The following is a 69414-nucleotide window of genomic DNA, read 5'->3' as shown; positions in this document are numbered from 1 at the left end:
GCAGAGGGGCCTTCACTCAGGTAGGACTAGGTGTCTATCTCCTGGGCCCCCAGCACAAAGGCCTAGAAAGGATGCAAAGATAGGCTCCTACTGTAGTCAGAGAGATTATGGTCAGATGGGTGATGAGTCAGGACACTACACTTGCAGCGTGGTTTGGAAAGTTACAAAGGAAGGGGAAGTAGCTCCTACCTGAAAGCAATAGAATTATTGCTTGTTGTTCCTGGGAACTTCATGACCCTATCTTAACTTCCAAAACTACAGTACACTCTACAAAAATGCACATAAACCTCAGCAGCACCATTTCCACCCACGACTCTACTGACATGCTAGCTCTTCAAAAACAGTGAAGTGATGCTGGGAAGCTGGGAAGCAACACTGGCTGGCATGCCACAGTTAGCATGACAACACCTCTTTTGGGCCTGGAGGGGAAGCAGCCCCATGAGAACTGTCCTGGTCTGGAGAAGCTCACTGAGCACTCTTGTCTTCCTGACTAGGCTGAGTAGGAATGCAAAGTCACTCATTTCTCTGTGCTCCCTTGGGACTAACTAAGGTTCTTATGCTCTTAATCCCTGCTCCAGGTAATCAGCCTCCTCTGCCTGGCACAGCAATATGAGGGGGAAAGGGCTTCCTGGAAAGCCTCAGAGGGCAGCTTGTATTTGAAAAGCCTCCCATTCTTGATGGACCCTTCGCTGATGGCAGCCGTGGCCCTTGCCTTGGGCTGCCTGCCCTGCCAGCCTGGGCCTCAATGAGGCAATGACTGGAAACTTCAGCAGGGGTTCCCACAAACAGGATGTGTGGTGCTCAGGTCCAAATAGGGGACAGTTTTCTTTCCACACCTCCCCTCACTTGACCATGTGGACAAACTCCTCAACCCTGAATATCTTCCCAGGCCCTAGAGTTCCACCTAACTCCTCACCCTCCAGTCTGGCCCATCCAAGAAACATTTAAACACTGTGTCCCAAAGGTCAAATTCAAAGTCCCCAGCCCAGGAAGGGATGGCCAGTCAAAGCTTCATTACCTTGTCAATGAAGGAGGCAAACTTGTTGTTGAGGGTCTTGATCTGTTCCCGCTCCTGGGCCTTTACTTGCCCAATCTGGGGGTCGATCTCCACATTGAGGGGCTGCAGGAGACTCTGGTTGATAGTCACTTCCTGAATTCCCCCAGGAAAGCCCCCAGGGCCAAAGCCACCAGGACTGCCAAAGCTGCCAGGCCCACCAAATACACCAGGACCACCAAAGCCACCAGGACCACCAAAGCCACCAGCCCCTCCAAAACCACCAGCCCCTCCAAAGCCACCAGCTCCACCAAAGCCACCTCCCATTCCTCTGCCACCACCAAAGCCACCACCAAAGCCACCTCCATAGCCGCCCCCAAAGCCACCTCCATAGCCACCTGCAAAGCCACAGCTGCTCCGCCCTCCCCCAAAGCCTCCAGCCCGGGAGCCGCCAGCTGCCACGCTGATGGAGATGCTCTTGTTGCCGCCCAGGTTGTAGAGGCTGCGACTGCCAAAGCCGCCTGCTCCGCTCCGGAAGCCATAGGCCCCTCCGCCAGCTCCCCCAGAGCGGGCAGCACAGCTCATCCTGCTGCTGCCGGAGACCACAGCAGAGCGGCCGGAGAAACCCTGGCTCCCACCACCAGATGTCTTGCTGGCTTGTCTGCTCATGGTGAGGAGCTTGGCGAGGAGAATAGTGTAAGTTAAGCAGGGACGCTGAGAGTCAGAGGAAGAGGGATGGGAAATGAAGAGCTGTGCAAAATAAATCCCTTTATATACATTTGAGGAGGTTGTTGGGCTCAAACGAAGGAGAGATAATTAATCCCAAATATTCATGGGCTGGGTTTGCCTCCAAGGCAATAAGTTTGTTCCAGGCTACCAAACACACCTTGAAAATAAGCTGAAATGGTAAAAGTGCTAAGGTGGCAGGCTTACCTGGTGAGGGGGTGGTGCCTGGTGTTGCCCCATGTTTGGGCATGGCCTCCTCCTGGCTTTGTCTGACAGGACCCAGGAGGCACACTCACCTGCATCAGGTGCTCAGCAGCCATCCCTCTGCCTGTTAGCTGCGCCTGGGCCCTGCAGAGCGGTGCCCAGCTCTGGAGAGGATAGAGTGGAGGAGGTGTGGGGAGGTTCTGCTTCTCTGAGTAGTGGAGACAGTGGAGCCCACTCACAGCTCTGGGAAAGTATCTTAATGGAAGGAGTGATGCAGGTCTCTCCACGATGACTGAGCACACAGTATGTGCCCAGCTCTATGCTGGTCTTTGGGATGAAGCGCTGACCTCTCCTTCGCCCTTCTTGGAAAAAAGCCCAGAACTATCACAAATCTGCCTCCTGGGTTCTCCCTGTACCCCAAGCTTTAGTTCAGGAGGTAGTGACCTTTTGGTTTATGACTATCTTTGGAGAAAAAGTCAAGTTAACACCTATGCATGTTGACCAGACACTGGCAAAATCCAACATGCCTAATGTTTGTTTCTCTTTAAAACTTCCCAGAGAAATTATACACTATTACACATCTTGGGGTTTATCTACGGCTTCCTTTCTTGCTCCCCACATTTTGGCCTTTCTCTGGTTTTAGCTTAAGGCCTAGGGAACAAGAAATTCAAATGTCAAGTCAACAACAAATTCAGCAAATATTTACAGACTGCCAAATGTGTGCCAGGCCCTTTGCAAAACTCTGGAGACCCAGTCATGGACAAGACACACAGGGCCCCTGTGGGACCATTTTCTGTTTGAGAGATGTGCTCCTGAGAGTCGCCCATGCCCCACCAAACCCCAGAAAGCCAGATCTGGCAGAGCCGGAAGCACTATGGAATATGTCTGACTCCGAAAGCCTGAAACTCTGCCTGTCTGGGGTTGTTCAGAGGCTTATGACTGGGCTCGGTTTGTCCAAAAGAAAGCCATCCTGCACACTCTGGAGCTGGCCAAGTTAGCTGCTTATCTCTCCAGGACAGGCCTTTTTTGTTCTGTCTGCTGCACATTGGGCCCTTCTAAGGGTGTGGTCTGTATGGCCCTGGCAGGAGCCTCCTTAGAATTGGGGGAAAGGATAGAGACTTCTTCAACACCCACTGGGTAGGGCTGGGAGTGGCCCAAGTGCAAAGGAAGTACAATTTTCTTCAGTGGCCTGGTTCTTCCATTTTATCCTTATCTCTCCCATGTGTTACCTGCCAGGCTGTGCAACATCCTAGCTCCTCCCCAGGATGAAACCATAAGCTCTCCAGGAGTTTCCAGTCTTGTTAATATACTGGGTGCTTTGGACCAAAGCACAGTGCTTTGCCAATAGTAAGTGCCATAAAGTTTGGTTTGTTGAAAAAATGAATTAGTCCATCAATTAATTATTAATGACTAACGGTTAAGCCTTTATACTGGATTACAACCAGATAAAACTGGTTGAAAGCTAGTTCAACTCCCATTGCATGAGGTAGCACAAGCTAATTGAGATTATTTCAATGTGAGGAATCCAGACTTCTCAAATTTGGTGTTCAGATTTAGAAAAATTTACATGCAAAATGAGTGTCACCTCCTCAGGGGAAAAAAAATGTAGAATCACAGAATCAAGAACTAATCAATCAAGAATCAATCAATTACAGAATCAAGTTGAAGTTGACTGGACATTTGAGGTCACACAATCTGCCCCGTTCATTGCTGGGATCCCCTCTCCAGCATCTCTGACTTATATCCCTAATTTTCTGCAAGTTCTGCCCATGGACTGTGAAGTTAGCCCAGGCCCAGAGGGTGGCCACACAGACTCCTCTCCTCTTTGCTCCCTCAAAGGCAATGAACCAAACCCAGGGCTAGACCAGATCCTCCCCATGACTAAGCATGACCAAAGCTGTTTAAATTCTCTGCATTTCAGCATCATTAACCATAAAAGATGATCAATCATCTCTGACCCTCTAGATCTCACAGGAACATAGCTAGATGAATGAAATATCTGCCAGTGTTTTAAGAAACATATCACAAGGCCAAATGTGGTGGCTCACGCCTGTAACCCCAATACTTTGCAAGGCTGAGGTGGGCAGATTACTTGAGCCCAGGAGTTTCAGACCAGCCTTGGAAACATAGCAAAACACCATCTCTACGAAAAAAATACAAAGATTAGCCAGGTATGGTGTCATGCGCCTGTAGACCCAGGTGCCTGGGAGGCTGAGGTTGGAGGATCGCTTGATCCTGGGAGGTCAAGGCTGCAGTGAGCTATGATTGTACCACGGCACTCCAGCCTGGATGACAGAACAAGACCCTTCTCAACAAAAGAAAAAGAAAAAAGGAAACATATCACAAAAATTAGGCCATATTTTTCCTTATAATATCTAAGAGAGCAGGATGGAGGACCTGCCTTTATGCCAGACAGAAATGAGGCTGCTGCTTGGTCTGGTGTGGGGTCTAGAGTCCAGGGCAATGAGTCTCTAGGAATTCCTAAACCCATAGTGATTCAGGGTACTTAGTGCCCCCGGTGGGGGGAGATCTTAGCCATTGCCAGAGCCCACTGATTCTGAGCCATGCTTGTCATTCCTTTAGAGGGAATTATCTTGGAGAAGAATCTTTGAGAAGCAACATCACAACCACTGCTGTCATCAGCTAGTCCTGGGTCGGGGACCTCCCCAACAGATGGTGGAAGGAAAAGGAAGAAGTGTATAATCTATACTTACTCTTGGTGTTGGGATAGCAGAGAAGACATGGCTTGGCCTTTGAGAGGACAGGAAGCAAAACAAAGATTGGGGAATACATTCGTGGGACTAGAATGTCAATTCTGATCAGAGCTGTGAGTGAAGGAAGTGGTGGAAGGGGAGGAGATAATCAGTGAGTTGAAATTCTTATTGGTTGGGCCCATCCGTCTAAACTTGTAGAGCCTAATAAACACTTTGAGAAAACAGAGTTGGTTTACAGTCATCCCCAACACTTGAATTATCTGAAGTTTATTAACTAAGCGCCCTAAGTGTTTTCTCCCTGGAGAGAAGAGTGAGTCACTGGATTGCAATGTGTGAAATCAGAGACTCATAGGGTGCTATGGCCAGGAGGCTCTCCAGTCCACTCCTCTACCTTGAGGCAGAATTCACCTGGCCACTCCTACTCTTCAGGATCCCCATGGAAGGCGATTCATCAAATCTCCTAACTTGCCCAGGCCAGCAAGACCCCACCCTGACCCAAGGAAGGTCTTCAAGGATCTAGCTTTCGTGCCTTCCACTCCATTTCATGGGAGCCTAACTCCTCTTAAAGGATCAGTGAAGTTGTGGTCAGCAGCAGGAGCCCCAGTCACCTGTCCGTCATGGCATGCCACCCATACCTCTCTGCGTGTGAAGGCCCCTTTTAACACACACAAAATTACATTGACCTTCACACATGTCAGAACTCATACTTCCAGTATCCTTTGAGAACATACATTTTTCATTATGAATTTAGCAACACTTTTAAATAAAAGTGCAGTTCATAGTCATATACATTTGAAAGTGGTGATACATATACATAAAAAGACACATTATTCACTCAGTCGAGAGACACTTGCATCCATGTGCATTCTCAGAATCCTTGCAGTCCTGACACAACAGCAACCCTAACTGGGGCCTCTCAGCCTCAGGTCTCAAGGTCCTGCCCCTTCCACGGCTGGACACCTGCCCCCAGCTGAGATTCCCCACTGAGCACTGTTACCACCTGTCTTCCCTGCCTTTGTGTCCATCAGCCTGTGGCCCTGGCAGGCCTTCAGCAGATGGGAACTGAGTTGCGATGAATTTGCTCTTGCCTGGCTTTCCAGAGTAAAACACACACACTCCCCTGGCTTCTGTATCACAACCCTTCCAATATTAGAAAATACTGTGGAATTCACAGACACCAACCTCCCAGTTAGATAGATCCAGTTGTTTCTCCCAGTCCTCAGTACAGATGGTTTCCAGGACTCTTCTCTGCACCCACTTTAATATGTTAATGGACCTCTTAAAACTACAGTGCCTTGCGAAGATAGGATACTTAAGGTGGCTTCATGTGCACCAGAACTAATAAGAAGCCCCTTCCTGTCTGTGATGGGGGCACTGTGCTTCTTTCAATGCAAGCTAAGATTCTGTTCCCTTCTTTAGCTCTTGACTTCCATCAATCCTGCCTGGGGAGGAGGAATGGTAAGGCATGGGTTTGTTGGTGGTGGTGGTGGGGGGTTGTTTTTGTTTTTTTGTTTTTGTTTTGAGACAGAGAGAGAGAGCATCTCACTCTGTTGCCCAGGCTGGAGTGCAGTGGTGCAATCTCAGCTCACTGCAACCTCAACCTCCCAGGCTCAAGCCATCCTCCCACCTCAGCCTCCCAAGTAGCTGGGACACTGGCACGCACCACCATGCCCAGCTAACACTTTTTTTTATTTTTTTGTAGAGAGAGAGTCTCTCTATGTAACCCAGGTTGGTCTTGAACTCCTAGGCTCAAGCAATCCTCCCACTTCAGCCTCCCAAAGTGCTGGGATTATAAACATGGGCCACCATGCCAGCCAGCTTCCTAGTTTTAAATAACTCACTTCCTTGTCCTGCTGTAAGAATAAACTGAAGGGACAGCATTCACAAAGCACATACAGAGAAAATAAACATAACAGTAAAAATGAAAAAAAAAAAAAGGTTTGCCCTGAATAAGCCTCTATTTACATAAGATTCCTCTGCATGGATAAGAGCTGTCCATTTATATTTGTGCTGAATCATGTCTGGCTGGCATGCCTGCTCAAACCAGAGGCTTGTACACAGCAGAAATCACAACCTTGTCCTCGCTGGAGAATTCCCAAGAGATCTTAGGAAGTTATTAAACAGTTGTCTTCAAACAAAAGATAGGCCGGGCCTGGTGGATCAGGCCTGTAATCCCAGCACTTTGGGATCACGAGGTCAGGAGACTGAGACCATTCTGGCTAACACAATGAAACCCCATCTCTACTCAAAATACAAAAAATTAGCCAGGAGTGGTGGCGGGCACCTGTAGTCCCTGCTACTCCAGAGGCTGAGGCAGGAGAATGGCTGAATCCAGGAGGCAGAGATGGCAGTGAGCCGAGATTGCACCACTGCACTCCAGTCTGGGTGACAGTGCGAGAGTCTGTCTCAAAAAAAAAAAAAAAAAAAAAAGATAGAAGGGGAGGTGAAAAAAGTCATTAAGTGGTCGTTTAACCTGGGAAAGGCATTTAAGAGGAAAAATACATTTATTTCTCAATGCAATGATTTGAAAAGCATGGATCTCTCTCCACTAAGGAATTTGAGGGGATCCAGTTAGACATAAAGCAAAGGGTACAATCATGGTGGAAATAAGGGGACCAGGGGACACTGTAAGTAACCCAAGGGGATTTTTAAAATAGCAATTTATAGCCCCTAGCATATGAAAGATGCTCAATAAATATCAAAGGAATGGATGCCAGCGTGTGGGGTGAGAGACAATTCTGCCAAGAGACAAAGGAATGATAGCAAACCTCTTCATTCCTGGAAATATACCCTCATAGGAAACAAGAGTGGGAAAGGAGGCATGACCATGGCAAGGCTTAGCATTACAGCTGCGTGGCAGAGGAGGGAGGTGCAGAGTGGTGGTTCCCAGACTGCAATTCAAAGCACATCATGGGCCTCCAGGCCACACCCTGACAGCAGGTGGCCCAGAGCTACCTCCTCATCCATTTCTGAGCTTAATCTCTCAGACACGCCTTGTTCTGAGCTTGTCTAGTCTTAGAACATAAAGCCCAAACCCCAAACAAATTGGACAATGGGCCAACCCATGTCCTCCACATCCTGGCCTCAACCTTGCTCTCTAGCGTCCTCTCCCACCACTCTCTGCCCTGTCTTGAGTGATGCTAAGCTGCTTTTGGTTTGGTACTGCACTGAGCCACACTTCCCTGTCTTTACTCTGCAATTCTTGCTGCCTAGAGCACCCTGTTCCCCTGCACCCCTCTCGCAAGCTCCAGGTCCACACCCCTTTTACGTGGCTGGCTTCACAGCTGTCACCTCCTCCAGGGAGACTTCCTTGAATCCCTGGCAAAAGCAAATGATTCTCCCTTAGGCTTCCAGAGTCTCAGTGCTTGCATACACCATTGCTTTTAACATTTTCCTGAAAGTATGGAAAATGTGTATTTAATGTGTCTACACTCCCCACACTCATGCACCATTTTCACATTAAACTCTGCCCTTCTCAAGGGTGAGGACCACGCTGCAAGAAGCTTTATATCCTCATGGCCCTACACAGAGTCTGACACAATGTAGGTGCTCAACAATGCTTCTCAAACTGAAGCAACTGCCCCTGCCATGCTCTTGGGTGGTGGATTCACAGGAGAAGGAGCTACCAGCCCGATGGGAGAAATGCTGCAGCTTCACAGGACACTACACAGAAAAAGGAGTGTGACCAAAATCCAGTATGAGGAGGCCTAAGGGAGACAGTACAGCAGGATATTCCAAAGGGGTGGAGCCACTCCTAGAAGACTTCTAGACGAAAGGACTCCTCTTAGGTATCAGAATCTTGCCCTCTGTAAGAAGAGCACCTGCCCCGTCTCTAGCATCTAGGGCCTGCTTCTTCCTCAAGACCCCACTTCAATACCGCCTCCTGCGTGAAGCATCCTGTGATTGCCAACCCCTCGCTCTAGACTAGAAGTAATTTTGCTACCCTCTGGACTGTCATGTCCTTCATTTGTAACTTCCAAAGGCATTCATCTGTCTGTCTGGTTACCAAGTTCTTTATGTGCATGCTTTTATCTAGACATTATCATCTGTATTAAAAGCTCCTTGAAAACAGAGTCTAATTCTTCTTTGTATAATGGGTCCCCATCGCCCAGCACAAACTAGGCACTCGGTAAACATTGTTCAATTAACATTTGTTAAACAGCTACTATATGGCAAGCACAGTGGCCCTGGAATGTCAAGATGAATAAAGTCATGGTTCCTGCCCATAAATAATTTATAGACTAGTGGTTTGTTGAGTAAATGAGTGAATGGCTGGGTGGATGGATGGATGAATAGATGGATGATGGATGGATCATAGATGGATGGATGGATGGATGGATGGATGAGTAGATGGGTGAATGGGTGGATGGCAAATGACAGTCCAAACACTTTCTCCAGAAAATGTCTTCCCAGCTTATCTAGGTTCTCACCCACTTTCTCGAATTTTTAAGGATCAAATCCACAACACTCAAAGTAAAAAAACTGCAGATGCAGAACAATCCTACCTTGACCCAAAGCCAAACCAGAAAACCATGGGCAGCAATGAGCCTGAGTCCTGGGGCTCCCACCACCAAGACTCTTCATGGCCACAACTCTACATTCCCAGCCCTTTTAGTGGAATAACGAGATGACTGTTCAGACCCTACCATCAACACGGGAAAAAAAATGGAACAGGTGCTAAAATGGCTTTTTTCCTTTCAGCCTGCTCCCTCCCTTTGTCCCTCGTTGGCCCACTGTTACCATGTCCTGAGGGCCCACAAAGGGGGCACAGCCCCCTCAACTATTTCCCCACATAGCTGTCTCACTAAACTCTGAACATCCACCCAAGACATGGGAGCAGCCATGCCTTATTCTGAGGTCCTCTGGTCTTAGAACACAAAGCCTGGGCCCCGTCAGCAAGTTAAACCAAAACCCCACAGTGGGACATGAAATAAGCCCCTCTTTGCTATAACCTTCTGGGTTTACTAGCAATGAGGTAGGGAGACTTCAGAAGTATTGGTGAGAACTTTCTGGAACTGAGAGGGCTGAACCCAGAGCGGAGGGTCTTGGTGAGGTGGGAGGGATCTATGCAAACATAGCAGTTGTTCAGGAGTTGACAGGTGCCTGAGCCAAAGTGATGGTGGGGCTGCAGCCAGGGCTGGGAGCCAAGAGCTTGGGGAATGGAGTCAGGGCAGATGAGCCAAATAAACCAAGTTAGAGATTTGCCAACCTGCAGTTGGGCTCTTCAGATGTGAAAAGTGATTTCCGTATACTTAGAGGTAAAGGATTTAAAAGAAAAGGGAGAGCATGGGGCCTCCAACGGGGCAAATAATGCAAGCCATGTCTCCCTGTTTCCTAAGCACTAGGAGCTGGCCAGAATCCAATTCGAAGGATCAGAGAGAAGGGTGGTGTCTATTATCTCAGCAGTATATTTACCCCAAATAATCCCCTCTGACTAGCCAGCCAGTTTCAAACATATGAATCAAGGCCAGGATCCACTCTCCTGGACTGTTCTAGAAACAGAGACCAACATGAGGGCTTTTCCTTTTTATGTAAAATAGAAGACTTTTTTTTGAGACAGAGTCTCACTCTGTCGCCAGGCTGGAGTGCAGTGGTGTGATCTCGGCTCACTGCAACCTCTGCTTCCTGGGTTCAAGGGATTCTCCTGCCTCAGCCTCCCGAGTAGCTGGGATTATAGGCGCCTGCCACCATGCCAGGCTAATTTTTGTATTTTTAATAGAGACGAGGTTTCACCATGTTGGCCAGGATGGTCTCGATCTGTTGACCTCGTGATCCGCCCCCCTTGGCCTCCCAAAATGCTGGGATTACAGGTGTGAGCCACCGTGCCCGACCTAAGAGACTTTTTATATAAATAAGAAACGCTGACACACTCACATAGCCATGTGCCTATGAATACAAACACATTTATTCTAAGATGCACATACAAGCGTATAATCTACGGCCTGACCTTGCAGTGTAAATCACTGAGTTCAACCAAAGAGATGCTGAGAGGCATGGAGGGCTGCTCAGGCTGGCTGCTCCCACACTCAGGGGGCATGGGAAATGCTTTAACCTGCCCCTTGCCTCTCTGTGAGGCCCAACACAACCTGCAGCCTCCTGGTGGGTGAACCTAAGAAGCTCCACCCCTAGTTCCAACCTTTAACTCCTCCTCACCACTCCCAGAAACTCAAAAAAAAAAAAAAAAAAAAGAGCCCATCTGCATTTTGCCAGGGGAGGAGTGCAGCCCTTGGAAGAAGCCAAAGCCACCAAATGCAGCTGCAGAGACTTCCTGTTCTGACACATGGGGCTCAATGAGCCCTAAGACAATGGGGATATTAGGGCCAGTCTGATGAAGGACAGAGCCCAGGTTGCTCCTGGCAAAGTCCCCTGCCCAGAGAGCACAAGCCCCTGAGATTAACCCTTTGCTACTCTGTCCCCGCTTTCCCAAAGGCAGAACAAGCCTGAGCCTACCTTGGATCTGCACGAGACTCCCATGGGCAAGGACTGGTCTTGGGCAAACGACGTGCCTTTCTGCCTGCACACCATGAGGCCCCATGGACACAGGGCTGGAGGAACTGGAGTCTGAATGAACTCTGCGGCAGTCAAGGGTGGGAGGCACAGTAGGGTGGCCAAGGCAGAGAGTGCATTCTGCATCTGCAGCAAACTGATTCGGGTCAGACTGCAGAGCAGGAGCTGGGAAATCTTTGGAAGAGGGGAGACTGTGCTGCTCCAGGTACTTGGAATTGGTCCAATATAGAAAAAGGTGTCCCCAAAGGCTCTACCCAGACCCCCACCTCTGACTGTCCTCTCCCCGCTTCTGTAATTAGACAGCTCCCTCCACTCCTGCTCCAGAAGACCTGCTCCACCTCCAACATTCTTCGCCACTCAGGGACAGCACCACAGACATAACCTCAGGCACCCCTGAGGAGCTGGGGAAGTGAGCAGCTCATGAAAACTCCAGGAGAATGACACACATGCACACCTCCCTCCAACAACCGTGACCTTGTTGATTCTTGGAACAGGTTCCTGAAAGCCTTGTTGGGCCAGTGAGATTTAGCCCCATGCATGGAATTTCATGAAAATAGGGAGGCCTTGCTAGACACAGAGTATAAGCACTCTCATAAGCTCCATAACTTCTTGCTCTATATTCAGCAGAGACCCCTGGCCTGCTTCTCTCACACCTATCAAATGCCCCTCACCTGCAGACTTAAACCCCTTCCCTCCAGGTTTATTCAAGGATCAGCATTGAAATGGTGCTACCCCAGGGTGCCCTACAATGGACAATGTGTGTATAATTGTTGGATGCCCCTTCAATCTGTACAACTGCCCTGTAGGCAACCTTCAGCCTCTGCACACTGTACTTCTCCCCCAATAATTTGAGCAACTTAGAAGTAGAGACCTGAGAAACTAGTCAATGACCCAGATCTGTATAAACAGATCCTTCACACCCGCAAGCATACACCTTCACCAAAATTATCTAGTTATACAGGATTCTAGAGACCTCTCCCCAGGGAAAAAAGACCATTGCTCAGAATGAATGACAAAAGCATTTTATTGAAGATTCACCTGCAGATGGATAAGAGGGAATGAGAGGAGTAGAATGGGACACTAAGTGGTTCTCATCCTAAGCTTGCAGGGCCAAGTGCTGCCGGGTGTTGGAGAAGTAGTTTGGTTCTGATGTAGATGGATAATACAGGATCTAGTGGGAGATGGCATTGGACTGGGAAGGGACATATGTGACCCCAATAATTCTGGAGATGACACTCCTGGTCATTTTCTTCTCTGTCCATGGGAGGTGAGAGGTCAGCTGACATCCTTCCCATTCCAGGTGGGTCACCAGGCCCAAATCAAGAAGTAGCTACCAAACTCCAAGAGGCAGAGTCCCTGTCCCAGCACAGAAGATCATCCTGGGGCAGAGAGAGCCCATGGGATAGTGGAGGGGATACTAGTAAGACGAGCCCCAGAGACAGAGGATGGAGGTGAAGTGAAGGAAGCACAGAGACACCAGTGCTGGGCCCAGCTGGACACAGTGAGCTTCAGGGACCTCGTCTCCTCTATCGTCTCTTGTTCAGGGTGGTGGTAGAGATGATCTTGCTGCTGGAACTGCCAGAGACACTGCCACCAAACCCAAAGCCACTTCCAGAGCCGGAGCCAAAGCCACTACTCAGGCCAAACCCGGAGCCACTTCCTAATCCTCTGCTGATGCCTCCAGTGCTGGTGCTACCGCTGACCACAGCTGCAGAAAAGACACAAAGGATACAGTTATTCCAATGCTGCCAGCACCCCAGGGGTCTGGCAAGACCCGGGTGAATGAACAACTACAGCAGGCGTGGAAGGTACTTACAGATGCTCACGGCACTCTGGCATTCTCCAGACATTCTGTAGGGGAAAGAAAAGGCGGTGAGCCTCAGGGAGCACAGAATTTTGTTCAATAAGCACGCCTCACTCACCTCTCTTATCCTTGAGCAGCCTCTGAGTTTGAGGGCCCAGTGTGAACCTATTAGCTGAGCTGTCCTGGTTCGTAATGCACCGGCACAACACTGACGCTTGCAGCCCGGCAGAGGCATAAATAAGCTCATGGCCCTGGACCTCTCTGGCCCTCATGTTCACATCCTGCCTAACCCCTCACCTGTACTCCTCGCCCTCCAGCAGTTTGCGGTAGGTGGCGATCTCGATGTCCAAGGCCAGCTTCACACTCATGAGCTCCTGGTACTCACGCAGCATTCGTGCCAGCTCCTCCTTGGCCTGCTGCAGGGCAGCCTCCAGCTCTACGCGCTTGCTGTGGGCATCTTTAAGGGCATTCTCACCTCGCTGCTCTGCATCAGCCACGGATGCCTGAAGAGTCTGGCACTATTGACAAAGGCATTAGATAGGTGGTCAGCAGTGCCCTGCCTTCAAGGCCTCTACACCTGTCCCCTCCCCTGGTCCAGGTTTCCTTGGGTTAGGATGTCAAGATTCTATCTGTTCTGCCCACTTTCCCTGAGACTTATGCATCTCATTCACTCCAGCCATAGCCCACCAATGCCTCCACCAGACTGATTAAATAAAAATGACCAAAAACCCATGAAGAAGAGCCAAGAAACCTATGCACAGGAGCGTCATGGTGTGCCAACTAGGATATTGCTGAAAAAATCTGGGTATGCCTTGCACAAAGAGCTATGAATTCCCAGCAACAAGCTCAGGGTCTTCTGGCCTGATGCTTTATCTGCTTGTCCACTCTGGAGATGTCTGCCTGAGGCCCCTGGCCTTGTGCTCCATCTGGAAGGGAGTGACACCCACCTGCTTCTTGATGTTCTCGATCTCTGCCCGCAGCCTCTGGATCATCCTGTTGAGCTCTGCAATTTCACTCTTGGTGTTCTTCAGGTTGTCACCATGTTGGTCAACCGAGATCTGGAGCTGCTGGACCTAAGACTCAAGAAGACACAGAGAATCAGGTGTTAGGGGCATTTGGGTAGGGTCCATTCTCAAGTGAACTCAGTGAGAATTGCCACAGGTGGCAAGAATAACACCAAAAGTCAAGTAATTTCAAATCAGACCAGGACCAACAATGCCTGGGAGAGTCTGTTCATATCAGGCGGCAAGAATAGCACCAAATGTCAAGTAGTTTCAAATCAGACCAGGACCAACGATGCCTGGGAGAGTCTGTTCATATCTGACTTCTGTTGGGCTTGAGCTAATGATCACCTGTTCACAGACATCAAAAGCAGAGCCCCAGAGCCAGCCCCATCTCCTGAGAGATCTATACCACCCACCTTGGTCTGGTACAGGGCTTCAGCCTCAGCCTTGCTCCTCTGGGCAATCTCCTCGTACTGGGCACGGACCTCAGCAATAATGCTGTCCAGGTCCAGGTTGCGGTTGTTGTCCATGGAAAGGACCACGGACGTGTCGCTGACATGGGTCTGCATCTGGGACAGCTCCTGCAGGGCAAATGTCTCACATCAGCCCCCCCAGGAAAGCCTTCACTGACCTGATACAGGCTCAAGTAGGAGCAGAGCTGGCATTCACAATGTGTAGGAAGGGGAGAGACAAGTAAAGTTCTAAGGAGAAATCAAGTGGTTGTGACAGTTCAGGATGGAAGAGCAATGCTTCTAGTCTTTACTGGTCCCCAGGAACCATAAGCCACTCTAATGCAGTGAGTGCCGGTGTGTTGGCATGGAAGGGAAGGGAATGGATCCATTTCACCAGAAAAAAATGCTAGACAGCAATGAATTCTATTCCAAGCACTCTTTAGATCTAATCACCCCGTCTAAGACCAAGACCACATCTGGTTCTAAGAATCTCCCAGTTGAATTTCCCACTTCAAACCTTTCTATGCATGACCTTGATGAGAACCCACTGCCCTAAAATAAGGGAGCTGGAGTCCTTTCAAAAAACTGTGAATCCCAACCAGCAGCGTCACAGATGGGGGATTCCCTTTCCCTGGATGGAGGGGAGGATGGAGCCCTCACCGCATCATAGAGGACCTTCAGGAAGTTGATCTCGTCATTAAGACTGTCCACCTTGGCCTCCAACTCCACCTTGTTCATGTAGGCAGCATCCACGTCCTGCAGAGGAGTAAGGAGGATAAGAGATGAGGAGCAGGAATGCCAGTAGGAGGACGGGTTACTAAGTGACACCGACAGGTGTTCTCAGCAGCATTTAGGAAAGACTACTCAGCAGCAGGGGAGCTGGTGGGAGACCAATTATTTTATATATTCTTCCCTAGAGCCACCTGAAGACATGGAAGTTGATTATCCAAATAGGCTATTCTAACAGTATGGAGATCTCTCAAAGAACTAAAAATAGAACTACCATTGGATCCAGCAATCCCAGTGCTGGAATTCCACTCAAAGGAAAAGAAATCATTGTAACAAAAGGATACCTGCACTCATGTTTATCGCAGCACAATTCACAATAGCAAAGATACGGAATCAACCTAAGTGTCCATCAACAGATGATTGGATAAAGAAAATATGATACATATACACAATAGAGTACTACTCAGCCATAAAAAGAGAATGAAATTATGTCTTTTTGCAGCAATGTGGATGGAACTGGAGGCCATTATCTTAAGTGAAACAACTCAGGCACAGAAAGACAAATAACACATGTCCTCACTTATAAGTGGGAGCTAAATCATGTGTACATGTGAACATAGAGCATGGAATGATAGACAATGGAGACTTGAAAAAGGGAGGGGTGGGAGGGGCTGGATAATGAGAAATTACTTATTGGATATAATGTATGTCATCCCAGCAATGGATACTCTAAAAGCCCTGACTTCACCACCACACAAACTATCCACGTAACAAAATTACACTTGTACCCCATGAATTTATAAAAATAAAAATCAGCTGGGTGCGGTGGCTCACAACTGTAACCCCAGCACTTTGGGAGGCTGAGGCAGGCGGATGACCTGAGGTCAGGAGTTTGAGACCAGCCTGACCAACATGGAAAAACCCTGTCTCTACTAAAAATACAAAATTAGCCAGGTGTGGTGGTGCATGCCTGTAATCCCAGCTACTCAGGAGGCTGAGGCAGGAGAATCGCTTGAACCCAGTAGGTGGAACTTGCAGTGACCCAAGATCGCGCCATTGCACTGCAGCCTGGGCAACAAGAGTGAAGCTCCGTCTCAAAAAAAAAAGCAAATAGGCTTTCCTCCCAACCTTAATTTCTTAGAACCTGGTTTGGTTACCCACTTTCCTTGACTATATAGATCTAGATAGTTCCAAGTGAAGCAGGGATGAGGCAGAGATGGACCAAACCCATGACTTCAGCCAAAGACCACTCCCCAAGGGAAGGGGCACCCTGAAGGCACTCCCTACCATCCTTCGTCTCTTACCTTCTTTAGGACCACAAAGTCATTCTCGGCTGCTGTGCGTTTGTTGATCTCCTCTTCATACCTGGGGGTGAGCACGGGGAGAAAAAGACAAAAACCCACAGTGAGCTGGTGTTTCTCAGATCTCTGCTGCTTGTTTTCAAGCATTTCCAAACAAATCTGGAAATATCCACGTAATTAGTTGCATTTCCCATATTCATACAGATATTCATTTAACCTACATTCATTGAATATAGGAAGTACCCGTTTAGGCCAGGGTTTATTCAGATACATGAAAACCAAACTTTAAAGAGACTGTTTTCGATAGAAAACCCAGCAATGATGTAGTTGATTTAATGTCCCTGAAAGGGCTGTCCTTTTGGCCATTTTGGCAGATTAAATTCTCAGCAATGTCATCAGCACACTCCATTTCCCTTTGTTTGGTGGGTGAGTGAATTGAGAGACAGGGTTGGTATTTATTTTGTCAGTCCTATCCCATAGTGAGTTTAATGAGAGGTGCTGTGTATTCAATGTTCACTCTGTGTCCTGAAATATGCCACATGCTTTCTCTATTTCATTTAATTCCATTTAATTCTCACAACCCATAAAGTAGGAATATTATCCCCATTTCAAAGATGAATAAAACTGAAGCTCAGAGAGGTTCAGCTATTTACCCAAGGTCACACAGCTAGTAAGTGAGGACTCAGTATGCAAACCACCTCCATCTGTCTCTACAGTCTGTATTCTCCTAATCATACTATACTGCTTTTCATCTATTTGGGTTCTGATCTTGTTCGTATATGGCAGACCCAAATCCCTGAATCTATCATTAAATTTCCTTTCGGAAAAATCTGTGGTTGCCAGACCTCACCCTGAGAAAACGTGACTATGTGGATGTAGCAAAACAGACTAGAGGGCCTTCCTAGCTGCCTTCAGAGCCTGAGATTCTAAGCCACTGGAGAGAGCCCCGGGAGCCTGGGTGTGGCTGGGCACATGTGTCAGATGGCGTCCCCTCCTTCCTCCCTACGTACTTAGTCTTGAAGTCCTCCACGCTGTCCTGCATGGTCTTCAGCTCAGACTGCAGGCGCCCTTTGTCATTGCCCAAGGTATCTAGCTGCTTCCTCAGGACACTGAGGTAGGTCTCAAAGAGGGGCTCAAGGTTTTTGCTGGAGGTGGTGGTCGTCTGCTGCTGGAGCAGGTTCCATTTGGTCTCCAGGACCTTATTCTGTTGCTCTAAGAACCGCACCTGTGTTGATAAAGGCACCAGCCAAGTGATGAGGGCCTGAAGTGTGGCAGGAGGGCCAGCCAAGGCAACACCAACCCAGTCAATCCCAGGGAACTACAGGGCCCAAGAACCACCCAAGTAGGGCCACTATGTTGCATCTCCAGGGCACCATTCACTCGGGTTGACATGATGGCCCCATTCTCGAGCCCATAGCACCAAGGGGTCACATAGGTTGTGGAGAATAGAGCACAGCCAGAGAAGCAGGGCCTAACAGTGCAACAAGAACAACTTCCTAGCCGCAGGCACCCAAAGCCCCAAAGAAGAACATTAAACTTCTATGAAATAACAAAATAAAATTAAGAGACATCACAATCTGGAGGCTCTTGCATTCAAAGTGATCCTGACCCAAGGCAAATGAAAGACAAAGTCACTATAGACTTTTTAAATAAGCTTACTTATCAATGGATCTGGCGTGTCCCTGTGAACCTGTGAACAACTGAGTATAGATATTTAAAACCAGGGCCCTGTATGCATTGTCTCACCTAAACTCCATTCTGCAAAGGACTTCCCTGAACTTTCCCTCTCTCTATGAAAAAATCTAGCCAGACAAACCAGGACAGCAGCTTAGCATGACATTTCCATGTTATGAGCCTCAGAATTGAAAGGAAAGCAGGTAAGGCAGACCGATCACATTTTGAACACAAAAGGTAAAATGAGATGAGATGAGACAAGGATGCATCAAAGAGCCCTGAGTTTTTGCTATCACATCTGCATGTCCTATAGTCACAGTAAAACCTCTTTAAGTTACTATGGGTTTATTCAAACTAGCAAGAAGAACAAATATGCACCTTATTCTATTCCAAAAGTGTTCATTCTTGCCCCATATGTCGAAGCTGCCCAAGACTTTGATGCCTGGTGAACCAGGGCAACCTGGACCAAAGGGAGGCACTCATCCACCCAGTCATCAATCTTTGGATGACTCGGCTCTCTGGGGCTGCACTGCTCACTATCATCCATCATGCATGACTGTAACTGAGCTTAAAGAACTTGAACTTCTAGACGTTGCATGAAAAAGGAAGTTGGGCTACAAAAAGAAAAGAGACCTGTCTCCTTTCTTCAAACAGACCCGGACATGAGCAGTGTTGTCCAGTCAAAGGAATGAAAAAAGTAAATTTCCAAGGCCTTGGTGAGACCTAGAATCTGCCACTGGAGCCAGTCCCTTTTTCATTTGCAAAATCAGCTTAGTTTTCTTCTGTTCTAAGAACAGAAGTGGCCACTGTTAAGTGATTAATGGAGTTAACTGCATTATATTCAAAACCAAAATCTGAGAAAAAGCAGAGAAATAATGAACCCCCTTTATAGCTGGGATGACTAGAGCCAGAAAAGCCAAATGATTTGTCCAGTATCCCACAGCCTGTCTAGGGAATTCCAAACACTTAACTGCCTTGAGCATCCCACCTTCCCACCAGCCACGGGACAAAAAGGAAGGCTCAAAGTCATGATGCCCCTTCAACAGCTGGAGAATTGGGGCCCAGGGAAGTTCAGTGGTCTCCCCAGCACCTGTGGCAGGCTCAGGTCTGAGACCCCAGGACTCAGGACCCCTCTCTTCTAACTGCCCCTCTCCGGCCGAGGACACAGCTCACCTTGTCGATGAAGGAGGCAAACTTGTTGTTGAGGAGCTTGATCTGTTCGCGCTCTTCCGTCCGGACTTTCTGGATCTCAGGGTCAATCTCCACGTGGAGGGGGGTGAGCAAGCTCTGGTTGATGGTGACCTCCTGAATTCCCCCAGCAGGGCAGACGGGGAAGCCAGGGCCACCCTTACCACTGAAGGAGCCCCCAAATCCACCACCAAAGCCACCAGTGCCGAAACCAGCTCCGAAGCCGCCGGCACCAAAGCCACCAGTGCCAAAGCCTCCAGCACCCCCAAAGCAGGCACCTTGTCGTGACCCAGCCACACTCATGGAGATGCTTTTGTTCCCCCTGAGGTTGTAGAGGCTTCTGCTGCCAAATCCCCCAGGAGAGCATCGGCCAGCACCTCCAGACATGGAGACTGAGCTGAAGGCACCTCTCTTGCCACCGCCTACAATGGCCGAGCCACAACTGAAGCCCCGGGGCCCGCCTCGGACACACTGCTGTCTGGCAATCATGGCTGCAGAGAGCGAGCTGGGAGCTATCAGAGAAGTGACAGGGCCCAGGCCGGTGAGTGCTGGAGCCCTCAGCCTTGGTCTCTTATATGTCCTGGAGCAGCAGGGCTTGGTTGCAGGGGCATAAAGGGAAAAATCTGAAACATCTCTGGGCTTGGCCCTTGGCACAAGCCCATCCTTCCCGCACCCGTTGAGCATGTCACTAAACACACCTACAGAAGTCATCTGGAGGGCACAGGTTACTGGATCCCATCACACTACTCTCTGGGAGAACCTGAACCGGGGCCCCAGGGCTTCCTAATCAGAAGCCCCTGCCTGGGCCCAGCCCTCCAGGCCCACACCCACTGTACCTGCATCTCGCTAGGCACACGGCACCTCCCTCCTCCAGAAAAGACACACCATCACCCATCCTCTCACCCCACAGAATGTGGAGTTAGACAGCCTGAGTTTGAGCGCAGAGCCTGCCACCTCCTAGCTCTGCAAACCAGAGCAAGTCACCCTCTGAGGCCCAGTTGCTTTCCCTGTAAATTGGAAGTAATACGAATATTTGCCTTGCCACTTCTCAGGATAGAGTGAGCTAGTGATTAATGGAGTGCTCTGTAAACTGTCAAAAGCCACATGTATATTTGTCATTCTTAGCATTCTTATTCCTCCACATGTTCTTGGCTCCATGTACCTATAAAAAGGGGAAATATTCTGTATTCCAGCCTTAGCCTTCCAACCTAGATCCAGATTCACTTCAACTTGGCCAACAGCTACTGAGAAACTGCCAGGCATGGAGCTAGGTACTAAGGAGATGGGGGAAGACAAAACACCTCCCCAAAGAAAACCGTGACTGTCTTTCTCAGCCCTGGGTACCCATGCTGCCCCGCAGGCCTCCCTTCAATCTGTGCTTGCACAATTCTAGATGGGCGTTCTCCAGCGGGGTCTGGTGGTGTGCACTCTGCTGCTCCATTTGCTGTCCAGTTGTTTGCTAGGTGCGTTCTGGTTTTCTGTAATGGTGCAGAATTCAGGGCAGGAGTTCATAACTTTTTTGCTGCTGGGGATCCCTTTGGCAGAATGATGAAACCTATGGATCCCTTCTCAGAGCAATGTTTTTAAATGCAAAATCCTAGTTTTAAGCCATAACTTAAATTCTTCCCAGCTGAACAGTAACAGATCTGTGTTCAAATCCCTCCCGTTGCCACTAACTAGCTGTGTAACCTTGGGTGGGCCATCTAAGCACTCTGAACCCATCCAATATGCTTTGGCTCTGTGTCCCCACCCAAATCTCATCTTGAATTGTACTCCCATAATTCCCACACATTGTGGGAGGGCCCCGGTGGGAGATGATTGAATTATGGGGGCGGTTTCCCCCATACTGTTCTTGTGGTAGTGAACAAGTCTTACGACATCTGATGTTTAATAAGGAAAAACCCATTTCACTTGGCTTTCATTCTCTCTCTTGCCACCACCATGCAACAAGTGCCTTTCGCTTTCTGCCATGATTGCGAGGCCTCCCCAGCCACATGGAACTGTAAGTCCAATAAATCTCTTTCTTTTGTAAATTGCCCAGACTCAGGTATGTCTTTATCAGCAGCGTAATAATGGACTAATACACCATCCAATCCATCTTCTCATCTACCAAATGGGACACCTGCCTCACAAGGAATTAAACAATGTCCCCATGGTGCCTGGCATATAGGAGGTCAGCAGGCATTCATTCTCTTCTTTCCCAGGCTTTGCCATTGCCATTTACAAGGAGAAATCTGGTGTCTTTGTTCTCCCTCCTTTCCTCAATTCCTCATAGATGAAATGACCCCAGGTCTGAGGAAGAGCGGTCACCAGCACCTGGATAATCCCACAGACCCAAGCTGCCCCTAGCTGAATGAAAGCTGGCCAGGGAGAGAGTGAACGGCTGCCTCCATGCACAGAGAGAGGGCAGGGGCCAGTGCTGAGGACAGAGTGGTCAGGAGATCCCACCCCAGAAGCAAGGCTGCAGGGAAGGCCAGGCTGGCTGGGAGTTCAGCCAGCACCTTCTCCAGCCACTTCCTCCCTTGTCCCCATTCCCCCAACCCCTCCCTCCCCTACCTCGGGTCTGTCTCTGCCAAGATGGCCTCTAAGTAAGTGGAGAGGGGGTGGAGGGGCTGTGGCCATGAGGACTGGAGGCCCCAGGCCCCATCACAGGAGAATGCCCGGGTCATGGGTCAGTCCACCTGCAGTAGGTGAGCATTCTAGAGCCAGAACCATCTCCTAGAAGGAAGGGGTTGGACTTTCACTGATCCTTTCTGCCCAGATTCACCAAGCGCCGACTTCGTGCCAAGCCCTGTGCTGGATGCTTTACCTACATTTGATCAACTAGTCTACTTAGAGGCTCTATGGAGTCAGCACCATTAGCCTTCCTTACAGAAACTCAGAGAAGTAAAGTAGCTCCCAGGGTCACACAGCAGCACGTGGTGGAGCCAGGATTTAAACTTACATCAGTCTGGTCCCAAAAGTTCCATATTCTTTTTTTTTTTTTTTGGTTTTGGTTTTGGTTTTTGTTTTTGTTTTTTTGAGACGGAGTCTCACTCTGTCGCCCAGGCTGGAGAGCAGTGGCACCATCTCGGCTCACTGCAAGCTCTGCCTCCTGGGTTCACGCCATTCTCCTGCCTCAGCCTCCCAAGTAGCTGGGACTACAGGCGCCCGCCACCGCACCCAGCTAATTTTTTTTTTTTTTTTTTGTATTTTTAGTAGAGACAGGGTTTCACCGTGGTCTCCATCTCCTGACCTCGTGATCTGCCCGCCTCGGCCTCCCAAAGTGCAGGGATTACAGGCGTAAGCCACTGCACCTGGCCCAAAGTCTCCATATTCTATAGCCTCTCACTCACACTGTTCTGCCTGGTATAAAGCCACTCTGTCTAAATTGTGTCACAACCAATCCAGAATGTGCACCCGAATAAACCTGATGGAACTGACTGTTCGGGTCAAAGGGGCTCTGGGGGCACTAGCATCCCAGGGTCTATCGATTTCCACTGTTGCTCCTAAGGTGGGCATGGCTTGGAAGGAGGGTGGGAACTACTGCAGGTCTTTGCGGGCTGCAGCTGCAGGAGCTGAGGAGACATGTGAGCCTCCCCCTTGGGAAGCTGAGGTCCAATTGACTGGTTACCTGCCCCAGAGGACATGGCAGGGCCATCGGGATCTCACCCTGAGTGATGGCCGGAGCTCACCCCCCGGCTGCCTCACCTCAGCCTCTGCACCTGCCGTTCACTGCTTTCTTCTCTGGTAGCCCCTGGGATTTGATGGGGACTATCACAGGCCGGGGTAGGCTTTGCCTGAGCACAGGTGAGTCCCTGAGATGGCTCATAGTGTGCTTATTGGGTCTTTTACTCTATGGCTGTAACACTCCAACACTAGGAGAAAATGGCGTGGGTTCACTGCCCCTAGAGTTGTGTCTACTGCTTAGAACAAAAAGCAAGCCAGCAGCCAAGGGGATTTTCAGGAAAACAATATAGAATATGTAATCAGTCTTATTTTGTGCCTGTGGGGCACCCAAACCATGGAGCTACGATTGAGGTACTTCTCATGAAGGTGACTTGAGGTGTGCCATCGCTGATACAAGAAGAAAGATGAAGGAAAGGCAGCGGTGCCTCTTGGGTAGAAGGGATTCTCTCTTGGAACTACTGTTATATGGTGAACACTAGGTGCTTCTTCCAACAACCCAGTCAAAGAGGTGCTTTGCTATGTCCAGTTTGGAGCTGCAGATATTGAGGCTCAGAGGGGTATGTAACTTGCCTGAGATCACACAGCCAGGAAGTGGTAGAGATAGGAAGTCAGTCCTATCTGTCTGACTTCAAAGCTTGTGACCTTACAATGTATAAAACGGTAGATATAATGTTTTATATGAGTGACTGGCCCACACAGAATATGCAGGGAAAAAAATACACAGCAACTTATACAGCCCTGTACCTCATGGTCCACCAAGACAGCCATGGGGTCTGGCCAGCAGGCTGCAAGCTCTGCAGATGCAGCTCCGCTCCTTTTTGTCCTTACCCTCAGCACATGGTTAGTTGCTTGGTTGATGTGGCCCTGTCCTTACAAGTACCCAATAAGGTATGACACTGTCCTGAGGGGCCAGTTTTGTATCCTCCAATTAACTAAATCCAAATTAATTTCATGACAAACCCTACAATAAACCCAATCCAAACAAGAAGAAAGTTCTAGTCTAGAGCCACATTCTGTGTCCTTATTATTAAATCAGAATTGCAAGAAGCTCACAAAATCTTCAAACTGAGCCTGAGAAACCGAAGGTAGACCTAAGGAAGAACTTCCTATGCAAGTGCGCCTTTACACCCTAGAGTGACAGAGAAAGAGAGATGAGTTTCTTTCCCTGAAAACGGGAAAGACATTGCCTTCATATGTGGGCCAGAGGCAGGTGGCTGAACAAGGTGCCACTACCCAGCAGCCACAGCTAAAAGCTGGTCCCCTGCCCCTCCCCAGACCTCCACACGCAGATTCTGCTACTGCCGTCGGTGACCCTTCCTTGTTTGGCAGCTGTTCCCAATCTTTTCACAGAGGGATGAGTAGCTGACAGGGGTGTGGAGCCAGGTGGAGGGAGTGTTTGCTCAGGGCTTTCTGGGTAAGGGAGGCAAGCCCTTACATTCAGCCCTGGGATTAAGGGATCCTGAGGGCTTCTGTCACTCTCATCTCCAAACCCACTGTGTGGTGTGGGAAAGTGCTCCTGCCCTCCCTGGCCAGGCAGGCACCCTCACTCCATTCGGTCACCCAACCTCAACTGCCCCACCGGGCCTGAGTCATTCTTGGGGAGCCAGAGACAATACGGGGATCAGAGATTCTGCAGAAAAGGGCCATCAGCGTTTTAGGGAGAGGCCAGTGAGGGCAATGAGAGGACGGGCACTCCTGAGAGCCAGGCATGGGGGTCTGTACCCAGGGGCTCCTCTTTCCCCGGGCCGGAGAGCTGCCCCTGCTGGCCTCCTACCCCAGGCGTATACAGGCAGGGGCTTCCCAGCCTGTTCTGGCAGCAAAAGCACCCTCATAAACAAAATCACGTGCACAGCCTCATGAGTGAAACAGATAAGGAGAGATGATCCAGTTGGTGCAGAGGAGGGACCATGATCCTTCTCACCTGCTGACCTCCCCCTGCAACCCTGAAAGCAGCCCTTAGGGTCCTCAGTTTGGAAACCCCTGGGTCTGGGCCATCCCCCTCCTTCGACAAGTATGTCTAAACAGCACATTATTGTTGGTGGGCCCCCCTGGGCTGCAGTATAATCTCTGAGGCTTTTTTCCATGACAATTAAGTTTCTATTGTTCAGTTTTTGAGCCCTAAATATAATTTTTTTGAGACAGGGTCTCCCTCTGTCACCCAGGCTGGAGTGCAATGGTGCAATCACAGCTCACCCCAGCCTCAACAGCCTCAAGTGATCCTCCCACCTCAGCCTCCCAAGTAGCTGGGACTACAGGTATGCATTATCAAACCCAGCTAATTTTTGTATTTTTTTGTAGAGGTGGAGTCTCACCATGTTGCCCAGGCTTGTCTTGAACTCCTGGGCTCAAGTGATCCACCTGCCTCAGCCTCCCAAAGTGCTGGAATTACGGGCAGGAGCCACCACACCTGGCCTATGATCTCAGTAAAACTGATTTTTTTTAACACTGCCACTAAATTACCGTGGCTTTGGATACATTCTTCCCCTTCCTCAACCTGTTTCCTTGTCTATGAAATAAAAAGTTTGGAGTCGATTACATCCAATGCCCCTTCTAGCTCCAGCATCCCCAGCTCTCTATTCCTTTTTCTATATAAGCAAAATAACCTGGTGGTTAAGAGCTTGGGCTATGGAACCAGATTGCTTGGATTCCACACCTAGCTCTGCTACTTCCTAGCTGTGTGACCTTAGGCAAGTTACTTAACCACTCTGTGCCTTATTTTCCTTATAGGCAAAATTAGAATGATAATAGTATTTATATTATAGGCTGTTGTGAAGAGAATCAGTTAAAGGCTTGACAGCAGTTCTGGCACACAGTTGGCACTCAGTGAGCATTAGCAAGTATTCCTCAAAGTGTTGTACATGGGGTGGACTATACTCCATCTGTCTGAGAAGGGAAGCTAGAGACCACCCAGGCTGGTGAGGCAGAGCTGACCCTAAACCGCTAGGCCTTTGTGTTCCTAAGCTGGAGGTTAGGGTTTGGCTGAAAATCCCTCTGCTGGCCTTCCACAGCCCTGGAGGAAGCTTTCTCGGGGCTCTTCAGGGCTCCTCTGAGGAGCACAGAGTGATCAGGCCGGAAGAGTGCGGGATGCATCCCAGCAACCGCCAGGAGCCCTAAGGTTGCCAAGGAAGGGAGCAGAGTGGTGACAGCCTCGGGTCGGGCCAACTGGTTTGGTAGCAGGGTGGGGAGGGCCTGAGAGGTGCAGGGTTGAGAGGCCAACCAATGGGGGAATCACTTGGGTACAGCTTGAGGAGTGGGGTCCAGACTCAGAGTAGAGAACTGTGGAGATGAAGAGGAAAGGAGGTGATACCAAGAGACGCACGGAGGGAGGAGCAGTAAGATTTGGAGAGTGATGGAGGCAGGAGTAGGACAGAGGTAGCTTCTGGGGTGACAGGACAGAGGGCTTGAAATTGAAGCCCTGGACACTACTGACCCGCCTCCAGCCAGCTGGATGACTACAGCACGAGAGGTCACTTCTGTGAGCGTGAATCGCCTCACCTGTAAACTGGAACACCACGTGCCCACTACTGAACCTAGGGCTGTGGTGATGGTCACAGGCAAAGTAATGTATGTGTAAACCACAAAACCCAAATAATGTGGATTTTTCTTGCCGACTGGATGTGGGGGCTGAGAGAGACATCACTGAGGCCAAGAGGATAAGCTGGGAATCCAGAAGTCAGGGAGTGGGAAAACAAAGAAACCTGATTCCTGAAAGGGCCTCTATAAGCCAGATGCTTTACACATGTTCTTATCACGACCCACTTTTACAAAGGAGGAAACTAAGGCTCAGAGAGGTTAGGTAACTTGACCGAGGTCATACAGCTAGTAAGTGGCAGAACTTGGATTTAAACCCAAGTTGCCTAGTTCTGAAGCCTAAGATCTCTCCACTGAACAAAGCATGCTGTCTGCCCCTACAGAGTTAGTGGGAGGCTGAACAGGCACCAGGGGTGGCTGGTTAATAGGCAGCCACTTAGCCAGGTCTGGCCTTGAGCAGCTTACATATTCCCTCTGAGCCTTGGTCTCCTCTTGTGAGCCATGTACAGCCCTGGAGTGGCGATGGTATCAAACTAATGTACCTAAGTAAGCATGACGATTGGGATGTGGTGAGTGTGTGATTATTGCTGTGTCAGGCATCAGGATGTTAATCAATGGACACAATTTCAGTTCCCCAGGCAGGACAGACTGCAGCCACAGACAGCTAGCTGCAGTTGCACCATTTATTGAGACACGGACAGGGAAGGGGGATGTGGGTAGATTCAGGGAGAGGGTGGGTCTGGTGGGGGACTGGGGAGGTTGAAGGGTCTTTGGGGACCACTCCCAATTTCTCTCTCTCCTAATGGCTTGAGAAATTCAGCCTCCTCTCGGTGGTCAAAAGGTCACCCCCAAGTCACCCAAGCACATCACTCAAGCTGGCAACTTTAACATTCCCTCCCATCCTACTGCAGGACCAAGGAGAAAACCTGAGTAGATTTGAGCGCTTCCCAAGGTGCAAATAGTCTGGTATGAAAATACCCTGGGTCTGAGGTCCCCTGGCTGTTCCTGCTCCTGAGAAGTGGCTGGAAAGGGCAGCAGAGGTGGGGTGAGGAGGGCAGGGACAGGATTGCAGGGGCCCTTGCAGGGCTCAGCAGCTAATACCTCTGGCTGGACGTCTTGACCGTAGTGGTCTTCCGCAGGATGGAGGTGCCCCCAGAGACTGGCCATCCCTTGACGGTGCTATAGCCCACATTTGTGCTGAATCCACCCTTGGTGGCCCCCCCACTCCCACCCAGGGAGATGCCACCTCCAAAGCTGGCTGTGCCACCTCCGCACACAGTGGTGGAGTTGCCAGTCACAGCTGCAAAGCAAAGGGTCTGGATTAGTCAGGGCGGCCATGCCAGGAGAGGGCTGGGGGAGACCCAGAAATCAGTGGGGAATCAGAACAAAATCAAGCAGCAGAGCTATGGGAAATGGATAGAGAAGCCCAGAACTAGGACCCTCTGAACCTGTCTCCAAGGGCTCGAATGGAGGAGAGCATGCTTTAGGACAGGTACAGGTTGCATAAACTGAGCAGAGTTCTGGGGCCTGGCCAGGGGTGGAGCAGGAAGTGGGGAGTAAATACTCACAAATGCTGACTGCACTGGGACATTCTCCAGACATCCTAGGGGACACAGAAAGGCCGGGAGAGCAGTCAGTTATCCCTGGTGCCCACATGAAAACCCTCTCCTTCCCTCTGCCTTTACATTGGATCAACTCAGTGAATCCTGATGACAAGACCAGGAAACATGAGAAGTATGTGTGTAGGGCTGTGCCCAGGTCCAAAAGCCGTGCTGCAGAAAGGGCAGAGCCACCAGTAGGCTGTGCCAACTCCCATCCTCCCCTTTTCTTCCCTCTCTGCCCATGTGGGCTACGGACAGCATCCCTGCCCCAATGGAAACAAGCCCACGACCAGACAGAGCTGCCTAGTTTCTGCCCACTTTCTCTCTATTTCATGCTTTTCCTAAGGACAGAGATGGTGGATTTTTTTTTCCAAAGCTTCCACTGCTGGTGAAATCTGCTGGTGGAAGAGGAAGTTCCATTCCTACCGGGCTGTCAGACACAGTAAAGATTAACAAGAGTTGTGCCAACCAAGGAGAGGAGTGGTGGAGGCAGTGGGCACAAGCAGATATTCCCCCCGCGTGAGTCAGGATCTTGCTCCCTGGTTCCTCTCTCTCTCTCTTGACCCCAGAGCAGACTCCCTGGGCTCTCCCCCAGGGCAGGCCTGACCCAGCTCTCTGGGTCGGGCAGGAGGGGCCACCACCTGCTCTCCTCGCTCTCCAGAAGCTTGCGGTAGGTGGCAATCTCCACGTCCAGGGCCAGCTTGACATTCATCAGCTCCTGGTAGTCACGCAGCAGCCGTGTCAGGTCTTCCTTGGCCTGGTGCAGGGCCACATCCAGATCCCCAAGCTTCTTCTGAGCGTCCTTGAGTGCCAGCTCCCCACGCTGCTCCGCTTCCGCAATGGCCGTCTGCAGCTGCTGACACTGCCCAGGAGAGAAAGGTGTTGGAAGCACCCTCCGGGGTCATCCCATTCATCTTTCTGCCCTCAAGCCATGGAGACATCATCATTCCCACATCCCTGCCCCCAACCAGCTGGGAAAGAGAGAAGAGAAATATTCATCTGAAGAGATGCTATTACACAAGCAGGATCAAGTAAGGCCACTGGGAAAGTCCTTACTGAAGTCTAACCTCAACCCCTCCTGCTGCAGGTCAGCCCAATGCCTCAGAAGAGATGAAATAAATAACACAGCCTTATTAGTAATCAGGTTCTTCATTCTAATCTGTGAAAGAACCCACACTTTTTAGCCGTCCTAAAGATGGAGTCGGCATCAGCATCTGTGACCTGGCCCCCCTTGAACCCTCTACTTCCTGTTCTGACTTCCTGGAGATGGGATGGATCAGTTTCCTTGGAGAAGGTTGTCCCACCTGCTCTACCACTTATATACCATGTGACGTTGGACAAGCTCCTTCCTGCTCTGTGCCTCAGTTTCCCCCCATGTAAAAGGAGCCTGTGATCAATGGCCTAGCATTCTATTGTGTCCGTCAGGAGAAGAGCAGGCCTAGCCCCTCGGGATGACAATGAGAAGGCCCTGCCAACACCTAGGCCAGACCCCCAAGCCCCCAGTAGAGTCCCACCTGCTTCTTGGCTGCATCGGCCTCCCCCTGCAGCCTCTGGATAGTGCGGGTGAGCTCAGCAATCTCGTTCTTGGTGTCCCGCAGGTTGTCCCCATGCTTCCCAGCAGTCACCTGCAGCTCCTCATACTGGGGACCAAAGAAGTGGCAGTGCGCTTTCAAATGGCCCCAGCCCACCCTCACAGCTGGAGGCCCCATGCAAGTTGAGTATATCTGGCCCCCCGGACTCCAAGGGTCCCAGAGGCCCAAGCCTCTCGCCATGGGAGATCTGATCCGACCCCAGGCCTCACACCTGAGCCAGCTATGCCTCTCACCTTGGTCTGGTACCAGGCCTCGGCCTCAGCCCGGCTCCTCTGGGCAATCAGCTCATACTGGGCCTTGACCTCGGCGATGATGCTGTCCAGGTCCAGGTTGCGGTTGTTGTCCATGGACAGCACCACATTGGTGTTAGACACGTGGGTCTGCACTTGGCTCAGTTCCTGAAGAATCAGAGACAGCTGCCACCAGCACCCCTGCTCCAGGCCCCAGGAAGCATTAGAGGGTGAAGGACATGGGCCCCCAGGTAGCATCAGGAGGCCTGTGCTCTTGTCCAGGCTCCAGCCTAGAGCAAAGTAAGGAAAACTGCAAGGAAAGGCCTCAGTCTCCCCAGCTATAAAATGAAGCTCCCATTTTTACAGACTTCATTTATTTTTATGGGTTTGCAGGCTTCCAAAAGATTAGAGAGGGTAAACAGAATGTGTACTCTCTGCACTAACACTGGTGCCCGGCACTGTGCTGGCACATTCACTAACCCCTCTAGGCCTCAGAACACCCTGTGCAGCAGGCGGGCCCATGGCAGGCTCACAGGGTGCCTTTGTGCAAATTGAGGAAAGACACCCCTTCAGGTGGAAACAGCATGTCCAGCACCAGCCAAGTCACCAACTGCACCACCATCCACAGTAGTCCTGACCATGGACAAGTGAGGAAAGAGGTTTGGAGAGGAGAAGTGATGCATCCAAGGGCACCAGGTCCAGGGTGGGACCCAGCCTGGGACCAGTCAATTGCACCACAAAGCCCAAGTGGTTTCCTCTAGAGCACACTGAAAAGTATAGACTGTCTTGATGTTCTTGGGCCCTCCTGTTTCTAGAACCATCGTCCTTCACACATAAGTAGGCTTCAGGATGCTGTGAATGGCGGGTTAGGTGATGGGGAATCAAAGGTCTCTGTTCTGGCCTTGGGACCAGTGGGATCGCTGGGCCAGGACTGTGATGGCTCCCACGTGGGGCTCTGCCTCCATCTCTCCCATGGTCCTTCCTGCTCTGGGCTGCCCATAGAATACCCTAAACTCCAGCACTGACAAATCACTCATTCACTCAGTAGTCCTCAGAGGCTCCCTGATAGGTGGAGAACCTTCCCCCTAAAACCCAACACCTCCCATATCCTGGTCTTGTCTCCATCCTTTCTCAAACACTGGCCCTTCATGGCAGCCCAGGGAATTATAATAGAATAATAATAACAACCCTCGCATGCTGAGCATCACTGTGATTCAGGCTCTGCGTTAGGCATGTGGCAGGTACTAACTCATTACATGCCCTTTTCCAGTAGCACAAAGAGATTAAGTAACTTGGCCCAGATCACAAGCCAGTAAGTGAGGAGCTCAGTTTCAAACCCCAGGAGTCTGACATCAGAAGCTGAGAGGACGTAGACTAAAATAGAGATAGGCAGGAATAAAGAGAGACAGGGGGAAAAGAGAAATACCAAAGGCAAAACTGATATCCATACTGATGTAGATGTAGATTGTTAAATTAGATTGTCTTTCAAAAAGTGGGATGAGGAGTTTAGAGATGCAATCAATCTAGTCACTACAAAAACTTGTGGTTTTTGGGAAGATATGAGTTTTGGAGATAGACAAGCCTGAGATCAAGTCCCCAGCCTAACACGCACTGGCTGTGTAGCTGATGTAGCAGCTGAGCCTTGCGGTGCCTCAGTTCCCTCTTCTGTAACACGGCCTGATCATACTTTCTTCCTGTGGTGGTTGTGGGGCTTAAGATCCATGTATGACCCATGACATGTGCTGAGTAAAGTGCATTCTTACTTGCCCAGACTTCTCTGAAGGCCACTGGAGGTGCCCATAAGGTCTATTTGTCACAGATAAGATTGTGTTGTCACAGCTGCTTTGTCTCCTTCCCCACCGAGATGAACTGTCAGCATCATCTTGACGCATCCTGCCCCTGCCCTCCTTAGCTCAGGGTCTTTCTCTAGCCCCATGTCAGAGTATAGTCCTCAGGAAAATCAACCCAAAACTTTTAAGACAAGGAGGCAAAATCTCTCCACTGGATGGCATCAAGAGTGGATGAGGTGATGCAATGGTCTTGCTGGAACAAGGGGATAGAAAGGTCAGGCTTGGCCAGGTGCAGTGGCTCACACCTGTAATCCCAGCATTTTGGGAGTTCAAGGCTAGCCTGGGAAAAATGGTGAATGCTGTCGCTACAAAAAATACAAAAATTAGCCAGGCATGGTGATGTGCACCTGTAATCCCAGCTACTTGGGAGGCTGAGTTGGGAGGATCGCTTGAGCCCAGGAGGTCGAGACTGTAGTGAGCTGTGATTGCGCCACTGCCCTCCAGCATGAGTGACAGAATGAGACTCTGTCTCAAAAAAAAAAAAAAAGTCAGGCTTTCCAATGAAAGGGAGCTCGTGAAATCGGAGCAGAAAGAGCTCTGTGAATCGCTAAGGTGTGTGTCTCCTTAGACACCAGGGACTCTAAGGGGGAAAGACAGTGGAGACTTCTAGGCAAGGGTAAAGGGAGCCAGCGGGCAGAAGTGGCACAAGCGGAAGAGGGACTGGGTTCCACAGACGCCCCAGGCCAGAGGGAGGCCACCATGGAGGCTGCCTTCCTGCCCTATGAGACACCCAGTGATAGGTGGTTCATCCCCCAGATTGCCGTGGGATCTGGCTTGGCCAAAACCAGATCATGGCATTGGTTACTGAGAGCCATGCTGGTTCTGTGACTGATCGAGCCCATGAGGCAGCAAGGGAACGATTGTGCTGATCCTTGTTCTCACCCCACGGAGGCACTGCTGGGCCGTGAGGACCTCTGACAGGAAAGGGCCCAGGCTTGGTCCCTACCACTCTTTCCCTTGCCTCCTGCTCACCTTACTGTGCCCACACACTCGATGTGGGCACTCACCACCCACTGGTCCCCAAGCACCATGTTCCTTCATGCCTCCATGACACTGCACAGGCTGGGCCCCAGGCTGCCAAGTCCTTCCTGCTCCTCCTCTAGAAGTCTAGCCCTTCCATCAAGATCCAACTCAGAAGTCACCTCCCTCGAAGGCTTCCGCAGCCCTCCCAGGAAGGGTCAGCCACGGCGTCCCCATGTGCCTTTGCACCTGTGCCTGTCCCCCACAGCTCTCATCACTTGATAACCTGGCCCCACAAGAGCTGAGACTTTGTCTTTGTTGCTATGTGGAAGGTGCTCAGTAAATGTTTGTTAAATAAACAAGGCATAGCAATGGAAAGGAATGCTGAGTGTGCCAGCCATGTCCTTAGACCAAAGAAAAGCCAATTCCTAAACATTCAGAAAAGAGGGGGAGAGAGAATGGAACCTAATGGACCACAAGGAGGCCCCAGACCATGAATGACTATCAATGACCCTGGCAAAGTAGAAACTGGGGAAGCACCTAAAAACTCAGCATGGCAGCCCAGAAAACTTTCCAGTAAGTTCCATCCAGACAGGCCATGCAGAGATGCTGGAAGGCAAGCAATCCAGCCAAGGATAAGCCTGGGAAACACCAAAGCCAGGGGTCAGAGGCTGCTAGATGAACTCTGGCAGAAATAACACGGAGGTCCCTTTGGGCTGATCCCTACAGAAGATCCAGGAAAGGCCAATCGCTCAGCTGCTTTTTCATTTGCCTCTTTTCCATCAAGAACAAACTGGTCATCAAAGTGGAAAGCACAAGAAATATGCTTGAGAGGAAATGGGAACCCAAGACAGGGTAGATGAGAGACCTTGGCCTTGTTGGAGATCACAGGGATCCAGGCCAGAAAAGCATACACTCAGAGGCTCCAGGGACTGCCAAGGGGAGGAACGCCCTGGTCATCCTTGAGAGATATGGAGAGGAGGAGACCCCAAAACCCCAAACGCAGCAAATGGCCTGATTTTCAAATGGGAGAGATTTGGAATTTTTCAAATAAGGCTGACATCAACCTCCTCCAGACCCATAGAATGAATTCCTAAATGTGTGTGAGAGGCCTGAAGCCATCATGGGTTCCCTAAGGAAAAGTGGAACCAAGTGGATTTCATTTTCCTTCATGATTATAATATTAGACTGCTAAAGGCCTGCCATAGACAATGTCTGACCAAGCCTTTCATAGCATTCTTGAAAGAAGACAGAAAAATGTGATCCTGGTAACAGTACTGTTAAGGGGATTTTAAAGTAGCTGAGGCTCTATAACCACAAATTATTGGTTAACAGACTAACAGTCCCTTGGAAAATCACCACTGAAGACCCACAGGACTTTGTTTTAGGCCCTGATTGCCTTAACATGTGTATCAATGATTTACACTGAGATGCTATCAAATACCTAGACTGAAAGTTTATCCCACCTGCAGATAACACAAAGCTATGCATCACTAATACACTGGATAAAAGAATCAAGTTACTAAGAGCCCACATAGCTTAAAATGTTGGGATGACACCACAGTGGCATTTCATAGGAAAGAAAGGGAATGGTTAACTGTTCCACTCAATTGCAAAATTCAGCTACCCAAATACAGGAAGTTGGAGGAGAGTAGATACATGTCTCATTTGAAAGCATTTATGTGAAAAAGTCCAGAAGGGCTTCTAAGAAGCCAACGTTGTGAAACAACTTCTAAAACAACACATAAACTAGTGCACTATTAGGCTGCATCAATAGAAGTTTGTATCTGGAACCTCCCTCCCCACCCCTCCATCTTCTGAATACTCCACTAAAAGCCCTGTTTCCTGAACGTCCTCACATGCCACAGATTTTTATCCTGTCATCATCATGACTTCTAAAGGGCTATCATGTGAAAGGCATAAGTCACATGGAAGACAATTGGGCAAAGTCAAGGGCAGAAGTCATGAGAAGGAGATCCAAGTCAGTGCTCTAATAAAGTTGTTCAAAAATGGCAATGCCTGCCCTAAAAAGTAGTGAGCTCACTGCCACAGGAGGTATTTGAGTAGAGGTTACATATGATAGGGTTATGTCAGGGATATCATAGAAAGTGTTCTTGCACTGGATAGAAGGTTGGTCTTGAGGTCCCTGCGGACCCTAAGAGTCTGTGATTCTGCGGTCAATTCATGTTAAGTTCAACCCTCTCACTCTAGTCTCCAAAGCCCTCTTGTCTCCTGGAACCCCTCCTGGATTCTTTAATCTACCCACACCTCACCTTCTACTCCACTCTGGAATCCCAGTCCCTCCTCTCTGCCCATTCCTGCTCCCTCATCCCTTGCTCCATTACAAACCGGGCAGGAAGAGGGCAATATAACAGTGGTAAGAGTCAGACTTCGGAGTTCAAGAGCCAGATTTGAATTCTAGCATGCTTCTTCCTAGCTATGTGACCATGAGCAAGTAACTCTGAGCCCCAGGGTCCTTGACTATAAAATTGAGACAATAATAGTACTTGCATTCTGGGGTTATTGAGAAGATTATGTTAAAAGTTTGCCCCAGTGCCTGGCCCATCAAAAGCACTTAATACGTGGAAGCTAGTATTAATTAAAGTGTCAAGGTTTTAGGCTGGGCGCAGTGGCTCACGCCTGTAATCCCAGCACTTTGGGAGGCCAAGGCGGGTGGATCACCTGAGGTCAGGAGTTCAAGACCAGCCTGGCCAACATGGCAAAACTCTATCTCTACTAAAAATACAAAAATTAGCCGGGCATGGTGGCAGGCACCTGTAGTCCCAGCTACTCCAGTGGCTAAAGCAGGAGAATGGCTTGAACCCGGGGGTGCAGAGGTTGCAGTGAGCCGAGATTGTGCCACTACACTCCAGCCTGGGTAACACAGCGAAACTCCGTCTCAAAAAAAAAAAAGTGTTAAGGTTTCATCTTCCACCAATGAGGTTGCACTGGTGAATTCAGGTCAGACCTCCATGGAAAATGCCCAGTGCTGTTTATAGTGTATGCAAACTCTCCCTGCCCATTGGCCACCTCACCATTTCATAGAGTTGCTGCAGGAAGTCAATCTCCTGGGTCAAGGTGCCCACTTTGCCATGCAGATCCATCCGGCCCATGTACGCTGCATCCACATCCTGGGGACGAGAGAGCAAGACAGATCCTCAGCCCCCAGGGATGTCACCTCTCCCCGAATCAGCCCAGTACCCTGGCAGCCAAAGGACCACCTCCCCCACTCCACTAGGCTCACCTTCTTGAGCACCACAAACTCGTTCTCTGCAGCAGTGCGCTTGTTGATTTCATCCTCGTACCTGTTACACACGAGAGACTCAGGCCAGGCTCAGCCTGGCTCTGCCTTTCAGGCATGGGACCCACTCAGCCTTACAGAAGCCCTGATGGGTCCCTCACTGATCAAGAACACCTCTGAGGAGCCGTTCTTTAATGTAGCCAACCAGTGAAGAAACATGGGGTCTGCCTTGATTTAAACATTCTCTCTCCCCACCCCATTTTAGGGAAAGAGGCAGAGAATTTGTGCAATAATATGGCAATCAAGAGCTGCCATCTCTTTGGATCCAAGCCCTTAGGAGGCTTTAGAGGGACAAGTGAAGATGTGTCAACAGTGGCTGACCTTTACCATCACTTTCAACAACACAGTGTCATTCAAACCAACTAACTCCTCCCCAACCACTTTTGATGAGATTTTAAGGTTTAGAAATTGCCATGGTCAATTTATGGGAAAAGTCATTTTTAAATGTGCGTGTTTAAAAGTTATAAATACGCATATCAACCAATTATAATATATAAACCTTTGGAGCTTGAGTCAAACAAGCTGTATTTTTTAAATTTATGACATGTATGGGGTCACTGGAAATTCAAAACTGGCTGGATATTTAATGATATTGAGGAATTATTGTTTTAAAATGTTTTAGGTGTGATTATGGCACTGTATGTTTTACTGAGTCATAGATGAACTACATTCACATGCAGATATATGAATATAACTTGTAAAATATTAGTGAATGAAATGACAAGATGTCTGGGATTTGCTTCAAGACTACAAGGGAATCAGAACACGTAGAAAAAGGCAGAGTTAAAAAAAAAAGACTACACGGGAAGAAGGGAAGTGGGGAGGTGTAAAAAATGCAACAAGATTGGCTATGAGTTGATTATGATTAAAGCTGGGTGACAGGAACATGGGGTTCATTATACTATTCCCCCTACTTTAAAAACTTTTTTAAATTACAAACAAACCTGCCAATTCTCCAGGTGGCAGCAGGTGCTGGACCTGAGCACCTGAGGGAGCCAGCTCTGTCTGTGCATCCCCCAGGTGGGCCTGGGACCCTGGGAATGGGGTGGCCCTCTTGGCAAGTTTCCCACTGCCCCTCCTCACTCCCACATGGCCCCGCCTGGCCTGCTCTCCTCACTTGATCTTGAAGTCCTCCACAAGGTCCTGCACGTTCCTGAGCTCTGAGTCCAGCCTCCCCCGCTCGCTCTGAAGTCTGTCCAGCGTGCTCCGCATGCTATCCAGGTAGGCCTCAAAGAGGGGCTCCAGGTTGTTCCTGGTGACACCCAAGTTCTGGCCCTGCTCCTGCAGCAGTGCCCACTTGGTCTCCAGCACCTTATTCTGTTGCTCCAGGAACCGCACCTGAGCCAGAGCAGAAAGGGTGGGCTGATATCACCCTCCAGTCACCAGAGGAGCCAAGGATGGGGTCCATTACCACCTCCCCTCCAAGGCCAGGGCACCATAGGGACGCTGCAGCCGCACCTACACTTTGCTGTGGGGAGGCACTCCTTAGGGGAATAGACTGCTGGAAACGACCGTCCAATCTGATGGAAAGAACTCTACCAAGTTAATAAGCACAAAAGCCCAGCTCAGTAGCAGTACCAATTTACTAGTTGGTAACCTTGGTCGAATCATTTCTCTCTGAGTCTCCCTCTCTCACCTGTCCTGCGTAAACTGGACTAGATCTATGTTTCTGACCCCTAATTCTGCATTAAAATCATCTGTTTAAAATGTAAATCAACTGTTTAAAATCACACACTTTGGGAGCCTGAAGCTGGAGGAGTGCTTGAGCTCAGGAGTTCAAGACCAGCCTGGGCAACATAGCAAGACTGTCTCCACTAAAAATCAAGACAATTAGCCAGGTGTAGTGGCATGCACCAGTAGTCCCAGCTACTCAGGAGGCTGAAGTGGGAGGATCACTTGAGCCCAAGAGATGGAGGCTGCAGTGAGCTATGACTGTACCACTGCACTCCAGTCTGGGAAACAGAGCAAGACCCTGTCTCAAAAAACAATAATAATAAATTAAGAAAATTGGTGAACTGAGTGAAAGAGTATACAGGAGTATGTTGTACTATTCTTGCAACTTTTCTGTAAATTCAACATTTTTTCCCAAAAAAAACTTTTTTTAAAGTACCAATGTCTGAGCCCTTCCTCTATAGACTCAGAAGGAGGCTTATGGTGTGGGTTTAACAGGACCCCCGAGAGTTCTTGGCCCAGCTGGGGTTCCAAGACAATCTCTCAGACCTCCAGCTCCCAGGCTGTGATTCTGCAATCCTGAGAAAGGTTTTGGCTTGTTTGGCCTCTGGGACAATCCCACAGGAAAACCAAAAGTCACTAGGGGAGAGGGTGAGGAGGCAGGCAAGATGGCTTGCTTCATATTCTGTCATCCAATATCTCCAGGTCCCACCTCCACACTACCTGGGCCTCAGTCACATGCCCTGGGAGCACCATGCAGCAGGTGTGCTTATTGTGAGCAGTAACAACTCTTAGTGCCAAGAACCACAGAGTCCAGGGGCCTGGGTCCCGGTCCCGCCTCTGCCTCCAACTCCTTGTATCATCCTGGGCAAATCACTTGAGCTCTCTAGACCTCAATTTTCTCATCTCAAAAATGGGCACAATATTACCATTTCTGACTCTTCATAAAAGCACTGTGGGTACCTCAGGAGAAAAGGGATGTGCATGTTCTTTGGAAACACACAAATCACTGAACCAAGGTACGTTTGTCTGCCAGACCTTCCCCATCATGACCCGCTGCCTTGGCTCAGGATTGAGGTGGACAATGCCAGTGAAACAGACGAGGAAATCCCAGCACAAGTGTTGCTCCCATCCATCTGGAGGCAAGGGCAAGGTTCAGGGCACGCCTATGGGCAACAGGTCAAATTCCACATTCCCAGAGCTTGGTGACCTGGCGACCACCCTCCTCATTGTCCACCCCAAACTGAGCTTCTTCACTCAGAGAGTAAAAAAAGAAGAAGCGAAAGGGAGCCTACCCCTAGGACCCCACCCACACACAACTGTGTTTTGATCACATCTTGCCCTTAAGCCTCCTCCAAGCCTGAAAGAATGGAACAAACAGGGCTCCACGCTCTTAGCCTTGAACAACTCTTTCAACTCCTGAGCCATTGTTTCCCCAGCTGTAAAATGACAAAAGGCAATGCAGGCCACCCCACTAAGAGGAGCTATGAGGACAATCCATTTTTTGATGATGAGGTAAGGCTACTGTGCAATCAATCGTATTAATCATGGTGGTAGGACAGGCTTCAACACGGGCAAGGTGGGCTTGGCAAACAGGACTCATGAGTAGACTGGAGACTCCCCCCGCACAGGCACAGTGAATACCTGAAGGCCGCCTCCAGCCACCCACGTCTCGGCATCCCAGGCTCAGACCAGGAGAGCTCCAGAGCTCTGTCAACCACCACCCTAGTACAAGTGGGCTACAGCTGCCCTGGCCCAGCCCACCCTCTATTAGAGGTCCCGCTTCCTCCCCAAGAGCTCCCTTCCTCCTTCCTGCTTGGCCCACCTTGTCGATGAAGGAGGCGAACTTGTTGTTGAGGGTCTTGATCTGCTCCCGCTCCTGAGTGCGCACTCGCTGGATCTCGGGGTCAATCTCCACATGGAGGGGGGTCAGCAGGCTCTGGTTAACAGTGACCTCCTGGATCCCCCCAGGAGGACAGGCAGGCCCAAACGTCTGCCTGCCAGCCCCCTGTCCCATAAATGCCCTGCTGCCAAAGCCAAAGCCCCCCAGAGCCCGCCCCGACGAGGCCCCTCCGGCCACACTGACAGAGATACTCTTGTGGCCCCCCAAGTTATAGAGGCTTCGGCTGCCAAAGCCACCTGTGCCGGGGCCACAGCGGGCCCCGCCACCACTGCCACTGCTCCGGGACACCGTCACTGAGCTGAAGCTGGTGCGGGCCTGGGACCCACTCCCTCCGCTGGCAGAGTTGGAGCTGAAGCCCCCTTTTGTGGAGTATGTTTGCCGAGAGACGGAGGACCTCATAGCTGCAGAGGGGCCAGAGGGCAGGATGAGAAGGCAGGAAGGGAGTGCCGTGAGCTGCTGGGCCACTGTGGGCTTTTTATCTTTTCCCAACTGGGCCGGCTCCCCAGCTCCACAGACACTCCTGCCCCATCGCCCCAGGGGGAGAGGGAGGGGTCCTGTGGGCCACGGGGAGTGCCCTCTCCCCAAGCAGGAGGGAGGGGCCCTCCCGGTTATCACCTGTGCTCCAGAGCTGGGGCTGAGCCGAGACTGTCTGGGGCAGGATGCCACCTTCTCCCCCTGCCCCCAGGCTCTCCTCGGTTGGCACAGGATGATACGGGCTCCCATGGCCACCCCCACCACCCAGTGACTGGCTTGCTGTCCTCCCACCCAGCCCCAGTGGCCACTGTCAATAGGGCTCTGTTCTACGGGGTTTGTCCCAGGCCCCTGTTGTAAGCCAAGGCTGCAGGGCCTGGGGCTGTACAGGTGGTAGGAGAAGGAGCATTGGGCAATGGGCTGCCAGAGAGAGCATCCAGGCCTGCTCCCATCCCACCCCCAGCCAATGGCCCACCACTCCTCCCAGGTCCAGGGTGGGTGACACAGGTGACAGGGCGAGAGTGGGGATAGCCTGTGCCTCTGCCGTACAGTGGCAGAGCCTTCTGGGAAGTGAGCCTGTGCTGGCAAAGTGAATTCAAGGACAGAAAGAGGATCCCTGCCCAATCGTGGGGCCCAGGCCCTTGATCAGGAGGTAGAAAAGGCCTGGGGTCCTCAGGCAGGGCCCAGAAGCCTGGGAGCAAAGGACATTCTTATGGAGGCTGAAGAGAGGGCAGGGGATTTAACCAATACCTGAGATCCCTGACCCTCTACCCCACAGCAGAGTCCCCAGAGAAAGGTTCAGCCACTTTGGAGGGAGCTGGAGGTGGGTCAAGGACACAGACCACCCTGGGTGGAGCTGTCTCCACCCAGCTCCACACAGCTCCAAAAAGCAGGTGTTCCAAAAAAGCCCCAGGAGGCCCACGCAGCAGCCCCGTCACTCCCATCTTCCCCTGCCCCACATGCAGGAGCCCATGTGTCTGATTCAGAGGGGCCAGGGGAGCTCCTTAAATCACCTCATATGGTCCCCCCCCCCCACTTCCTATTCACCTCAGTCTGCTGGGACCAAACACAGCCCCAAGCAAAGACAGAGACGTCAACTGTCAGGGCCGAGGGGTGACTGAGGAGGTGACTTTAGACACTGGCCCTCCCCACCCCCTTCTCTCAGCAAGAAGATGGGCTCAAAGTGAACAGACTTGCCTGAAAAAAAAGGAGCGAGGACAGCATCGCTGTGCTCCCCACCTCCATCAGATGAGCAGGACAACCAGCCAGCCTGTGTCCCCAGGATCCCAACAGAGAGGACATGGGACTGCCACGGAGAAGGCTTGGCCTCCCTCCCATGTTCCCCACAGCCCAGCAAGTGAAGAGACAGCCTGCTCCAGGACCAGAGGGAGCTGTGGGATCTTCTCCTAGGGCCCCTGGGAGGCTGTAAGTGGCTCCCCGTTGCTTGAAGAAGTTGAACCCAGCTCCCACAAGGAATGGGAGTGAGAGCACTTGCAGAACTAGTCCCTTAATAGCCAAGAGGAGATTTTGGAGTTAGGACACTGGGCATTTCAGGGAGCCAAGCCGAGACGTCTCCCACACTGAGCTGTGTGTCCTGGGGCAACTCGCAACTTCTCTGACCCCCATTTTCTCTGCCTATAAGCAGGGCCCTCCGTGGAAGCCCTTTGGAAACGTGATCCCTGGATGAAGCCGCCCCTTCCCACTGACCTTCGTCTCCTTTCCCCAGGCTGAGATCACTTTCTCAGCCTCCCTTATCTCTCCCTGGGCGGCGTGGGTGGAGGAAACAGTCATGAGTGGGCCCTAGCCTCCAGGATGTGGCTGTGGGCCCCCTGGGCAAGGAAGTGTTGTCAGCCCTCTGAGTCACAGGGCAGCCAGGCTGGTGGGAGTGAGAGGCAGTCGATAAACACAAGTCTCACATCACCCCAGACACGACACTCACGCCAGTCCCTTGCACACATTTACCAAGCACGCTCTCTGGGACACGCTTTGTGCTGGGAGCTGGTGACAGGTGCACAGGGACCAGGGCACACTCTCATGGAGCTCCTGGCTTGCTGCTTGGAGACAGCCTCCCTCCCACCCAGGTTCACAGCCCAGGCCCAGACAGAAGCCTGGGAGGGCACTTTGCCTCCACCAGCCCTTACTCTCCACTCTACCTTCAGACAGGACATGCAAGCTCAGACCTTCTTTCTGCAGCCCAGGGAGGAGCAGTTTCCTCCCCTCCTGCCCTCCATAGAGAGGAAGAGCTGCTGCGCACTGCTATACTGATTACTGAAGGGCTCCATCTCTGGAGACTGTCACCTGCCCAGAGTCCCTCCCTGATGGCAGGACACAAAAGCAGAGGGGACTAAAGATTGCTGCCACCAAAGGGAGGGGGCAAGAGAGTGGATACTGCCAACCTAGCAACTACCATGGGTCAGGCTGGATGCCAAGCAATAGGAAAGTTACAGGGACAAAGGAGCCCCCAGAAGGTAGGGCTTTCTGAGCTAATTATCATCATTATTACAGTCAGCACTTACTGAGCACGTACTATGCAGCAGAGTGGCCTGGATGCCTTCCCTGCAATGGCATGTTGAGTCTCCGCACTGGGTGATGCTCCATCTGCCTCCCTCCCGCTCCATTCTCCACCTTCCTCTGACCCTTGTGGGCTGCTCCCTGGCACTCTGGCTTCCAGTTGAGTTGACCAAAGGGAGACACCAGCAGGAGATCAGAGGGAGGAGAGAGGTCAGATGTTTCTTCCCAGCTCCCTCCCTGCTTCCAACCACTTCAGACCACTGTCTGGGGACATGGCTGCATCTCCCCATGATTACAGCCTCTGCCACCTCACTGCTTCTCTTGATCTTCAGCTCTATATAAGGCGACCAGCCCATCCTGATTTTCTCAGGACTGCCCAGCTTTAGCACTGCAAGTCCTCTCAGTCTTGGACACACTGAGAGGGTGGACCTCACTCTAGGTGTGGTAACGGCTTCTCGCCATTGCTGGTCCCTGGCCTCTCCATCCCTGTTCCCTCAGCCCTAACCACACCTCTGCAAGTAATCCTTTCCTTAAAGTCAATTTAGCCCTCTCAGGTCCTCACTTCCAAGAAGACAAAGAAAAGAAGGAACAACAATCACGCCCACAATCACGTGCAGCCTATTCACTGCACAAACCACACCTGACACGTGCCCGAGGGCAAGGCCATTAAGGAGGTCTTAGTCTGAAAAACGTGGTAGAGGTCACCGCCATCAGGAACATTTCCAAAGTGAGTGTCTTGGATGTCTGGGTGCTTCCCAGGCTGTATGTGAAACTGCATTACCATGTGAGGTGAGTCACTCATAGCAGGCCAGGCAGGAAGCAGCCTTGTGAAGCCCAGAAGGACCCAACACCCATATCCCCAGTCAGAACAGCTGGTGCTGCCCACAATCTCCGCCAAAGCCCATGTAAGGGGCTGAATCCCTCAGCACTAAAGAAAAGACTATCCTCTGGGGAAAAAAGAAAACGGAAACTATACTTTTTCAAAAAGTCCATTTAATTGAACTACCTTGGATGAATTTAGTTTCCTTCTGGGATCCTAGTGGCACTGTCGCCACACAGCCCTGTGAGGTACATATTATTATTAATCTCTTTTTACAGATGAGGTAACTGAAGAGGTCAAGCTGCTTGATCAAGGTCGCACCACTAGGAAACGGCAGAGCTGGGATTCAAGCCACATCCTCACTGGCTCTGGTCTCCTTCTCACAAAGCTGAAAAGCCTTCTTGCATAATTTGGATGGAGCGATTCATGAATCTGAGGAAAGTTCTGCCCTCCCTCTAAAGCAAGGAGAGGCGTAGTGTGACCTCCTGCAGCCCAGACTATGGAGTTTGGGGTTGAGCCAGGTCCCCCACCTGGGTCTGGAAAGCGAGAATGGGGAAAGAGCAACTGCAGGCACCCATGAGGCTGCTGGGGGTGTGTAGAAAAGGTGATCCTTCCAGCCCCTCCTGGCACCCCACGTGATTCCCACACTCTTGGCTTCCTGCAGAGCTTCCTGAAGGAGAGGAAGGAGGAGAAGTTTCCAGCCTCATGTTCACACTTGCCCAAGGATAAGATGAGAGCCAACAGATAAGGGGGTAGGGGCAGAGTTTGAACCCCAATCTCCATCAGAGCCCCCAGGCACAAGCTGAGCACATCCTCATCCTGGATGCAGGAGTGCCAGGCTAATAGAGAAGCTGAGTCCCTTACCAGAGCCAGACAGACATAGCACCCAGGACAGCAACAGGTGCAGCCAGACTGCCAGGGACAGGAAGGGCCCAGTAGTTTAGACATGGGAATTAGAGAAGGTTCCTAGAAGGAGAAAATTTTGGTGCACAGTCAGGAAGAAGGAGGAACAAGAAGGAAGGGGGCTGCCCCGGTCAGGACTAGAACCTCTTAAAACAGGCAGTTGATGAGGAAGTGAGCTACAAGCACAGCTAAAACATCAGTGGAGGTGTGGGAGATGGAGGGCACCCCAAGGAACACACTGGAGAGCTTGAAGGATTCCTTGATAGAGTGGCTGGGTTGTGGAGTGAGGTACCAATAGGACACGTTTGGACACAGATATGCCGCAATTGCCTTCCGAGGAGAGGAAGCTGGGGAGCCACACAGCTTTTGTTTTGCTGGGTGAGGTGTGCAAGCACTTAGAGCATTCAGAACAGCAGGAGGGGAAACTTTATTGATTTTTGCAGCATCCGCTGTGGGCTGGCTTGGGCTGTGGGCAGCGGACACGGAGTTGGCCTTGCAGAGCCGGCTGATGGGGGGAGCGGGCCAAATGTGTCCAGGAAGGAGGTGGCTGCTGGGTCGCTCAGTAGGTGATGGATGTCTTCAGACTCGACTCGACTGTCTTCTTCAGGATGGTGTGGCAGCTGGAGCCAGCGCTGGAGCCAGACACAGAGCAGGAATCCAAAACAGGGTCCTTCCCAGAGCCCAGGATGATGTTGGAGCCTCCAGTCACGATGCTGGTGCAGCAGGACCCAGGGCTGCCTTTCCCACTACCGAGTCCGCAAATGCTCCCCAAGCCTCCACCAACTCCTCCAGACATGACAGCGCTGCCTCCCACCGAGGCTGCCAAGAAACGCACCGGCTCAGAGCAGGGTCCTCAGCTCCCCATGGGGATCCCATCCCTAAAGTCCCCTGATACTCACAGATAGTGACCTGGCTGGGGCACTCCCCAGACATCCTAGGGGAAAAAGGACAAGAGGGGGATGCGCTAAGGAATACTACAAAGAATGCATCCCCACGAGCTTTTAAGCCCCTCAAAGCAGGTCACCCACCCTCTCAGCAGATAAAATCCACAGTCTCCAACTTAAAATCCCTCTCTGCAGCGTCGGTTGCCCTTAGCAACTCACAATGTCAGGAAATCTCTCAGAATCCTCTTCAGCAAGCAGCTCACTGTGTTGGCATCCCATCCTCCTCCCCAACCTCATATTCCCAGGTCCCTCCAAGCCTCCCTCACCTGCACTCCTCGCCCTCCAGCAGCCTGCAGTAAGTGGCAATCTCCACATCCAGGGAAAGCTTCGTGCTCATCAGCTCCTGGTACTCGCACAGCAGCCGGGCCAGGTTCTGCTTGGCCGTCCTCAGAGCAGCCTCCAGCTCGTCCACCTTGGCCTGAGCGTCCTTGAGGGCCAGCTCCCCACGCTGCTCAGCATCAGTGATGGCGGCCTGCAGGGTGGCGTTCTGGAAGCGGGGTAGAAATGAGCGAGAAGGTGGTTGTAAGTCCAACATAGCCTCTCAAAGCACCCACTGTGGATATCACTTGAAGGCTGGAGCGGATCATAATCTTATGAGCTCAAAATTATCCATGGCTGTCTGTACCAACACCACCCCTGCAACAGGCTCCTCTCATTCTAAGGGAAGGTATTGCTTCCCTCACTTCCTTACCTCCTGCAGTAGGTTGAAGAGTATCCCCCAAAACTTTCATATCCACCCAGAACCCCAGAATGTGATCTTATTGGAAGTAGGGTCTTTACAGATGTAATTAATTAAGGATCTCATGATCATATCGTACCATATTTAGGGTGAGCCCTAAATCCAATGACTGGTGTCCTTATGAATAGAAGAGAGAACACAGAGACAGACACAGAGAGAAGAGCTCAACAGAAGATAGAGGCAGGGCTGGGCATGGTGGCTCACACCTGTAATCCTAGCACTTTAGGAGGCTGAGGCAGGTGAATTACAAGGTCAGGAGTTCGAGACCATCCTGGCTAACACGGTAAAACCCCATCTCTACTAAAAATAAAAATAAAAAAATTAGCTGACCATAGTGGCATGCACCTGTAGTCCCAGCTACTCGGGAGGCTGAGGCAGGAGAATTGCTTGAACCCGGGAGGTGGAGGTTGCAGTGAACAAAGATCATGCCACTGCACTCCAGCCTGGCAACAGAGCAAGACTCCGTCTCAAAAAATAGAAAGAAGAAGAGAGAGGCAGAGATGGGAATGATGCAGCAATAAGACAAAAAATGCCAAGGAGCTCCTGAAGCCTGCAGAGGCTAGCAAGACCCAGGGAGGACTCTCGCTGCACCTTCAGAGGGAGCACGGCCCCGCCAACACCTTGACTTCAGACTTCAAGGCTCCAGGACTGGGAGAGATTACATTTCTGTTGTTTTAAGCCACCCAATTTGTGGTGATTTGTCATGACAGGCCTAGGACACTAGTACAACTCCTGTGCCACCTCCCCAAGTGCTCTTTCCCTATTTCTTCCCACCCCCAGCCCTCAGCACCTCTCCCAGGGTGCTTAAAGCTCTTCCTGTACCATGGATCACTATCTGCAAGGCTCCCCCTGAGGGTCACAACGGTTCTCATTTTTTTCAGACAGTCCCATTTCAAATACTTTGTCCTGTTGTCAGAGTACATCAAAACATGTGCCTCAATTTGGGACTTGAAAAATATAATCTCTACCGGGCACGGTGGCTCACGCCTGTAATTCCAGCACTTTGGGAGGCTGAGGTGGGCAGATCACTAGGTCAGGAGATAGAGACCATCCTGGCTAATACAGCGAAACCCTGTCTCTACTAAAAAAAAAAAAAAAAAATTAGCCAGGCATGGTGGCACGCACCTGTAGTCCCAGCTACTCAGGAGGCTGAGGTAGGAGAATCGCTTGAACCCGGGAGGCGGATGTTGCAGTGAGCCGAGATTGCACCACTGCATTCCAGCCTGGGTGACAGAGTGAGACTCCTTCTCAAAAAAAAAAAGAAAATATAATCCTTTTACTTACAATAGAAAGCTAGAGGAAGGATGAGATCCCTGTCTTTATCAGCCTTACAGTTGATTTGCCCTCACATCTGACTCAGGAAAGAAGGAATTGTCTAAAGGCTGTTATTATCGATTCCCACTCTGTGGATAGAAACATAATCTCTACTCTATAGATGAAGAAACTGAGGCTCAGAAAGAAGAGTGGCAGAACTGGGATCCTAACCCACGTGGGCCTGCACAGGGGAGCCCAGTTCATCATGTTTGCTCAGGAAAAGGAGCAGGGGACAGTGCTATATCCCCAGGAGGGATTCTCCTGGGAAAGGCACATTGCTGTGTGAGGAGCTGTGATTCCCAGGCCCAGATACCCAGTACACACTCCTGTGTGCTGCCACTGGACTCTCAAGACCACATGCTTCAGAACCAGCTGGGCAACCTCATTTAAAAAGCAGGTTTCTGGGCCCCATCCTTAGAGATTCTGACTCCTCAGCTCTGCCAGGAGGCCAGGAATCTGGATCTTAATAGCCACCCCAGAGGACTCCAAAGCAAGGGGTCCAAATTTGTTGGTGAAACATAGTGGCAGCAAATTGAGTAAGAGGATTCATCACATTCATCTCAAGCCCTGCTTCTCATTGCAAACAAGAACCAGAAAGATGGTTTGGGTTGAAGTGTGGGTTCTGGATACTCCAAGAACCCTCCCCAGAGGGCTCTGCTTGGGAGTCAAGGGACCACATGTGACTTTTGAATCAAGCTGTAGTGGTTGAGGAAATGGCCTGACTCTGTGGTCTCTGCTCTCCATCCTCCATTGACACCCAAATTGATATTTTGGGTTTAGGAAATATGAGTGCAAGAATACTTAACAATTTGAGAATTCATAACACTTCACATCTAGAAGTGCAGTCTCTACACCGCAGGAGGAGCAGGAAACGGCCTCCCTCCCCTTGCCAATCCCTTCCTCTATTTCTGACCCTTGTAATGCATCTACCTAAGGAGAAGTTAGCCCCACCCTGCCGCCCACCTCACCTACTCTCTGAGGCCCTGGCTCCCAACTTCCCCCACAGGGCACCAGGACCTTCAGTGTTTGACCTTAAAGTCCCTGCTGCGCTTGAGAAGTAAGAGTCAAAAGAAGAGATAAGAAAAGAGATGTGGGCTGAGCATGGTGGCTCACACCTGTAATCCCAGCACTTTGGGAGGCTGAAGCTGGTGGATCACCTGATGTCAGGAGTTCGAGACCAGCCTGGCCAACATGGTGAAACCCTGTCTCTGCTAAAAATACAAAAATTAGCCAGGTGTGGTGGAGGGCACCTGTAATCTCAGCTACTCGGGAGGCTGAGGCAGAATTGCTGGAACCTGTGAGGTGGAGGTTGCATTAAGCCAAGATCACGCCATTGCACTCCAGTCCGGGCCGACAACAGTGAAACTCCATGAAAGAAAGAAAGGAAAGAAGGAAAGAAAGAAAGAGAGAGAGAGAAAGGAAGGAAGGAAGGAGGGAGGGAGGGAGGGAGGGAAAGGAGGAAGGAAGAAAGAAAGAAAGAAAAGAGATGAGGCTGGGTGCAGTGGCTCACGACTGTAATCCCACCACTTTGGGAGGCTGAGGCGGGCAGATCACTTGAGGTCAGGAGTTTGAGACCAGCCTGGCCAACATGGTGAAATCCCATCTCTACTAAAAATGCAAAAATTAGCCAAGCATGGTGGTGAGTGCCTGTAATTCCAGCTACTCAGGAGGCTGAGGCAGGAGAATCCCTTGAACCCGGAGGCAGAGGTTGCAGTAAGCCAAGATCACGCCACTGTACTCCAGCCTGGGCAGTGGAGTAAGACTCTGTCTCAAAAAAAAAAAAGAAAAGAAAAAGAAAAGAAAAGAAAAAGATAAGAAAAGAGAAAACAGATGAATTAACCATCTCCCCAAGGGGCTGAAAGCAAGATGTACACCTGGACGTAGGCTACAATGCTGTCAGCCCCCTCCCCAACGCCAGGGGAGTGCAATCCAGTGGCACTATCCCACAAAAGCCAACATGTGGCTAGAAGTGACAGCAGGAAGGCTGAATTCACCCTAGATGGGGCTTGAAGTTCTCTTCTCCCCAAATTATCCAAAGCTCCAGCCAGTTATCAAGGTCCTCGACACAAAACCACTGGCAACCCAACTGGAGAGAGAAGCTAGGAACTGGGAAGTCAGTTGAAGGCACAAACGCAATGAAAGGACATTTGGGGGTCTCTGGAAATCTACCTGCTTCTTGAGGTTCTCAATCTGACTCTGTAGCCTCTGAATCTCTTGGTGCAGCTGAGGGATCTGGACTTTCGTTTCCTGCATCCTGTCCCCATGAAGCTGGGCAGACACCTGAAGCTCCTGGTACTGAGAGGGGAACAGAGGGGACACCATTAGTTGAGAGGACTGCCACCTTTGACCATCTCCTCATGTTTGAAAAGCCACCTCTCACTCCTTATTTGGAGTGTGGGTTAAACGCCTGAGCCAGGACACAGTGGGATATACTTCCAGAAGTCCAAGCTTATCTCCCACGGTTCCTCTGCATCGCCTCCCTCCTGGAGGGGAAATGGCCCTGCCCACCCAGCCCTGGACCTTCAGGGAGGTAACTGGAACTGCCCCAATGGGATCAAGGTGGATGACCACCCTAGAGTTTGGGCATGGAGACCTAGCCATTTCCAGCATGGTACTGCCCCCCAGGTCCCACCACCTTGGTCTGGTACAGGGCCTCAGCCTCAGCCTTGCTGGTCCGGGCGATCTCCTCGTACCGGGCGCGGACCTCAGTGATGATGCTGCTGAAGTCCAGGTAGCGGTTGTTGTCCATGGACAGCACCACAGACGTGTCGCTGGCCTGGGTCTGGAGCTGGCCCAGCTCCTGCAGGGAAGACAGACTCAGTGTCCACCCACCCCCAGCTCCTTCTCCCCTTGAAGCCTAGGATGGTTGAGCAGGATGATGAATTTCTGCTTACATGCCATGACCCCCATTCATCCCAGGTGGCTTTGAGTATGCCCTGCTCACCATGGGACTCGATCTCCTCATTCAAAAATGAGAGCCATAGGAGGTGGTCTCTGAGGTCTCTTGCAGCTTGGACATTAATGGAAAATGGCCTGCAAGGCCCGAAATCACCCAGCCCCCATCACTCCTCAGGCCTCTTTTTTTTTCTTCTTCTTCTTCTTTTTTTTTTTAAGATGGAGTCTTACTCTGTTGCCCAGGCTGGAGTGCAGTGGTGCAATCTCGGCTCACTGTAACCTCTGCCTTCCAGGTTCAAGCCATTCTTCTCCCTCAGCCTCCCTAGTAACTGGGATTACAAGCACCTGCCACCAAGCCTGGCTAATTTTTGTGTTTTTGTAGCGACAGCGTTTCACTAGGCTGGTCTCGAACTCCTGACCTCAGGTGATCTACCTGCCTCAGCCTCCCAAAGTGCTGGGATTATAGGCATGAGCCACCGTGCCCAGCCATCTTCAGACCTCTTATCATGCTCCTCTCCCTCTCGCTCCTACTACTCTGGCCACACCGACCTTCCTGCATTTCCTCAGACAGCACACTCCCGCTGTGGGCTGCAGCCACTGCCTGGAATCCCAGAAACCCACCTGCGTGGTGACCTTCCTCACCTCCTCCAAATCTTTGCTCAGATTTTATCTCCTAAATAAGGCCTACCCTGGCCACATGATTTGAAGTTGGCACCTGCTCCATGTTCCCAATCCTCCTTTCTCTGTTCTCATTTTCCTTTTTTCCATTGCGTTTATCACCTTCTTGCATACTATATGATTTCCTTATTTACTAAGTCTGTTGCTTATTGTCTGTCTCCCAATAGAAAGCAAACTTAGTCGGGCGTGGTGGCTCATGCCTGTAATCTCAGCACTTTGGGAGGCTGAGGCGGGTGGATCATGAGGTCAGGAGTTCAAGACCAGCCTAGCTAAGATGGTGAAACCCCATCTCTACTAAAAATACAAAAATTTGCTGACCGCAGTGGCGGGTGCCTGTAATCCCACCTACTTGGGAAGCTGAGGCAGAGAATTGCTTGAACCCGGGAGGCAGAGGTTGCAGTGAGCTGAGATTGCACCACTGCACTCCAGCCTGGGCAACTGAGCAAGACTCCATCTCAAAAAAAAAAAAAGAAAGCAATTTTTTTATCTGTAGTGATTTTTTTCTGGTTATTCATTGATGTATCCCCAGGACCTAGCAATTCACATAGTAAGTTTTCAGTAATTGGTTGTCAAGTGACTGAATGACCCAGAATCTAAGCCACCCTAACAGACTTCCCCTCTTGGCCATTCTCCTCATGGCCACAGGAAGCCTGCCCACCCAGTCCTCTCTCTTGGCTGCCGCCTGCCCTTTGGTTGAGCCTCACTTCTTCATTCAGATGCTTCAAGAAATAGAGGTACTCTCTCAGAGTCTCCAGCTTGCCCTCCAACTCCATCTTGCTCAGGAAAACCCCATCCACATCCTGGAGACAAGGGGAGAGAGAACATGTAACCCCCTCTTCCCCTTTGGGGGCCCTACTCTGGCTCAGGAATTCTGTTCATGCACTGCTCAACACCCATCCACCACGCCTCCCAAGACCCCCTCCTTCCTCCTCCAGCCCCACTCTGTCCTGCTCTCTCCTTTGCCCAACATTGACCCAACATCACCTTCAGGAAGTCTTCCCTGATTAATCGCAACCAGTTCTGCTTCTTCCAATCCCTCCCCGCCCTCTCCTGCAGTGACATCAAGAGCTCGTCAAGCAGTCCTTTAGTCAGATCTTGCCTTGGGGCCCCTGTGTCTAGGCAGATGTCCCATTTCCCCAGGAGACCCCTGCAGGTAGAGTGATAGCCTGTCCTAAATCAGGACCTCCCACCTTTTCCCTCCCAGCCTAGGACTAGGCTCCATGCACAGTGGATGCTCAGAACCTAAGTGGAGCACTGGCCCCCACCCTCACCTTCTTGAGGACCACAAAGTCGTTCTCAAGTGTGGCGCGCCTGTGGGCCTCCTCCTCATACCTGCCAAATAAGTAGAGAAGGAAGCAGTTTGAGGCTCCACGGTCAGAGCTCATGCCCCCATGTCCAAGCATGACCTCCCTGAAAAGGACTCCTTGCCTTAGAATGCCCCCAAACAAGACAATAACCAGCCCTTCTCTCCTTTCCTGCCACGTCCTAGCTATGTACCTGTGCCACCCTTTCAGCCCATGTCCTTTTGATGACGACAGCCACATTGTTTCAGTTTATAAGGCACATTTGAATACCTTTTCCCACTTGCTACTCACACCCATCACTTGAGGTAGGCAGTTTGGGTTTTATCAGAGAGATTAGATGATTTGGCCAAGACCCCGCAGATGACTAGGTAGACAAAGCAGAGCCAACCCAGGTCTGCTGACCCCAATCCAGGGCTCCTTCCAGAACCTTCCTTCCTCCACCTCACATCCCATTATCCCAATAGCCCTGGGAGGCCAGAAGGGCAGGTGACATTTCCCAAGTTTACAGAAGGGAAACCAAGTCTGGGAGAGATGAGATGCCTTGCCCAGGATGCACAGCTACCCCTCACTCACAGTCGCCCCAACCCAAGCCCCCTATTAGTCCAGGGCTCTCTCCACTCCACCAGGTGACCTAGGCGTGGAGCCCAGAGCCACAGCCCATCTGTGAATTGTGTCACAGGCCTGGGGACGGCCCCACTAAATTGATTCCCTTCCCTCCTTGGAACCAGAGAACATCTGAATCACTTTAGCCCACAGCCCGCTGAACAGGAATTTCTCAAGAAAAAAAAAAGCCACTGAGGCATTGTTTAAATAAGCCCTTCCCAGCCTTGACCGGAAACATGGGCCCTTGTAGCTGGGGCATGTAGGACACCGGTCTCCCTGCCTTTCCTCCAAGGTTCTCCAGACCTGCTTGGGGACTGTGGGATACCTCGTTTACCTGTAGCAGGTGGGCACCTGAGAGCCTGGGGAATGGGGACGTGGAGGGGTAGAGGGGAGGCCAGTCATGTGCCTCTGGGTGCTCAGTATGTGGGACACCTCCTGGCTGACAGACCCAAACTGAGTCATCCCAGACCCCGCCCACATGGCATGGGGAAATTTCAGTGTGCCTACTTGGACTTATACTCCTCCTCCTGGTCCCGGCAGGCCTTCAACTCAGCATCCAGAGCCCCTCGTTCTCCCTGGAGCTGCTCCAGCTGCTTCCTGAGCTGATCCAGGCAGGCCTCAAAGACAGGCTCCAGGCCCTGCTGGCTGCCACTCAACCCCTGTTGCTGCAGCAGGTGCCACTTCGTCTCCAGGACCTTGTTCTGCTGCTCCAGGAACCGCACCTGCAGCAAAAGCAGAGGATCCCTGAGGCTCCCGTGGGACTCCCTGTGCACAGCCTCTGGAAAGTAAAGCCTGAGGGACCCTCCCATCAGCCTCACCTTTCCCCTGTCCCCCTGCCCAACCTGGGCAGGGGAAGCCTCATGACCTTCCATGACACTCTGAACACAACAAAATGACTGGACTGACTAATGGGGCAGGGCCTTCCCCCCGCTGGCTGGCAGTTCTCTGTCCCTGAGCCCCAGTCATGGAACAACAGGGCCTCAGCATAGCCAGAGAGAGTCCAGTTAGTCCACAGGAGGGACTTCTTTGCTGCAGAAGTTATTAGAAAAGTGGTAGAAGGAGGCCAAACTTCCCATTTTCAAGTCCATCAAGAGCAGCTCCTCCAAGGGAGGCACAGAGACAGGGGCTTGGCTGAGTTGACCCTCACCTTGTCAATGAAGGAAGCAAACTGGTTGTTGAGGGTTCTGATCTCCTGGGTCTCCTGCGTCCGCACCACCTGGAACTGGGGATCGATCTCAATCTTCAGTGGGGTCAGCAGATTCTGGTTGATGGTCACTTCTTGGATGCCCCCCGGAGGGCACAGGGAGAGCCCAGGCCCACCACTCCACTCCCCAAACCGCACCCCCAGCCTACCCCCTGACCCCCAGGTACTCCCACGAGAGCCTTCCAGGCACCCCCCAAAGGAATTAAGGCTCCTGCTGCTGAAGCCGCCCCTGCTGCTGAAGCCTCCCCTGCTGCGGCCCCTTGAGCGAGCAGAACAGGCTGAGCGAGCGCTGAAGCCCCTCTGGGCCCGGCATGGGGAGAGAGACATGGCAGAGACAGACAGTCACGCAGCTGCAGACGGACAGACAGATTGTCAAGGTGTGTGAGTTTCTGCCCTGGGGCCCCAGCACGAGACTTTTATCCACTCCCGTACCTGGGCTGGGCCTTGGAGAGCAAGATACTCTTGACCTGACTGTGTCTGTCACTTGGCTCCAGCTGACTTACTCTGACGTGCCTGGAGAATAAGTGTCCGGCACGTGCAGAGCCAAGGGAGAAGGAAACCCAGACCCTGCCCTCAGAGCTCCCAGGCTGTTGGAGAAATAGGCATGCCCAAAGACAAGGAAGCAGGCAGGAGACTGGGATGTCAGTGCCGAGGGACAGGGAGGGATGGCCGGAGCAAAGTCACTGAGGGCCTCAGGGAAGGCTTCCTGAAGGAGACAGGGAAGCGAGAGGAGGTTGAAGAGGAAAGAAAGCTAGAAGGGGTTCAGAGGAAGCATCAGAGTGCCCTGGATTCTCAAGGGAGAATCTGCCTCAAGGAGTTGGAGAAGGAAGGCACTTGCAGCGCCACAAAGAGAGGAGGTTAGTGGAGGTGTTATTGCCATCGTTGGCTAAAAGACACTCCAGGATTTGGAAATGAAACAGAAAAACAGGGTTTCCAAGTCCTTCCTCTTGCCCAACCCAGCAATCATCCATGAGGCACCACCCACTGAAATCAGGCATCTCCATCCAGGATCGCATGGGACAGCACGTTTCTGACCCAGCCTGTGGCTCTGCTCCTTCCACAAGCACTTGGGGCCAGGCCCATCCACCTGCCATCAGGCTCCGCTTCCTGAGGTTACAAATCAGAGCCACCCAGGCTCTGAAATGAAATGTGCATTTAGGGCCGGGCACAGTGGCTCACGCCTGTAATCCCAGCACTTTGGAAGACCGAGGTGGGTGGGTCACTGGAGGTCAGGAGTTTGAGACCAGCCTGACCAACATGGTGAAACCCCATCTCTACTAAAAATACAAAAATTGGCCAGGTGTGATGGTGCACACCTGTAATCCCAGCTACATATGAGGCTGAGGCAGGAGAATTGCTTGAACCCAGGAGGCAGAGGTTGAGCAGTGAGCCAAGATCGTACCACTGCACTCCAGCCTGGGCAACAGAGTGAGACTCCATCTCAAAAAAAAAAAGCAAGGTGCATTTAGAAAATACTCCTAAGCTGGGAACGGTGGCTCACACTTGTAATCCCAGCACTTTGGGAGGCCTAGGCGGGTGGATCACGAAGTCAGGAGATCGAGACCATCCTGGCTAACACGGTAAAACCCCGTCTCTTAAAAATACAAAAAATTAGCCAGGCGTGGTGGCAGGCACCTGTAATCCCAGCTAATCGGGAAGATGAGGCAGGAAAATCGCTTGATCCCAGAAGGCGGAGGCTGCAGTGAGCTGAGATCATGCCACTGCACTCCAGCCTGGGTGATAGAGCGAGACTCTGTCTCAAAAAAAAAAAGAAAAGAAAAGAAAAATACTCCTGATGGACTGGGAGCAGAAACAGGACATTTGGGGTTCCCCACAGAACAGCCTCTGCCTCTGGCCTGAAAGTCTGGTGGGTGAAGGAGAACTCTAGGGTATCTGATACTTCAGTACAACCTCTCCCGAGTGGCAGGACTCCTGGAAGGAAGGCATCCAGTAGACTCCACTTAAGCCCCTCCACCACTGGCCGGCAGAGTTGGACCACTCTGATTTGGGGAAGTATCTAAAATTTCTTATTTACGTGGCAAGGGGGCTATTTCTCCCTGTCCCCCTCCCCTCTTCTAGAGCCTGGCGCATTTGCAAGCAAGGACACCGGGGCTTTGACAATGCAACTCAAAGCTAGGACAAACAAGGGCTCAGAATACTGAACACTCAAGAGGTGTGCTATGAGGAAGTCACTCTTAGCAATTTGAACAATCCCACAGATACTCCACCCCAAGGCCAGATAGCAGTGAGTGCACCTCACCTCCCTCCAGAGGATTAAAAGCCCCTTCCTCCTTCCCCTGGCCCCAACCGGCAGCACGCCTGAATGAAACTGAATGGCAGGTGACCTCAAGAGGAAGAAGAGACAGGGCCTTCAGTGGGGAGAACAAAGGAGTTCAAGGAGCAAGGGACCAGGTAAGGAAGAGAAGAGGAGAGAAAAGACCCAGGAGAATTAGGTGCAACAAGGAGAGAGGAGGCAATGTGTAGCAGCCCCAGAGTCCAGAAGAGGGCTGGGAAATGCATTGAATTCTGCTGATTCCTCAGGGGAATCCAAGCCCTACCCCCTGGGGACCACTGTGCAGGGGCAAGGTTCTGTGCCTGCCTTCCAGACCTCACAAATGTGCTTGAGAAAGATCTCCGTGAACTGAACTCTACCATCCCTCCCTCTCAGGATTAAGGGTGGAGGACAGAGGCCACATTTGGGATGGGGCCCAATCCACCTCCATGGAACTTCCCCATATCTGTAATTTTATAGATAATAGAGCCAGAAGGGTGCTTCAAGGTCATCTGAGCCAATGCCTTTTTTTACACTTGAGGACCCTGAGGCCCCATAGGTGTGGAGCAGGGCATAGAGAATATACTCTTGGGCAACCTAAGAGGTTGCCAGGTGACCTCTAAGTCTGCTCTGGCCCATTCCTCTGTGATCTTAGGGACCTGCTCCAGGCCAACCACAGAGCTCCTCAGGCTGGAGGCACCACCGGTATGCAACTCAGACCACTGCCCCATGGAGCAGCCCACAATGAACCTCCTCCCTGTTCCACATGCCCGCCCTTCAAACTTCCTAAGACAGCACCACTAAACACTGAATCACAGCTCCATGATGTATGTCCTGTCCACCCCTCTATCCAGCTCAGCGTCTGGCATACACTAGGCATCAATAACTATTTGTTTAAAGAGATGAATTTTTATCCATGACCATTATACCCAGGGACCTTGCAAAATCCCCAGATCTGCAATTGCTGCTGCAACAGATACTGCTGCTACTTAGAAATAATTCCCCTACTTAGAAAGATGGTCATGCAGTGATGGAGAGAATGACAAAACAGTGTGGAGATTGAACCATGCCCCTCAGCAGCTGAGTGACTTGGTTTTGCACACAAAGGTGCGCAGAGATCCCAATTCATGCAGCAGCAAAAGTATAATTGGCTCACATCATGGACTTAATATTAAATCCTGCAGTGTCAAGGCTCTAATGGGTATACCTTTCCTCAGTTTCCCCTGCTCCAGGTTAACCCTTCTCAACCACACCTCATGCTCTGCAGCCTCTCCCAGCCTTGGCCCTTGTCAATGGGAAAACCCCCGCCAGCACAGCTTTTTTTTTTTTTTTTTTTGACAGGTTCTTGCTCTGTTGCCCAAGCTAGAGTGCAGTGGCAAAATCTTCACTCACTGCAGCGGCACAATCTTCACTCACTGCAGCCTCAACTTTCCAGGCTCAAACCATCCTCCCACCTCAGCCTCCTGAATAGCTGGGACTACAGCCACACACCACCGCACCTGGTTAATTTTTGCATTTTTGGTAGAGATGGGGTTTCGTCATGTTGCCCATGTTGAACTCCTGGGTTCAAGCGAACTGCCCACCTCAGCCTCCCAAAGTGCTGAGTTTACAGGCGTGAGCCACCGTGCCCAGCATCTCAGCATAGCTTCTTGTGGCTTTCCTATGGCCCCTTCTCTCGTTGTACCACCCTAAGTTCACCATTGGCCACAGCTACAACTCTCCAACCTTTCTCCCTAATTGCTGTCAAGCCAGTTCTTGCTTGTGCAGTCGATCTTTTCACCCAAAAGTCATTTATTCACATTTATTCATTTATTCAACAACATATGGTTGAGCACCTACCATATTTCAGGCCCTGTGCTGAGAGTTAGAAATTTACCTGAGACCAGGCCGGGCACGGTGGCTCACGCCTGTGATCCCAGCACTTTTGGAGACCAAGTCGGGCAGATCACCTGAGGTCAGGAGTTGGAGGCTATCCTGGCCAACATGGTGAAACGCTGTCTCTACTAAAAATACAAAAATTAGCCAGGCGTGGTGGCAGGTGCCTGTAGTCCCAGCTACTCAGGAGGCTGAGGCAGGAGAATTGCTTGAACCCAGGAGGCAGCAGTTGCAGTGAGCCAAGATCACGCCACTGCATTCCAGCCTGGGCAACACAGGGAGACTTTGTCTCAAAAAACAAAAACCAAAAAAAACAGAAATTTACCTGAGACCAAGCCCCAGCCCCTGAACTAAGAGACCTTAGAGTCTATTGGGGAAACAGATACGAAACGAGTCTTTAATTGTAATTACAATAGGAAAAGAAAAGTACAAGGCACAAAAGAAGGCTAACCTAGTTTATCCCCTAATTTATTCTCCAACACTCCAGAACACGCCAGCCTCAGGGCTTTGGCACTCACTGTGTCCTCTTCCTGGAATGCTCCTCCCCAGACACCCTCCTAGCTTGCTCCCCATCTCCTTCTGGCCTTCATCCACCTTCTCTGGCTGCCCCAAACCAAAACTGCAACCCTGAGACCAACCCTCCTTTGCCACTCTTCTCCCCTTCCCTGCTTTCTTTCTACTTGGCATCTATTGCTTCCTCATACACCGTGTATTCTACTCACTCATTCTGTTTGGCAGCTTTCCTGCACTAGAATGTGAGCTACATGAGGGCAGAGATGTTGTTGCTTTTGCTCACCTCTGTCTTCTCTGCACTTAAGAATGGTGCCTGGCAGCCAGTAGGTGCTCAGTACATATTAGTTGAATGAATGAATCCCCATTCAGTTTCATCTTGCTGATTTCCTGCCAATCTCTGGAGATCCTTCTGATTCTCAATTATCTTCTCTGAAATAATAGGCATCCCCTGCAACCTGCCCACCCAAGCTGGGAGCATCCCATTCATTTGGGAAATGTGGTTTCATTACTCTATGTGCATATGAGTGTGTGTTATTGGGCATCTACTATTGGCTGAACACTCAGCTAAGAGATACAGGAGATACACAATGCATAAACCACCTCCCCAACCTGAAGGAGTATCCAGTCTCATGGAAGATACACACATAAGCACAGAAACCAAGAGGAGGAAGGAGCTGAGAGGGTCTGTCCTGATTGCAAGTTGGCATGTTGGTGTGGTGGGGGAGTTCCTATTGCTCCAGTGGCCTGATCTTGAAGAAAAGCAAGGACAGGGCCCCGTGGTGTGCTCTTCTTAAAAACCCTCCCTCTGTTTGGGAATCTACCCAGCTGTACTTTTCCCCAGATCCCATTTTTCCCATCTTGCCTTCAAGAACATCAGAAAATTTGTCAAATGTCTCATTGAATCCCAGAGAGCCTCTGTCTGACCTACAATAACTATCAAGATAACATTGTCACTGGGCACCATGGCTCACAACTGTAATCCCAGCACTTTGGGAGGCCAAGCCAGGTGGATCGCTTGAGCTCAGGAGTTCAAGACCAGCCTGGGCAACATGGAAAAACCCCGTCTCTACAAAAAATACAAAAATTAGCCAGGCATGTAGTTCCAGCTACTAAGGAGACAGAGGTGGAAGGATGGCTTAAGCCCAGGAAGCGGTGCTTGCAGTGAGCCACGATCACCCCACTCCACTCCAGTCTGGGCCACAGAGCTAGATCCTGTCAAAACAAACAAACAAACAAAAAAGATAACAGTACTGAATGGGCAAAAACTGGAAGCATTCCCTTTGAAAACCAGCACAAGACAAGGATGCCCTCTCTCACCACTCCTATTCAACATAGTATTGGAAGTTCTGGCCAGGGCAATCAGGCAAGAGAAAGAAATAAAGGGTATTCAATTAGGAAAAGAGGAAGTCAAATTGTCTGTTTGCAGATGACATGATTGTATATTGAGAAAACCCCATCATCTCAGCCCAAAGTCTCATTAAGCTGATAAGCAACTTCAGCAAAGTCTCAGGATACAAAATCAACGTGCAAAAATCACAGGCATTCCTATACACCAAGAACAGACAAACAGCCAAATCATGAGTAAACTCTCATTCACAATTGCTAGAAAGAGAATAAAATACCTAGGAATCCAACTTACAAGGGATGTGAAGGACCTCTTCAAGGAGATCTACAAACCACTGCTCAAGGAAATAAGAGAGGACACAAACAAACGGAAAAACATTCCATGCTCATGGATAGGAAGAATCAATATCATGAAAATGGCCACACTGCCCAAGGTAATTTACAGATTCAATGCTATCCCCATCAGGCTACCACTGACTTTCTTCACAGAATTGGGAAAAAAAACTACTTTAAATTTCAAATGGAACCAAAAAAGAGCCTGCATAGCCAAGACAATCCTAAGCAAAAAGAACAAAGCTGGAGACATCACACTACCTGACTTCAAACTACACTACAAGGCTACAGTAACCAAAACAGCATGGTACTGGTACCAAAACAGATATATAGACCAATGGAACAGAACAGAGGCCTCAAAAATAACACCACACATCTAAAACCATCTGATTTTTGACAAACCTGACAAAAACAAGCAATGGGGAAAGCATTCCCTATTTAATAAATGGTGCTGGGAAAACTGGCTAGCCATATATGGAAAGCTGAAACTGGATCCCTTCCTTAGGCCTTACACAAAAATTAACTCAAGATGGATTAAAGACTTAAATGTAAGACCTAAGACCATAAAAACCCTAGAATAAAACCTAGGCAATACCATTCAAGACATAGGCATGGGCAAAGACTTCATGACTGAAACATCAAAAGCAATGGCAACAAAAGCCAAAATAGATAAATGGGATCTAATTAAACTAAAGAGCTTCTGCACAGCAAAAAAAACTATCATCAGAGTGAACAGGCAACCTACAGAATGGGAGAAAATTTTTGCAATCTATCCATCTGACAAAGGGCTAATAGCCAGAATCTACAAAGAACTTAAACAAATTTACAAGAAAAAAACAATCCCATCAAAAAGTGAGCAAATGATATGAACAGACACTTCTCAAAAGAAGACATTTATGAAGCCAACAGACACATGAAAAAATGCTCATCATCACTTGTCATCAGAGAAATGCAAATCAAAACCACAATGAGATACCATCTCATGCCAGTTAGAATGGCAATCATTAAAAAGTCAGGAAACAGCAGATGCTGGAGAGGATGTGGAGAAATTGGAACACTTTTACACTGTTGGTGGGAATGTAAACTAGTTCAACCTTGTGGAAGACAGTGTGGCAATTCCTCAAGGATCTAGAACTAGAAATACGATTTGACCCAACAATCCCATTACTGGGTATATTAGTGGGTATATACCCAAAGGATTACAAATCATGCTACTATAAAGACACATGCACACATATGTGTATTGTGGCACTATTCACAATAGCAAAGACTTGGAACCAACCCAAATGTCCATCAATAATAGACTGGATAAAGAAAATGTGGCACATATACACCATGGAATACTATGCAGCCATAAAAAAGGATGAGTTCATATCCTTTGCAGGGACATGGATGAAGCTGGAAACCATCATTCTCAGCAAAATATCACAAGGACAGAAAACCAAACACCACATGTTCTCACTCATAAGTGGGAGTTGAACAATGAGAACACATGGACACAGGGAGGGGAACATCACATACCAGGGCCTGTTGCGGGGTGGGGGCTGGGGGAGGGATAGCTTTAGGAGAAATACCTGATGTAAATGATGAGGTGATGATGCATCAAACCATCATGGCACATGTATACCTATGTAACATACCTGCACATTGTACACATGTACCCTAGAACATAAAGTATAATAATAAAAACTTTTAAAAAGATAACATTGTCAGTGAGCTATTTTATCCAAAGATCAAACAATAAACGGGTCCTTTATGACAGGCCCGGTTCTCAGAACTTACATATCATAAGCATTTAGTGTTTACATTTACATTCCAACTTTAAAACATTCAATGCTAACAACCCTATGAAGTAGGTACTTTATCATCGCCATCTTACAGAAGGGGAAACTTACAGAAAGGGGCACGAAGAGAACAATAATGGTAAATGGCAGAGCCAGGATTTGGACACATGCTGCAGGCTTCAGAGTCTTTGCACTTTACCACCACACTGTGCTCCTCTCAGAGACCCAGGAATGTCAGTGTTAAAGGATACCTTAACTAACTGAAGCCCGGAGAGGTGGAGCAATGTACCTAAGGTCACACAGCAGATCCCAAACTGAAACTCATCCCTCAACAATCATTCACTCAACATTTAGTAAGCACCACCAAGTGCCAGGCACCATGGGAGCCCAGGTTCAATGAAGATTAATCAAAGTCTCCGCATTGGAGGAACTTGCAGTCTGGTGAGGGAGAGGAAGGGCTGGGGAACTGGGGAATCTACATGAAAACCAGTAAGGGCAATAGAGTGTTGGAGGCACCAATTCAGAGACTGTGGAAGGCAGCAGTTTTTCTTGAAGGAGAAGCAGCAGGCATTCCTATTCTTGGCATGCTCCAAGAAAAAACAAAAGTCATCTCCTGGGGTCCAGAGCCTCCAGGCACAAAGGGAGCAGAGTGTAGGCTGGGAGGTGAGGATGGAGCTCCACCTGGGTGAAGGGAAGGCTGGCCCACCCACACGCGTTCAGGTCCCCTGGCTTTCACAGGCCAATGAAGGGCTTGGCTACTGTCGTGTTGTTTGAGAGGGACTGCACAGAAAAGGCTGTTGTGTCCTGTCCCTGCCTTTGGTCAGCCTCCCCTCCCTCACCATTGACACCCCGGTGACCTCCCTGATCCAGGCACCATGGAAGCTTCTCTCAGTTTTTGGCTTTTGCAGCTGAGAAGTACATGCTGAATTCTAACCCAGGATATCCTGACTATCCTGAACATGAGTCATTTGCATTCAACCTTTACCATCAAGCCACATTGACATTCCATAGGTATTATGGTATACTTAAGATTTTTCTTTAAATCAAATCTAAATCAGTTCACTTTTTTCTTATCCTGACCCTAAACAATAACAGCCTTGAAATCTTGGCTTCTGTGTGCTAATTCTTAATGCTCTAATTCATATTCAAATAAAACATAACTATTAAGATGTATGACATTTGGCCGGGCGCGGTGGCTCACGCCTGTAATCCCAACACTTTGGGAGGCCAAGGTGGGTGGATCACCTGAGGTCGGGAGTTCAAGACCAGTCTGACCAACATGGAGAAACCCCATCTCTACTAAAAATACAAAACTAGCCAGGCATGGTGGCACATGCCTGTAATCCCAGCTTCTCGGGAGGCTGAGGCAAGAGAATTGCTTGAACCTGGGAGGCGGAGGTTGTGGTGAGCAGAGATCACGCCATTGCAATCCAGCCTGGGCAACAGAGTGAAACTCCATCTCAAAATAAAAAAAAGTCCTGGCGCGGTGGCTCATGCCTGTAATCCCAGCACTTTGGGAGGCCGAGGAGGGCAGATCACCTGAGGTCAGGAGTTCGAGACCAGCCTGACCAACATGGAGAAACCCCATCTCTACTAAAAAAAAATACAAAATTAGCATGCCTGTAATCCCACCTACTAGCGAGGCTGAGGCAGGAGAATCGCTTGAACCCGGGAGGCAGAGTTTGCGGTGAGCCAAGATCACGCCATTGCACTCCAGCCTGGGCAACAAGAACAAAACTCCATCTCAAAAGAAAAAAAAGTGTAAGTCGTTTTTCTTTGTGCCATCTGAGTCCATCTTGTGTTTCTTCAGTGGCTTACACAGTACCCTTGAGTACTCTCTACTAAAAACCGTTGAGGAAGGGCTCTAAGTTCCTCCAAAGCCAGGAAGGGCAAAGATGAATGTGGCTATTCCCTGACTTCTAGCACCAATCTTGGCCTGTCAGGCAAGAGAAAAAGGAGGCAGCAGATTACAGAGTGCACCCCTTCTCTACCCCATACCCAGGCAGAGCACACTCTTGCATTCTCTGCCCCGGTACCCTCCTGCCTGCTGGGCTGCAGCAGGTAGCCCCCGCTCCCCTCACTGAACTGGCAGTGAAGGAAAGTGGCACCCACCCAGGCAATGGGTTCACTGCAACAGGGAAAGGGTGCCCCACAGGTAAGCCAAGCTGCTGCCTCTGCAGCTCCCCCATGCCCAGGTAGAGAGGCCCCGAAACCCACAAGGAGGGCATTCCTAAGGCAGAAACCTTGGAGAGAAAGGATTAGCAAAACATTGCCTGGGAGTCCAGAACTGAAGTATATGTCTCCAAGTTCCAAGTTGAGGGTGGGAGTGAGGGATGATACCAAACTTTGGAATAATAATGGCCTTTTTACCCATGGTGGCTAACATGATCATGTTCTACAACATACTTTAAAAAATACTATTGGGGGCCGGGCGCAGTGGTTCACATCTGTTATCCCAGCACTTTGGGAGGCCAAAGAGGGCAGATCACTTGAGACCAGGAGTTCAAGACCAGCATGGCAAACATGGTGAAACCCCATCTCTACTAAAAACACAAAATTAGCTGGGTGTGATGGCGCATACCTCTAATCCCAGCTATTCAGGAGGCTGAGGCAGGAGAATCACTCGAACCCCAGAGGTGGAGGTTGCAGTGAGCAGAGATCACGCCACTGCACTCCAGCCTGGGCAACAGAGTGAGACTCCATCTCAAATAAATAAATAAATAAAAATACTATTAAGAACTCTCTGAGTGCCAATCACTGTGCTGGGCCTGTGCAGATCCTTCATCTTCTTTTATCTTCACCACAATCTGAGATGTGGGTATTATTTTTCCTTGCTCTACAGACACAGAAATAAAGCAATTGTCCAAGATCTCAAAGATGGAAAGAGGCCAAGTTAAGATGAAAACCCAGATCTTCTAAACATACACCGCCCCAATAGTCTTCCCAGGAACACTGTACAGCCTTCATGTAGTACGTATATGTACATGTTTCCTGTATAACAAAGAGACCAGAAGCTTCCCTGGTGCTGGGGGCTATGGGGAGAGCCCAAGGGAGAGGACACCTGCTCCCACTCTGCTGCAACACACAGCACTCTGCTCAGGGATGGGGCAGTGGCGTGTTATTGTTACACAAGGGGCTCTCTGTCAGGGAGGGAAGATAAGTCTGTTCTGTAGCGTTTGCCATTTTCCGTGGTGCAAATATTCCATGGCTGATTTCAAGCTGCCACCATGATGTCGCTGAATGCAGAGCTGGGAAGAGATGCACACAATCAGGTCTCCTGAGTTTGCTCAAGCAGGCCCAGCACACCATGGGCCAGGGGTGAAGAAAGGGAGACTGTCCCAGGCTGGGAGTCAGGAACACACATCCAGGAACAAACTGCTGGTGCCTGAGAGAGGAAGGGGATTGGACAGAGCTTCCAACTCTGGGGGACCCTGAGAGGGGAAGAGGGAAGTGTTCAGACAAGAACTTGAGTTGAGAGTCCAGACACACCCATCCAGGGCTTAGTACCCAGCCACTGCAACCCTGACCCAATCAGGTTCAGCCAGTTGGGTGCCCTGCTGCTAGCAACAGCTCCTGATTTGGCAAATATTATGAGGCCTGTTACTAAGGACAGCCTCCCAATACCCCAGAGGGTGAAGAGCAACTTCCAGGGGAAAGTTGCCAAGATTCTTACACCCTGAGGATGTTCAGTCGAAGCTGCAGCAGGAACTCGCGGACTGGGAGACAGGGTGGGGGATTACATGGACCAGCTCCCTCCCACTCAACCATCTCGCCAGCTTCTCTCCCATGGCCATCTGAGTGCTGTGCCCTGGGTGTTGGAAGTAAGGTTCTGCCCGTCTTCAAGGAACTTCCATCTGAGAGGAGATCTGTATTTTCAAAACTGCAAGCTACAACCCACTAGTGGATTGTGAAATCAATTGCATGAGTCTTTACCAGCACATGAGTGTGCATCACAGGTAGTAAGGGTAATATTGCACCATGAAATTTTGTTCGGGGGGTGTGTGTGTGCGCGCGCGTGCAGAACTGTAATATAAAATGAATTTATTATTAGAGATCATTGTTCAAAAAAAGTTTCAGAAATTCCCTGACAGAGGGAGTGGTACCCACACCCAAACACACACAAACCCAAGAAAATAAGACCAGAAACAGGAGCAGCATTAGGTGTCAGGACTTGGGGATAGAACATAGAGGTTTAGTCTGGGAAACTTTTCCAAAGGAGAGAAGTAATGAAAAGCAGAGTTAGAAAGGGGAAACAAGAAACTGAGGCATCTCTCCCAATCTATCCTGGAAGGGAGAGGAAATTCTCTTAATATCTAATCTAATCCCTAAACCCACTGATGTGCTCTTCCCTGAAGCCCACCCACTCCTCAAAAGGAAAACCCACAGGTCCCTCCTCCAGGTAACCACCTTTCCTGGGTCATGACAGTGACACAACTGGTCGGGGCTAGGGAGGGTGGAGTGAGCTGGGCTCGGGGGCACAAACAGCGGCATGCTGGGCACAGCCAGGCAGGAGGGCCCAGCGCTGCAGGTGCTGGGGCAACACAGAACAATACCAGATTCATGCCTGCCCTTGGGAAACGTAGACTCTAGTTAGGAAGACCAAAGTAGGCTGGGCATGGTGGCTCACGCCTGTAATACCAGCACTTTGGGAGGCCAAGGTGAATGGATCACGAGGTCAGGAGTTCAAGACCAGCCTGACCAACATGGCGAAAGCCCATCTCTACTAAAAATACAAAAATTAGCCAGGTGTGGTGGCACATGCCTGTAGTCCCAGCTACTTGGGAGGCTGAGGCAGGAGAATTGCTTGAACTCAGGAGGCGGAGGTTGCGTGAGCCAAGATTGCACCATTGCACTCCAGCCTGGGTGACAGAGCAAGACTCTGTCTCAAAAAAAAAAAAGACCAAAGTAACACACACCTAGAGCAAGCCAACAGCAAAAGCATCCCACAGGGGCGTAACACTTGCCAGTGCAGAATGGCAGAGCAGTGAGATCTTGCAGATCATCTTGTCCAACACGCTGTCTCACTGCACAAGAAACTGAAGCCCAGAGAGGAAAAGCAACAGGCCAAGGACACATAAAAAGGATGGGACTAGAGCCCACTAGGCCAGGACTCATTTCATCTTGCAATATGGACAGCCTGGAACAAACCCTGAGACTAGGATGGAGACACAGGGAGGGGGACCTCAACACCCCACTTCAGACAAGCTCATTCATACTATTATCCACCCATCAACATTGACTGGGCACTTCTCAGTGCCAAGCACTGTGCCGGGTGCTTCAGATGGCAACGAATAATCCCATCTAGGGGAGAGTGGAGTGCACCTGTTGCCCTCCAGGAAAGAACACGGGCTCTGTGACCTCGCTGACCTGCTGCAGCCTCCTTTACCATCAGGAAGCTCTCAGGTCTAACCTCACTCCTTCCTGCTGCAACATCAGCCCAGTTCCCCTTGGCCCCAGAGGCACTGCTTGCTGGCCTGACCTGACAGGTGGGGAGGGTGCTTGTATGGCCCAGGGCCCTCTCCCAGCTCCTGAGTCAGCCTGATCCATTGTTCCAATGACTCTGCCTGCTAAGGTGGCTTGAAAGCCCAGCGAGCCCTGCCAGCTGAAGCTTGTGGGTGAAGAAGGGGCAGAGAGAGGGAGAACTGAGGAAGGCTGATGTTGGGTGGGGAAGCAGAGGGGGTAGAACAGGCAGGTCTCACCCACTGCCTGGCTCCTTGAAGTCAAAGTTTATAGGGTTTTTTTGTTGTTGTTTGGTTGGTTTTTTATTGTTTTGTTTTGTTTTTCTGTTGTCGTTTGTTTGTCTGTTTTGAGATGGAGTTTTCGCTCTTGTTGCCCAGGCTGGAGTATTGACACGATCGTGGCTCACCGCAACCTCTGTCTCCCGGGTTCAAGCAATTCTTCTGCCTCAGCCTCTGGAGTAGCTGGGATTACAGGCATGTGCCACCACGCCCGGCTAATTTTGTATTTTTAGTAGAGATGGGGTTTCTCCATGTTGGTCAGGCTGGTCTTCAACTCCCAACCTCAGGTGATCCGCCCACCTCAGCCTCCCAAACTGCTGGGATTACAGGCATGAGCCACCACTCCCAGCAGAAAGTTTGTAGTTTTAAAGATGTAGAGAGGGGCTTGGCACAGCTGTTCACACCTGTAATCCCAGCACTTTGGGAGGCCGAGGTGGGTGGATCACCTGAGATCATGAGTTCAAGACCAGCCTAACCAATATGGTGAAACCCCGTCTCTACTAAAAATACCAAAAAGTTAGCCAGGCATGGTGGTGCACGCCCCTATTCCCAGCTACTCAGGAGACTGAGGCAGGAGAATTTCTTGAACCCAAGAGGCAGTTTGCAGTGAGCCGAAATCGCACCATTGCACTCCAGTCTGGGTAACAGAGTGAGACTCCAACTCAAAAAAAAAAAAAAAAAAAAAGATGTAGAGGGAGAAGATCCTAAGCCTTGTGGTGCTTCCTTCTCTTTATATAAATAATATTCAGGATTAAAAATGTTAAATCAACAGACAATAAAATAAAATCAGAAAAAATAAAACTCTTCTAAAATACTGTCACCTAGAAGTAGCCACTATTTACATTTTAGTATTTAACCTTCCAGGTGTTTCTATATACAAATACAAATATCTTTCAATTTATTCAGTCAGCGCATATTTATTGGACACTTACTATGTGCCAGGCACTATTCTAACAACGGAGATATAGCAGTAAACAAAACAGATCATTGCTGAGTGCAGTGGCTCATGCCTGTAATCCCAGCACTTTGGGAGGGCAAGGCAGGAGGATGGCTTGAGTCCAAGAGTTTGAGGCCAGCCTAAGCAACATAGTGAGACTCTGTCTCTACAAAAAATCAAAAATTAGCTGGGCATGGTGGCACACACCTATAGTCCCAGTTACTTGGAAGACTGAGGTGGGAGGATCGCTTGAGCCCGGGAGGTCAAGGCTGCATTGAGCTAGGATTGCACCAATGCACTCCAGCCTGGACAGCAGAGTGAGACCCTGCCTCTAAAAAAAACATAAATAAGTAGAAGGGCCGGGCGCAGTGGCTCACACCTGTAATCCCAGCACTTTGGGAGGCCGAGGTGGGCGGATCACGAGGTCAGGAGTCGAGACCATCCTGGCTAACACAGTGAAACCCCGTCTCTACTAAAAATGCAGGAAATTAGCCAGATATGGTGGCACATGCCTGTAGTCCCAGCTACTCAGGAGGCTGAGGCAAGAGAATCGCTTGAACCCAGGAGGCAGAAGTTGCAGTGAGCCGAGATCATGCCATTGCACTCCGGCCTGGGCAACAGAGCGAG

General features: G+C 50.3%; 4 protein-coding genes across 5 annotated transcripts in view; all 4 read right to left on the bottom strand.

The window, feature by feature from the left end:
• The window catches only part of KRT3 (keratin 3), a 6400-nt gene extending 4663 nt beyond the window's left edge, over nt 1-1737 (bottom strand). The window contains exon 1 of the mRNA XM_009425354.4: nt 1019-1737. Within this exon, the coding sequence (XP_009423629.1) occupies nt 1019-1663 (645 nt within the window). The 5' untranslated portion in view covers nt 1664-1737. The remainder of the gene's footprint in view (nt 1-1018) is intronic.
• Nucleotides 1738-12170: 10433 nt separating this feature from the next.
• On the bottom strand, nt 12171-20108 carry KRT4 (keratin 4). The gene is made up of 9 exons (XM_003313679.4): nt 19283-20108; nt 17446-17660; nt 16439-16499; nt 15066-15161; nt 14370-14534; nt 13897-14022; nt 13247-13467; nt 12962-12996; nt 12171-12853 (listed from the first exon to the last, which is right to left on the bottom strand). Exons 1-9 carry the CDS (start codon nt 20006-20008, stop codon nt 12672-12674), a joined length of 1827 nt encoding a protein of 608 aa, XP_003313727.3. The 5' UTR covers nt 20009-20108; the 3' UTR covers nt 12171-12671.
• Nucleotides 20109-27166: 7058 nt separating this feature from the next.
• KRT79 (keratin 79) lies at nt 27167-40056 on the bottom strand. The gene is made up of 9 exons (XM_003313678.5): nt 39528-40056; nt 37149-37369; nt 35975-36035; nt 35766-35861; nt 29924-30088; nt 29613-29738; nt 28740-28960; nt 28066-28100; nt 27167-27797 (listed from the first exon to the last, which is right to left on the bottom strand). Exons 1-9 carry the CDS (start codon nt 40002-40004, stop codon nt 27592-27594), a joined length of 1608 nt encoding a protein of 535 aa, XP_003313726.2. The 5' UTR covers nt 40005-40056; the 3' UTR covers nt 27167-27591.
• Nucleotides 40057-43560: 3504 nt separating this feature from the next.
• KRT78 (keratin 78) lies at nt 43561-54382 on the bottom strand. Of its 2 annotated transcripts, none has more exons than XM_509082.7 (9): nt 53935-54382; nt 53295-53509; nt 52152-52212; nt 51585-51680; nt 49943-50107; nt 49477-49602; nt 45521-45741; nt 45210-45244; nt 43561-45129 (listed from the first exon to the last, which is right to left on the bottom strand). In XM_509082.7, the coding sequence occupies exons 1-9, from the start codon at nt 54316-54318 to the stop codon at nt 44870-44872; spliced, it is 1563 nt and encodes a 520-aa protein (XP_509082.3). In that variant the 5' UTR covers nt 54319-54382; the 3' UTR covers nt 43561-44869. The 2 variants fall into 2 exon arrangements, with proteins under 2 accessions (XP_509082.3, XP_003313725.2); XM_003313677.4 differs by lacking the exon at nt 53935-54382 and adding an exon at nt 53606-53659.
• Nucleotides 54383-69414: the final 15032 nt, after the last annotated feature.

Source organism: Pan troglodytes, chromosome 10 (genome assembly GCF_028858775.2).
Source record: "Pan troglodytes isolate AG18354 chromosome 10, NHGRI_mPanTro3-v2.0_pri, whole genome shotgun sequence".
NCBI lineage: Eukaryota > Metazoa > Chordata > Mammalia > Primates > Hominidae > Pan > Pan troglodytes.
This window is presented reverse-complemented; position numbering and strand designations above follow the sequence as displayed.

Excerpts from the sequence above, each read along its gene's own strand:
- KRT4 (XM_003313679.4), bottom strand. The coding sequence starts at position 20,008 with ATGACTTCTGTAGGTGTGTTTAGTGACATGCTCAACGGGTGCGGGAAG. Across the intron at positions 16,500-17,445 it reads GTGGAGGACTTCAAGACTAA|GTATGAAGAGGAGATCAACA; the intron begins GTACGTAGGGAG and ends GCTCACCCCCAG. Across the intron at positions 14,535-15,065 it reads TGAAGGTCCTCTATGATGCG|GAGCTGTCCCAGATGCAGAC; the intron begins GTGAGGGCTCCA and ends TTTGCCCTGCAG.
- KRT78 (XM_509082.7), bottom strand. The coding sequence starts at position 54,318 with ATGTCTCTCTCCCCATGCCGGGCCCAGAGGGGCTTCAGCGCTCGCTCA. Across the intron at positions 51,681-52,151 it reads ACTTTGTGGTCCTCAAGAAG|GATGTGGATGGGGTTTTCCT; the intron begins GTGAGGGTGGGG and ends CCTTGTCTCCAG. Across the intron at positions 45,130-45,209 it reads CCCCAGCCAGGTCACTATCT|CCTCGGTGGGAGGCAGCGCT; the intron begins GTGAGTATCAGG and ends GTTTCTTGGCAG.
- KRT79 (XM_003313678.5), bottom strand. The coding sequence starts at position 40,004 with ATGAGGTCCTCCGTCTCTCGGCAAACATACTCCACAAAAGGGGGCTTC. Across the intron at positions 28,101-28,739 it reads CTGGAGAGCGAGGAGAGCAG|GATGTCTGGAGAATGTCCCA; the intron begins GTGGTGGCCCCT and ends TGTGTCCCCTAG. Across the intron at positions 27,798-28,065 it reads TCCCAGTGCAGTCAGCATTT|CTGTGACTGGCAACTCCACC; the intron begins GTGAGTATTTAC and ends TTTGCTTTGCAG.